This window comes from Corvus moneduloides, chromosome Z, assembly GCF_009650955.1.
Source record: "Corvus moneduloides isolate bCorMon1 chromosome Z, bCorMon1.pri, whole genome shotgun sequence".
Classification (NCBI taxonomy): domain Eukaryota; kingdom Metazoa; phylum Chordata; class Aves; order Passeriformes; family Corvidae; genus Corvus; species Corvus moneduloides.
Window position 1 is genome coordinate 67,003,302 of NC_045511.1, and position 72,089 is coordinate 67,075,390.

At 40.9% G+C, this 72,089-nt stretch overlaps 1 long non-coding RNA gene across 1 annotated transcript; it reads right to left on the minus strand.

Moving 5' to 3' along the window:
- Window positions 1-20,481: 20,481 nt before the first annotated feature.
- Window positions 20,482-44,812, minus strand: LOC116438479. The gene is made up of 5 exons (XR_004237772.1): window positions 42,988-44,812; window positions 35,365-35,457; window positions 32,418-32,543; window positions 29,243-29,292; window positions 20,482-25,943 (listed from the first exon to the last, which is right to left on the minus strand). It is a non-coding gene; the product is annotated as an uncharacterized LOC116438479 (long non-coding RNA).
- Window positions 44,813-72,089: the final 27,277 nt, after the last annotated feature.

The window sequence follows — 72,089 nt, forward strand, 5'->3', positions numbered from 1 at the left end:
TTTGTTTCCATACTGTTGTGTTACCCTGCAGTTACTGATTTCAGTTGAATAGATCTTACTAACTTAAACCTGGCAGATCAACATGGGCTATATTTTGTCTGTCCGACAGAGTTCACTTTAAGCTGATGTTAATAGCGGTTGTAAAACTGATGAGTCTGTGTGTACGTGCATGAATGCAAATGAGATCAGGAATAATAAATATACAACTAGGTAAAAAAGATGCAGGCTTTTTTTAAAACATCTCAGAGAATTTGTACAGTTGATTTACAGTTTGAGGAGATAGTGCACCATGTGTCAAACAGAGGAAACGTGGAAAGGGAATAAAATGACAGTGTCAGTCTCTGTAAAAAGCTGGTACATATTGGAAAGGGAATTCAAACCAGCCTTATGAGCATGGTCTGCCCCGAAGGGCATGAGGAAATGCTGATTTCCTGCGGGGCAAGTCCCAGCTACTCTATTTAGGATTGGCATCCTGCCCAAGGGCAAACGGCTTCTGCAAGGTTGCAGGCGGAGTAGTGAGTCTTCAGGCTGGGCATGGACATACCCACCATACACACGCAGAAAAACACGTGTTTTGGTGCTCTATTCATCCTCACCCTCCTCCTCCTGCTCCTGCTCTTTCATTCATTTGACACAGTCACTTCCAGCCTCAGGCTCATCTCACACACATCAAAACAAAGTCCTGCCCTGACTGAGTTCAGTTTCAGCAGCTTGTTGGCTTATGTGCTTGAAGATATTTGAATTTCCTGTCAGTGTGGGTGCTGCCAGAAATTTTCTTAGGCTTTTTTCTAGACTTGTAATTACAAGACAGCACAGTGGTTCTTTGTAAAAAGGCTGCTTTCAAGATTCTCATCAGGCAAACAATAGAAATGGTACAGATGGTGCCCTGAAGATTTCTCTTCTTGCAGTATCTAGGAATTCAAGACTATGTGCTGTCTATATTTGGATAATTTCTATTTCTTTTTAAAAGTTACATACAAGCAACAAGTTATAATCCTTAAAAGTCCAGATATAGCCTTTTTTTTTTTAAATTTTCTAACAGTGTAAAATGCTTTTTCAATTCTGTTGTTTCCTTTTTTTCCCCATATACGTTGGAGGTCAGAACTGAGTCCTTTCTGACAAGAAAACCTCAACTGAGATATCATACCTTGTGCTACTTCTTTTTCTACCATCAGGTAAGGAGGTTATTAAGAAGGCCAGCATGACACAAAAATGTCATTAAAAAATCAGTGACTTTTCATCATCAATAAGAAAAAAGAAACAAAATACATGGTGCTATTATTACAATGAGAAAAGAAAACCTGTCTGAGGTTTCACAGCAAAACAGGTTCAGACAGTATTCTGAAATGGCTGAAATAGATGGTTAAAGAGAAAAATAAGAGCACTGATGAGTATCACAGTAGTATCCAATCTATGAGATTGGATGGAGTAATGTGCTAAAATAGGACTGAAAAGATCAGACTGTGTAGAGCTGATGTAGTTTAGAGTTCACATCTGAACTGAGACTAGGGCCTAATCCTGTAAAAATTTCAGAATCTGTATGGTTAGATTTCATCCCAAAATAAAAACATCATGGAAATTGTCAGGTTTGTGAGACTCCTGCCATCTTGAGAAGCAGAAAATCCCTTACACCTCTTTCTGTTTTGGTCTATATCTGAAAGAAAGGCATACAAAAAGATTAAACTGAAGCCGTAAGTTCAGGAATTTCTGACCCTGACCCAGGCATATTGTTGTGTATGTAAAGAGCATTAAAAACCTGCTATTTTGGGTTTGCTTGCTGAAGGAAACAGTGACAGCTGTGAAGTCCAGAACTACATCTGGATTTTATCCAAATAAAACTTTTCTGGCTGGTGTAGATCAAAACATTCTTTGAGGTTAAAAGAGCTGTTTATTTCACAAAATACTATATGGGTACAAAAATGTGTATGTTTATTCCTAATTAGGCATATAAAGAAATAATAACAGACATGCAGACATCAACGACATTTTGTACAGAATATTAATTTCAGCTATAATTATTAGAAAAATCAAGCCTATTTTTTACACTTATAAAATATCACACTTCCTTATGGAGCAGTTTAAAAAAATGTTAACTCCTAGCTCAGGGATAGACTTGTAACAGTGAACCAGTCACGAGTCACTAGAGAAGAAGGTCTCAAAAAATTGAAACCAAGCTTCACATGGCCACACAAGTATAAGCATTGAGCTGTGATACACACAGCCTGTATTGCTGCTTATAAAGAAACTCTGTTGTTTTTACATTTTATTTCTCTCAGCTTTTGATGTAGGCAGAACAATAACCTCCACACAGCTAGATAATTGCTTTCTCCAAAATCTCTGAGCACGTCATCCCTTAATGACACTCCACCACAAGTTCATAGATGCTATCATAAAATTAATTATGTTTCCTGTGAGAGCCATTAATGGTGATTTTGATGTCTGTCTTATTGATTGGCTATTGAACTCCTCATTGTGCTGTTTTGACAAGGCCCTGGCCTGACTGCACACCAAGCTTTTGCCCTGGGCTAGCTGTCAATCTCCACAACAAGGCAGCTTGAAAAGGTCAGTGCTACCAAAGGCTGGGCGAAGGTGTACTGCATTTAACTCAACTGAAAGAGGATTTAATTAGGAGAGAAATAATACATTTGTTGAATTTCTTTTCATGAGGCAGCTATCTAGCTGATGATGAGTAAATTCAGGAGATAGGCTGTCTGTTCTTATCCCTCGTAGGGATTAACACTGAAATGTCATGGCTTGACAAGAAAAACCCCACAACTCACACTGGCAAGCAAGGGAAGGAGAGGAGTGCTGGCAGAGGTGGTGAAGGCCGAAAGTGTGTTTCCAGTCACTGGGCCCTGTAATAAGACCTCCCCAAGGAGCAACTCCCTTTTTCTTCAATAGCAAGTGGCTCTGAAATAGAAAGGAAAGCACAGGAACATGATTTTCAGCATCAGGCACAGAGTTCAACTGCACTGTGAAATGGAGAATGGTAGGACTGGTGCTGGGAAAACAGAGGCATCAGGGAAAGCATAGAGTGAGCACAGGGTAGCATGGCATGCTGCACGCTTGGCTGTGCTGAGCTGGTGCTCACTTGCTCTATTAGTCCAGAGTTCAGAAGATAAGCCCTAATTTTTGCAAGGCTTTATCCGTTTGGGACACTGCTGGCCTAACAGCCTCCTCACCTGAGCTGCTGTTGAAGCAAGAGCTCCACCTTTTCTGATGCAGGCATCCACCCATGCTCCCAGGTATGAAAGGACGGCTTCGGTGGATTGATGCCGTGTTTATTCCACAGGGTCCCTTGTGGAGACGCTTAGGCAGCTCTCTGCCAGCACCCACGGGTGCACAGGATCTCACCTTCACAGGCAGTTGTGAGCAGCCACTCACACACACAGTCTAAGCACGAACTGGAGACAAACAGGTGAGAGACGTTCTCTGCCTGCGATTCCAAGGCGTTTAACGAAACCAACACACTCGAAGGAAGGAGGGACAAAGAACCAAGAACAAGATGCGTGTGTGGTTTTATCCTGAAGGGTCCTGGGACGGGCAAAGCATCAGAAGCCAATGGTCTGAGGGCTAGGGGGCAGAGGCAAGGGTGAGTGACATAACAGGAGCCAGTGGGAGAAGGGATGGGAGGGGGAGAGGGTCAGTAACCAGTGGAATCTTGGTAAAGGGAGAACTTTCCAGCACAGAGGTTTATGGAGAGACCACTTGCAAAGCAGCGTGGAGGATGTAAAGTGGACTTTGCCACTGCAACACCCAGGCACAGCCTGGCCTCAGTCTCCCAGTGCCTGGCCTCTGCCTCCATGCTAGAAAGCACTGGCTTTCAGTGCCTCAGCAGGCAGTGCCATGGTGTCACCTCTGCATGGGAATACTTTTACCTCGACCACACTGAATATCGATAGTCGAGGACAAATAGCAGAGCATAATGACCAAATGTTTTTGGCTTCAGGACATCACACTACACAAGACTAAGTTGTCAAAAGCTATTCTATGCTTTATATCTCAGCATTGTATAGTACCTGGGATGTTTTCCACATTCTAATTTCAACTGTTGGCACAAAATTCACATTCTAGACATATCCTATCATGAGTTTGTTTCACAGAAAACTCCTTACGACCTTTTTACTGTTAAAGCAGGGAAAATGTCTGTTACTTTGTACCTAGGCCCTCAACACTCTTATTTTCCATTAGCCCTGTGGGTTGGCTTTCACAGCCTACTGGAAGTTCTTCAACAAGCAGAAGACCACAATCAACCTGAAAGCTAAGCAGAAGCAGAAACCTACTTGATTATACATGCTAATGACTGTCAGTAGCCACTTTTCCATGGATTTAGCTATTTAGCTAAGGTGAATTGCTGGGCTGTTTGGGCCAGAAGAGTAGATGCAGAAGGCGCCTGAGTAGAGGCTGCAGGAGAGGTGATGGGGCCTGCCCTAGCAGGGGAGGGTGAATCACTCCAGGCAGAGGGGATGTGGCAGAAGAAGATTTGCTCTGTGCCAGGAAGGAAACAAGGACTGTTGTGTGTGTGTGTGTGTGTGGGTGGGTGCAGGGGTGGAAGGGAGCATGTCACACATATCCCGTGCCAGGAAGTAATTTCATCCCTTTCCTGGAGCAGCAAAATTCAATTTTTGTGCATGGTACAGAGACACTTGAGCCCTCTCTGCTAGAGTAATATAATTGAGTGACAGCAGGCTGAGAGTGAGGTCTAGCTATGAGAGTAGGACAGCCAGCCAAGTGTCAACTTTGTTGGTGCTACCAGCATGTTGAAGAAATCCATGATAGCCTTTCGTCTCATTTGTAGGAAGGTGAGATGAGAGACAGTTAGAAAGTTATTTTTGTAGCAATCTAAGCAAAAGGGAAGGAAAAGGATATCTCCTGCTTGGTTGCTCTTCCCTCATATGCAGTGGTCATAATGAGCAGCATGGGGTTTTTATTCATCCCTGCATTTCTGAACATTGACCTTCATCTCATTCTGTATGGAGAGATTTGTAGCTCATTTCTCTCTTCGCTGTTGTGCCCTTTTTCCCTCCACTGAAATTATAATATTAATTGAAATCTGAAATTAATATCTGATTGCAATCTAAATTGAATAGAGAGCCACAATTTTCCAGTTTTCTGCAATCATAAAATGACATGGCTGAGAGAGCTAAATCTAATTGTGTGGGGATTTTTTAAAAAAAATCTCTTCCTGCTTCTGCACTTGCTTTTGTATTCTAATAAGCCCAAACATAGAAGGCATTTCTAATCAAATAGCTAGAATTTCATGTCTGATTATGGATGCATATTTGTAAGAAGAAATAACCTGGGAAACAAGTGGGATTGGAGAAGCATTTCTAAATGATATATATCTGGTTTCTTCCAGCTAATAACATTTTCAGCATTTCTTGGGTCTATTAGTTTTTAATTCAGTGCAAAGCTTAAAACTAGTGGCACAAGAGAATGTGTTGCTAATCTTGCAGCAGAGCAGTGAAAATGTCAGCAGCAGATTTGATATTCAGTACTACAAACAGTGCTCCATGTAGAAGCTCCAGTGAACTGGGACTGGGTTTGTTCCAGACAGCGATTCGGTAAATCCTGCCTGTTTTTAAACACACATGTATTCCTATTAATTTTATGGAAAAAGTGTGCTGGAGAAAATCCATAGGAAGGCTCTCGGTAGTGCAGGCAGGAGGACTCCTTTTTGAGCAGCTGCTGCATTTTTAAGGTGTGAAAGAAAGTCATTTTACAATGACTCCCTTATGTGTGTTCTCAGTTTTGTAGCCTGAACTGGACAGTATGGTGTTGGTGACAAAGCTCCTCTTGATTTCATTGGTAGTAGATGAGTGTAGGTTCCTTGTCTTGTAGGTCTGTGTCGTGCTTGAGTGTAGGTCTCGGAAGAAGCATTTGTTGGCTTCAGTGGGTAGAATAAGACTGATGCCTCTTTGCTTCAGTCATTTAACTGAGGGGCCTATTTTGGGAGTCTGGTGACTTGATCCTTTCTTTGAGCAACATCAGTTGTGATATGGGCACCTCTGGAGGCTGCCTGAACATGCAGCTGAGATAAATCATCTTCCAGCAATGCCTGCTTCTTTTGTTTGGGATGGCTGGGCCATATGTGTGCCTCATTCAGGAGTCTTGGTTTATGGGTAGGGCTTGAGGCTGACTGTGGGTCTTGTGACAAGTACTTCCTTTAGTTGGTATGGGGTCAGTGAGAGCCCAGAGACTCTGGCACTTCCTAAGGGATGTACAGAGTCCTCCTGGAAGAAGCGATGCTTGATTTCTGAAGGGGGTATAATGAGGATTACTAAAACAGGTTCTTCCTTAATTTTTCAGCTGTAAGGTTGGGAAAAAAAAATCATTGATTAGTGGCACACACACACACTTTGATATCCTAGTATCAAAGAAAATTGTTAGTTTCTTGTCATCTGTATGCAGAACTGCTGTACTCTTATTTTGCAACATTATAAGCTAATTATTAAATTTGATCTGAATAAATATTCTTGGGATGCTGTCTGTATCAGATCAGAGCCTCATTTCATGCAGATTAGAAAGACACAGAACTACATGCCACTGGAGGTGTAAAGTACTGTCAGAGTAATTTCTTTGCTGAGCAAATGCGCTGGTGGTCACAGACTCTGTCCTGCCCTAGTTGTGGGTTCCATAGAACTCTAAATTGGCTTTTTTAGGCGAAGGTCACATTGTGGTATCAATTACTGGCTACTACCTGGAAAATTTAATTTCATGCCCTGCAGTTGGTCTGCTTTCTTCTCTTCTATGATTGGCAACTGTTTCCCTGCTGGTAACCAGAATAGTCATTTACTTTAAGTGATTAAAATCCAGAAGCTAACTGATTTGGAAGGGCAGCTTTGGGATGCTAGCATAACCCAGAGAGCTCTTGCACAAATGCATTTGGATGAATAGAACAAAAGCTACTTCTTGCCCTTTACAAGGCCTCTGAAGAAATTGTACTGTTTGTGATTTGTGTCATGTCAATCTGTTCCTTCTCCAGTTGATATTTAGTAGATGCACTTACAAAAATCAGAGGAAATTAGTGAGCTAAGAAGTGCCTGATTCTAGGTAGTAAGATATCGTTAATATTACTTATTGTCTTGTTTATCTTACTTATTTTTTAACCTAAAAACTTTTGCTTGGAAATCAATTGTCAAATCTTTTCTGTCTTTTAGAAGCTTCTGAGGAGCTTCTAAAATGCCTAGTTTGCATTTTAATAGCTCTTAGTGCTATTTCTATGATCCAGAAAGCTGGGTCTTCATTTACATTATATCATTTACTTTGAGGTGGAACTAGTAATCAAAATAAAGGGAGATTTCTGCTTTGAAATTTCTTATGTAGTATAGGAAGTGACAGGTTGAGTGGGGCCCTGGGCAACCTGGTCTAGTAGAATGTGTCCCCACCCATGGCAGAGGGTTTGAAATGAGGTGGTCTTTATGGTCCCTTCCAACACAAACTGTTCCATGATTTTATGAATCTGATCCTTCTCATGTGTCTTGAAGAATGCAGTTCATCTTTTTTACTTACGTGTTTACTCAGGATAAGAGGACCGCTTCAGCTTCATGAAGAACAAGGATTTGAAAGAAAATATCTGTGAGGAATACAAGGAATTCTTAACTGTTATTTAGGTGAAGAAAGGCTTATTGTTTTTGTTACTGTGACAATAGAGTTTGGACAGACCAAGTACTCCAGGGCTTTCAGATTTAAAACAGTTCAAACAATTATTGCTTGGTGACTGGAATGACATCTGTCAGCCTGCAAATACATTGCAGAGGCCTTTCTCAATGGACATTTTGGCATAATATGAAACAACTCAACATTATTTGAAAATTATTTATACCAGGTTCAAACATACATGTGGTGGAGCAGGATCAGAAGATTTGAGAAGGCAGCAAGTTGGAATTTGGCTAGCTAAAGGACACAGGGCACCGAGTTCTAGGACCCAGTGTTTCTTTACTAGCAGCCAAGAGATTCTTCTTTTCTTTGAATTCAGATCGAATTGTCTAATCACTTCCCATGTATTTTTTAGCCCTTTTTTTGCCTACGGTACAGTTGGAATTGTCAATTTTTCACTACAGGTAAAGTTTACTAAGTAAGGGATATATCCCTAGCCCAGGAACTGGACAATACAGAGGTCTGCTCATCACTAAAACTCTTTGAGAAGGCTTACAAGACACACATTAAAATTTATTTTATAATAATTTTCAATACAAAGTACTACAAACATAGCAATATCTCTATACATTATTTCTTTTCTTAGGAGTGTGTTGCTCCCAAGGGTAATCCAGTTGCTAGCCCCAGATCCTAAAGTTATCCACTGGCATGTTGGAGGCCAGTGATGATCACCTTCCTTTTCATAAGACTTCACCACAGTCAGTCTCCAGAGGAAGCAGTGACACCTAGGTCTGCACAGTCCTTTGGATATTTGTTTTGATGCCTATCCATACAGGGCTTAGCTTGGGACTTCAAGTTTTGTAAGCCTGGCCCAGAATCACCACACTCAGGAGGAGCCATGAAGCAGGTCCAAGGCAAGGAATGAACCGAACTGATCAAGTTTTCTATTTCCTTCTCTGCCCAGGTGCACTGACCAGGTAGACTCCACACTGGTCATTTCCCAGCAAAGCTAGGCTCTGGCTGTGTCCCTTTCCAGCCTTGTTCCCAGAGGCAGGGGATCCAGGCATTCATGCAGTCAGTCTTCACACAGCAGAAGTTATGGAGTTTACTGTTCAGGATCTCTGCAAGGCAGAAGATTCTAGGGCAGATGGTCAAGCATTTTTACAACAGTTGAGACAAAACCCAACAACTGTAAGTCAAGTGGTACTCTAAATGCTAATACAAAGAAAATATGTTTTTCCTTTGAAAATTTTTTCCTTTGAAAGTGATGAGATTTTCTCGTTTGAAAGGATGTATGCATGTATGTACTTTGTCAGAAGACAGACAAAATCCACTTTTTGCCTTATTTTGCTTTTTAACTTCTTAATGAAATTCCAAATATGTCAGGCACATGCCTGTTATAAATAATTTTACTTGGGAGAATAAGTTAATATTGGCTACTAAAGCACCGAATTGCCAGACCCAGGCTCTGCTGGTAGAAATGTAATGAGTTGCTAGTGGTTTGGCATTGCAGTATCATAGACAGACTGGAAGAAATTTGCAGGTCAGAGAGAAATACCATAGCTCCGGCCTCTAGAAGGTGAGGCAATTAACTCTCCTCATTCCTTTTAGAGAGGCCCTCCATTCTTTGACTTCCAGGAGTTATTCAGTAATGCTTGCCATTTATTGTTACTTTCCAGTCAGCATACAGATAGAAAGTATCTGCTCTGGCAAAACCAGAGCACTACCACTCACCAATAATTTGACAATTTCACTACTGATGATGGCTCTCTTCCAAACTGCACAGCACACCTAGAACTACCTAAACTTCACACTGCCAGTGTGCAGTGACCGAGATACACTCACTGCCTCAAAAAATAACAGAGTGAATATTGGTATCATTTAAGTACAATGCATTAAACTGCAATTATTTGGTGTAGATGGTAAAAAAGCAGAAATATAAAGCTGATCTCAAAGTGCATTCAGCTTTTAAATCCTTGGTGCAGCATGTGCCACATCTCATTACAGATGTAAAGAAACAGACACTTTTTGTTTCGTCTGTAGGATGAAATGACGTTGACTTCTTGCAATGTGTGAACAGATACTTTAGGAATACTCAGTTTCTCCAGCATTTTATATATATCACCAAATCAAATGCCAGCACTTGGCATGGGCAAACACATGGGCACCTGCCAATGAATCCTTGATTTTTATCCTGTTTTAACTTTTGTGCTGATTGATAAAGAAACCTCCAACCAAGTCCTAGCAAGTGAGGTTTTTTGAAAGAATCCGAATTTAAACTATAAATTCAATACTTTGCCTTTGTTGAGAATTTCTAGTATCATAAATTCAACTTCACATTCTTCAGAGTTCTTTGGTTATTTATCTAAGAAGGGATCTCCATTGGCACAGAGGGGATTTAAGCACTGGGTAGGAAGTAAGTACCTAATTCCCTTTTGTGTTTTTGTAAAGGTTTCACACTGATGCCTATGATGAAAAGAACTGAAATAGCAGGCCTTACTGCATGCAGTCTGTAAGGATATTCTAGGCACTCCCCATATTTTTTAACATCCATAAAAGCATTTAAGTTTTTCATGTGGAAAAGGAATTCCTGAATCATGAATCCTAAATATTAAGAGGAGATCAAGGATTGTATTAATTTCCAGGGGAAGGCAATACAATATTTAAAAATTTTCTTTCAATTCTAGTATCTTATTTTTCCCAGTTCTACTTTCACCCTGTCTTTCTGCCCCTTCTTTCCAGCTGAAAGTCAAGGCCCACAGCTGGAGGAAATAAAATGGCTATATTGCAGTGCTTTAAAATTAGCATGGTTCAATTTCAGCTCAGAACTAATAGACCTCTCTGCAGAAGGCATTGAACCTCTTGCTTTTTGCATCTGTGTCTTGTATAATGAAAAGAACATAAGCAGCTGCCCTATTGAAAAAAAAAATCAGAAAAATCCACCACTTGCCTTTTCCCTGCACTCTGGAGCTAGTGGTCATTCTAACATGGTAACGAAAGGCAATTCCATCCCCTCAGCATACATTATCAAGTAGCTTCAGTTTGTCTTTAATCACCTTACTACTTTTCTCTTTCAAAGTTTAGGCTAAATGATTTAACAATGCCCATGTGATTTCCCCATAAAGACTGTGGAATTGGTAGCCATGTGCTGTAGGTTAGGACACACCAGAACAGGAAAGGTGAACATACTCGTTCCACTGCAGCAATAACAGCAACCTTCCTTCCCTCCCTGCTTTCCCCTGCCCTTCGCCAAACCCTCTTCTCCCAGACCACATAACCATATGGTCAAGGTTATAAAACATCAAGGCCTCTGTCACTATAGCAATCCCAATAAAAAAGCCAAGGTAGAAGCCTTCACAAGGCTAAACCTTCATTTACGTCTGATCCCTGGAGAGTTTAGCTCTGCAGTTTTTAAACACTGCTAATATCCCCCATAAAAAATGTTTCCTATTTAAATAGTAAAAGATTTACTACATGAACATCCTTCTTTCACTCTGCTGGATTACACCTCTCCAGGGACAAAACACCAACCGGGCAGGGTAAAACACCTGCCTTATTAATACTGTTAATCAAGACACAATGATGAGGAGCCTGACATGCAAAAACCTGGCCCCTCTTTGAAGTCGCAAGAGTCTCTGCTGGGCCAAACAGACTTCAGCTAGGAGTAACAGGTGCCTCTCCCCATAAATGGTGCTGTTCTGCCTTAGGATAGCACAAGAATCCAGAGACCTGCACTGCTCAGAGAGCCGGTGTCCCTTCTCTGCTATCACCAGCTCTGAGGAGGTCCCAAGAGCTCTTTCTGATGGAGCAATATGGGCTCATCCTCCCAGCCCAGGCAGCCTGAATTAAGGAGACTCCTTAGCATCCCCCAATCCCCCGTCCTCTACTCAGGCAAGGCAGCAGCCTTCCTTGGGCAGGCCAGAGTGGCACTGCTGGCTTCCTCTGTTAAGGCCAGACCATATGTCTGGTCTGCACTAAACCCGTCTAATCATGTGCTGTGTCTGCAGTCGGGAGTATTTGGGGCCAGCTAGCATTTTCCTCTGCCGCAGGCTCTCCCTGTTTCCGGTACATGACGGCGTTAAATATTACAGTGCCTGGGATGCCCAGATGGCTTATATGGCACAAAACTTTGCCCCAGGATGTCTGCAGAGAAAAGCAGATAATTGTATTTCCAAGGTGGGCTGACTTGGGCGAGAATATCCTTAGCACTACTGGAAGTGAAAATTAGACCCTTGTGTATCTGAAGGAGCTAAGGTGCTGTGGAGAGCATTTGCAGCACCTTTACTTTAATCCAGGTCTAAGCACAAAGAGGAACTTCAAAAACTATCAGGGGGACTGGAGAAAATCTATGGTTTCAGAGGGTGGCATGAAATTTTGTCCCTACTGAGGCTTACTTACTACTGCTTTAAAAGACTAGTTTTCCACTAAAAATAGATTTTAATGATCCAGTACATTTTTACTTTGTATCAATAATCATATTGTTGAGTCTTTAAAATCCTCTGGGTGTCTGACATGATTCAGTAAAACTCTAGCTGTATTTGCAGACCTGTTTTGGAAACTCAGCATTGAAGCTCACCAGTACATCTATAATCTTCCCCCTCATTCTCATTCCCCCTCTTCCTGTAGTCAGCTTCTGCTATTTCTGTACTGCAGTAGCATTTGCTGACATTTCCATGGGGATGTCATATATTAGGTAGCACTCCAGGCTTTGGTTAGCAATACATGGTACATCTTGAAGCAGTTAAATTCCTCATGCCATTTTGAAGTTAAAACCCTGTTTCATTTAAAAGCTGGACTCCTGGCTGGTAACTCGTCTGGAATAGTGGGTGGCAGGTCAGTGCAATTTGAAATGGCTAGGACAGAGAAGGAAACCATGAAAAATGGAGCAATTACACTGCAGGTCAAGGTTTGTTATTGGGTGGCATGGTTTCAATTTGGCACTGAAGCATGGCAACAAGTCTACTAGGCATGTTCATGCGTTTTTGTTATCTGCCATTTGTAAGCAATATTTGAGGAGGGGGAAGGGGGAGCATTTAGGAGTCCAATGCAGCTATCTTGAAGGCTTTGCCTCTTTGCCTACAACAGAGGCCTTTTTTTGTCTTTTTTTTTTTTTTTTTGGAAACTACTGTTAACCTAAAGTTTGGAATAAAAGCATCCACATGAAACTTTGAAAACTGTGAGCTGTTTGCCAAGTTCTAGATCAAAGGTGCTTGAAAAGATTGATACAATTTTTTTTAATAAAACATGCACATCTGGCCTGAGAATTGGTCTGCCAAGTTTCAGCCTAACGAGCTTTGAAATCGGTCTCCTACTAGCAATTCTCTAGACCCAGGTTTCTAGTGGAGTAGCTGGACAGTTTTTATAGCCAGAAGGTACTCATATAATGACTATGTTCTCTGCTGGCAACTAATTGACAGACTCCTGATACAGTGTTGTTTCGAGCAAACAGAATTGGTTTCAATTTGTCCCCCATCATTTATCAGCTAGCACATGAAGCCTGGATGTTAAACTTTTGTTGCGTCAGAACAAGTTAAAATAGCCTTAAGTCCAGCAGTGGAATGCACATCAACAATAAACTGTTTACACAGCACAGCTCTTCACATCTTGTACCATTTCTTTTGCTTTATTATGCAGACTGAAAGTTGGTTGGAAACTTAAAAGCTTTTGCTGAAGCTGGTGTTTGTTGGAAACACCCTTTTGTTCTCCACTATCCTGATTGCCAGATGGGAGGAACTCTTGACAGTTTAAAAGTAACAAAAGATCCTTGCTTATGCTCAGCCCAGAGTCATAGCCCACAGAGCCAGAAGCTCATGCAGAAAGAAGTGTTTCCTGCCATAACTACAGTGAAAAGCATATATTTCCCAAATAAACCCATTTTAAAAATTCTTAACCATTTGAATCTCCTCTTGAAACTAGATTTCATTATAATGACAAAAGGTTTAAAAACTGAAAGCGCTAGCTTTGCAAGCTGACCCTTGCAAAAGCCAAATCAGAAAGGGAGCATTTAAGTGCACAAAACTTCTTTGCCCCCAGGCAGGTGAATATGTATATCTAAAATAATCCTTACAGCAAATGCCCCTTATGTGGACCAGCAAAGCTCTTTCGTAAATGCTTTTATCTCAAATCCACTTATCTGAACTCCGGCAAATTTCAAGTGAGAAGGTAATTAAGCCTCAGCACAATTTATTTGGGCTCAGAAGAGTGATAGCATACAGAGAAACTCTATTATTATTATTTTTCTTATTGCTTCTCCACCATTATTAAGGCTAGAAATGTCTTCCTCGTGGCTCATTTGATACTAAAATTCCATATACTCCTAGCAAGTCATATTTCTGAATTTAGAGAAGTTGAAATTATCCTGATTCAGTTTAGAGACACTGCTCAAGACAAGATGACAAGCACTTATGACTCCACTGATTGTACTTTCCAGATTTCTACTGATTCTAAAGACAAGCACCCCTCAGTCAGACCCCCCCAGTGGATCCCAGCTGCAGATCTCTGTTCCTGGAGACATCAGTACAAAGTGGACCAAGAGATTCCCACCTAATGTCACTGGTGCCTTCCCACAGTACATGGTCCTTGTGTTGATGGGTAGGATCCACCTTGGACTGATTCCTTGAGTATATCCACCCTTCTCAGAGTTACAACACTGTAGTAGCTCTCTGAGCTCTCTGAGTAGCCCTCTGAGATTTCCACCTTATGCACTGTTGGTAGACCTTATGTCTTAGACGGAACAATTGGGGAATGAGATAATCCTGTGTTCTCTTAGAAGCATGGTGCACTGAGTTCACACACTTTGTTTCTGCAAACTATTAAGAGCTTTTTGATGCTGAGTATATGCAAGAAAGAAGCTGGGAAGAAGTACTGTACAGGAAAATAAAGTATTGCATCTTGGTATGTGAAAGGCAAGCACATCATCCACATTTTACAGCCACAGGCTTTGCAGAAAGCTGAGTATCGAAATGGGTAATAGACTCTTACCCTGGCACTGCAGAACATTCTGGCTAGAGGCATCCCTCTTTTGCAGTGTAGACACTGAAAAAAATGACTCAGTGATACTATTCCTGCCCTTTTCTTTTTTTATTTTTTTAACGCCAAAGGAGAAAGGAAGATAAAAGGAGGGCTTGGAAAGGTTTCCAAAACATATTATGGCTATACTGTCCTGACTACAGTAAAGAATTTATGATAGTGATTTCCACACTTCAAAAGGTTTCAACAGAACTGATTCAATTAAACAGATACTGTAACTTAACATTCTTGTACAAATCACTTTTGTTAATAGATTTTTTCTTCTCTGAAATTCTGTTGTTGCCCTGATTGAGGATTTGAACACCCCAGTGCTAACATCCACATTTTAAAATTTTGTTCTTGCACAACAATGCAACAGCAGGCTATGGTCAGAGTAATTCAAGTCCTTTACTTCCCTCTCCAGACAGTTATTAAAAATAAAAACCTTTTCTCAAAGTTATAAAGTTGTGTGGGCACCAGATGAGCAGACACACGTGATAAGGAAAAAAAAATTAAAAGTTCGTTGAAAGAGAGAAAAAATATAGTATTGCTGCAGGCCTGTCCAACTGAAAAGAGCTAACCTATTAGTGTCAGACAGTAGCATCTCCTCCTTTATATATTGGTGCTCGCTGTGCTTAATGGTGAACTGTACTTTGCTGTCACTTTGAGTATTGCTAACTGCAAGACATTCCTGGGCTCACATCAGGTATAAAATCTTCCTTGTTCTAACAGACATACGAGAATGTCCTTTCAGCATCACTCACTCAATAGATTTTACATTTAGATTACAGAGATATACCTATAGATATTGCAGTAAAAATCACAGGAATCTGAAGGACCATATCTTTCTATGTATTGAAGAGTATAACCTTTAGTGTCAGTTGAGTCTGCATGTCTGCATCCCATTGTGCTCCCAGGTGTACCAAGTATCTGTGGAATTTCCTCAAAGAACTTACTGTTGACAACAGTTAAGAGAGGTACATCCTCTGTGGGTGCAGACTACAGAGAAATAGAGCAATGATAATCTGAAAATCTGCCTACATGATTTTTCTCAGCATTATGGAAGAGAATGATAGCAAAATGAGGGCTGGCAAGAGTGGTTATCATTTTGGAAACACTTATGAACAGCTGTAGCAAGCAGCAATAACATATTCATCAAGGGAAAACTGATCCTATCTTTCAATGAATGTTATATCTGAATGCACTGAAATCCAGCATCTGCAACAACTGTGACAATCATTTTCCAGCTAGAGCTGGACTAGTTCATGTCCACAGAGCACTGTCCTGCTTAAAATCTCTTCATTTAAACAGCTAGTCAAAATGACTCCTGAGAATGGAAACAACCAGTGTATGCAAAAAAGGCCTCGAGTGATCTCTCACTCTTCTAGTGCTCACCTTCCCAGCCCTCACTTACAACTGGGTTATTACCGTCTCTTGCTGTGTTATGTCCAATCCAGACTGGAAGGCACAGGCCTGACCTTTTAAAAAAATTATTTGTAAAGCAACACGCACGCTTCTGGCTTTTATTAAGAACAATTAGATAATTACATAAACTGACCATTTAGCCTTTTAAAGAATAGCAAAAGATTTACAGTTCCAAGTAGACCATTTGCATGTAGGCAGTCTCTTACCTGCACTGGCTGCCAATATAAACCTTAGTATTTACACTGACACTGTCTGACAGCAGAAGACAACTATCAATGCTTTCCAGGTCTTTATAAGGAATTGTACCAGCCGACCTTGGAGACACAAACCTGCCTTATCCAAAGCATTGAGGCTCTGGACTTCCCAGCCTCAGGGTTGACTCTACACAGGTATTGTCCACCCCCTGCTAGCAAGAAACACTGTTTCCTGGTGTGGAGAGGAAGGAAATAGACTTTCACTACCTTCCTGGGACAAATAGCACATCTCAGCTTTCTCTTCTCTAACCCACAGAGTTGAATGTCACTCTTCCATGTTTCAGATGTCTTTGAAAAAGCTGGTGGGACAGAAGTGTTTTGCTACTCTGCAAGGATACACATAGCACTGACCATACCTGCTTCAGAAAATTCCACCTTTGTCTATAAAATGAGCATCTCCCAAGATGAACTCCCAATAAATATCTGGAAAATGTCACCATCAACATATAGTTAAGTCAAGACATAAACTTTGGCTGACCTAGTTGTGTAGTTCTCTCTAATTCCTCACTTCCTCACAAAACTGGGTGAATGGTCTGAGAAACCCACGGACCTCTTGATAAATCATAAATCTACAGGGTTTTTACTTCGGAGGATTTGAGGAACGGATTTCAGGAAGTAGTGAGGAATAATGATGCTCCGGGGTGTTTTATCATTTTCCATTCCAAGAGTTTATACATGTTGTCTGTGACTTCCCCAGTGGATTTGAAGGAAGGAACTGAACTATCTCAGTATTTAATTTTTGAGTGATATTAATCAAATATGTATTTTAAATGATAGTGCTCCATAATGTGAGAATTGCCATATATCCAGTGAAGAAATAAGCTATTCATACAAATAAAGTCAGACCTGATTTAGGTATAGTCCAGTAGAAATGTATTCTTGACTGCAGCATTATTATACTATTTCATTTTGTCTTCTGGTGTAAAATTTTCTATACTTTCAAGATGCAAATGACTGGCCTGATTCAGAGTGTGTGGGAAATTCAGAAGGATGTACAAGGGTGGACATGCTGTGACATTGTCAGAAATGTTCATACATTTAGCTCATGGTTTTCTGCTCTTTGCTACTGTCCCAGGGCTCCAGGGACTCTGGCTGTTAAAGTACTCAACTAAAGAGCTTTGAAGGTTTGTTAATGTGCTGTGGCACTTTTGGGCATGTATTTGATGAGAACAGATCAAACAAAGAGAGTGTGAGACCATGTCTTTTGAAAAGTTATTTAGACAAGAAGAGAGGGACAGTGCAGTGAGTCCGAGGTACCTTCAGATTAGCTGGTTTGAAGCTGATAATAACCTTGTCAAGGCAGCTCAGAGCTCGGTGCACATTCATGTACTCCGCTAAACAGAGATGCAAATTAGTAATCTGAAATTGCATTCACTTTCCAAAAGTATCTCTGAATTATTTGCATCTGATTCAGTATGATTTTTTCATCTGACACCTTCCAGATAGCAGGGTCCTTCAGTGCAATGGCAAAACCGTGGAAGGACTTCTTCCTTCAGAATTCACAGCTAATCAGAAAGGATCTGCTGCAGTGTTTCATCCCAGTGTCAGGGCAGGATTATTTCTGAGGAACAGCAACTGAGATGTCCTGCCAAAATCGCACATCTGTGGATCTAAAATTGTCTGGGATTTCCTCGAGAGCTCAAGAGAGGGTTACACATACGACAAATGATGTGGAGAATAACAGATAGATGACAACTGACTAGAGAAACACAAAGGGATGTGCTAAAGGACTATCTGTCATGCTTGTCATTTTATAAGGTTATAACAAGAAGTGATAGATTTAAGATTCAGTTGGGAAAATCTGTCATTATTTTTGGCCAGCATCTACAAATCTCAATGGCTAGTGCTAAGCTCCTAAATCTACTTTCAGGTATTTAAAGAAAAATTGTTAAGGTTTTCAGAGGTGGTGAAAAGTTGCCTTCCCAGTCCTCCTTTCCTACTGCAAAAAGCATGAATCCCCCTAATGAGAAAACTTTCAAACCCATGAAAATATTAATCTCCTACAGACATTTCTCCCCTTTACACTGGTAATGTGCTTCTTGTTCTGTCAACGCTGTCTCATTAAAGGAATTGGAGTCCTTTTTAAACACACTGGCCAAATCATTTCTTGGATGCCTCTCACTTTTTGTTTCTGCAGTGCTCTCTGAAGCAGGAGCATCGGCACACAGTGACATGACCATCTCTGCTCTGCTGTTAAATTGCAGTGTGAGACACACTAAAACTGAGGGCTGTTAAACTCCCTGCTTTATAAAGTCATATCGTACAACCATGTGTATACGATTAGTGTGTACTGCCAGATTGTTAGGAACACTAAGTAAATGCAGAAGAAAGTTGGATTCTGGACCCAGCTAGGAGGTAAGATCTACGGGTGTATGAATTAAAAGGAAATTATGAGGTTAAAAAAAACCCACAAAAGTATATCTGGTGTTTTTGTCTGATGTAAACACTACTGGATAGCCTTGGCCCAGATTATATTGAGCTGAGAGGCCTGTGAATCAAGAGATGCTCTTTTTTTGCAAAAAGTGAATAAATCTTCTCCTCAGGCTGCATCCTGCCGACGCAGATGACACAGCAACCTGTTGGGTATTTCCTTGGACATGAGGTAAAACCACTTCTTTATTGAAAGACCCCTCTTGTTCCATCAATACACAGCCTGAATCTAGATGATGTGTGAAGAAGTTTGTACCACCATCTGGTAAAAGTGATGAGGTTTATTTGTAGCAGAGGCTACAAGGGAGAGTTACTCACAGAGCTGGTAAGCGAGAGGGCACAGCTGTCTTCTGCTGGGGTGGACAGTCCCACTCCAACAAGTAACAGTTCTACCCTTTCAGCCTCTGCTACCCGTCAGAAAGGCACCACTTCTGTCTGACGGCCTTTGGGTGCAGTGCCAAGGATTCTTGTGCTGCTCCCTTTCCTTTGCTTGCATTTGTCTGCCTGTACCTGAGAGGTCACAACCCTCGTTCAAGTCCCTGGTGATACTTAGGAAATGGCAAAGACAATTTGCTGTTGCCACCCTGAGACTGAACTCCACACCCTGTGGCTCACCTCTGCCTGGGATGCAGGCTGCCCTGGGGTGTGGGGGAACAGCTCTTGGGAAGGCTTTGTGGCATGGGGGATGGCCACTGTTGGGGTCTCAGGCAAAAACTCAAGACGGGACCTAGCTTGCACAGTCACGGTGCTCACTGGAAAACCAGCCTAAAGAAAACCCTGACAAACACCTCTCTTCTCCAGTGTAAATCCAGCTGCTTTCAACTTTTCCAGATGCCTGCACTTGGTTCCTGTCCTTCCTTCATGCTATTTTAAATATTGTTCTCCACAGCCACTGGGCTGCTGAGATCAGAGGTGAAGCACCGCTGCCCAAATGCAGTAGGAGCTGGGGATCCTGGGGAGGTGACATTTACTCTCCTCCATGGATCTCTCATTTGCACTTCTTCTCAACAGTGTGTGCATCACCTTGCTGCCTCTGCTCTTCCTTTTGGAGAGGACCTGCAAGAGAGTGCACCCTGTGCCCTGAGCCATACCTTGCTGGCAGTGTTTGTATGTGCAGAAAATGCTGGATATTGGGAACTCATGAAATTGGGGTTAAAATCCTTGTTCTGCTTCCCACAGGATTCTGGATAGTAACAGTCTGAAGGCTTTTATGAGCTTGAAGATACTCATCCATGGTGAGAAAAATGCCTGGCTAAAGACTTCTGGATCACCAGGAAACTATCAGCCACTGCAGGGACTGCAATGCCTTTTTAAATGCCAGTCTTCAAGTCTGTGCTTCACCTCCTCTTACCAGCACAATTGCAGCAATGGCTGTAAAATGCTCAGATGCTCTGTAATGACAGCTACATAAATGGAGAAGCCCAGCCTTTTTCAGGAAGCTTTCTTAAAAAAATTTCAACAAGCTGAGTTTCCTTGCTTTTAAAGGGCCAGTTTGCATGAAGAGTTATACCAAACAGAGCTTGAGGGAGGCCCCAGATCCCAAACTTGCCATGCTTCTGCAGATCCCTTGCCCAAAACAAGTGAACCAAACAATGGACAAGATGTGTTGTCCCCAGCCATCCGACCATCCGTTACCTCTCCCAGAACCAGACACAGAAGTGAGGCACTACTGTGCCAAGGGATTTCCTACCTCACCTGTTGGGATTTACTCCATAATCTGCTGGCAAAACCCCCTCTGTCCGTGAAGAGTGCAATAGTCTGTGTCTGTTGGCAGCTGCTGCCAGGAGCCAAGGATGATGATCAAAGCAATCAGTGTGACCTCAAACACTACATACCTGTCCATGAAAAAGCTGCATGTACTGGCTGGGTACCTTGAGTGATTCCTGACTTTTAGGGAATTTTCTCTGTGGACCTGATGTTTACCACTTAGTAGATGGGTACAAGGAAAATCTTTTTGATAAATGTGGAGTGTTGCAATGACTTTATGTAACAAAACAACTGTAGAAGCAATTTTGCTCATAGAATCAAACCATACTTTTTAATTTATAATCACATTTTTATTATAGGAACAATTAGCTAGTTTAAGAATTCTGTTCAGTTTAGCTGTTCTCTTTACTAGTAACTGATTTTAATAAGGCTGGTATAAGAAGAAAATTCTGATTAGAGAGATGAATATAGACACAGGAAAAAAAGTTAGGAAAACTACTTTGGTCTCCAAGTATGAAATGTACTATCTTAAGCAACATATTTACTACAAGCAGAAGGACAAGAAAATGTTTATTGCTTCTATCAGCCCTAATGCAGAGTCCCTTTGGTTATTTCTTTAATCCAAACAGCTTCCTGGTAGATCCAAGATGTGAGGCCTTTCTGTAATGACTTGGCAAGAGAAAGGGTCCAGAACTTCTCTGCAAACACAATTAAGTTGTCAAAGGCAAGTCCTGTATTTGAATTAAAACCATAAATCTTTCATCTGCACCTACTCCACATCAAATAGCAGGAAAAGAGGCCCTCCCATCTAACAGTCTTAATTACCAGAGCACTGCAGCCTTTGAGCATGACAGAGCCAATGATAGCTGACCTTGTGCTCCAGCCCCAGAGCGGGATCAGTGTGATGAATGGGAAATCCTGCCTGAAATATCACAGCAAAGGGAATAGCCTCAGATGGCAAATTAAGTGCCTAGCACACTGTTGGGGCTACACAAATATATAATAATACCCTTTACTTTGATCTGTTTATACTGGAATGAGCAGTATGTTGAAGGCTTCAATGTAAACACATCAAACTTTGTCTAGTAGTGACCAGCCCTTGACACCTCTTTTCCCACACGAATCGTGGTGGGATGGTGGCTTTCCCTCTCTCAAATGCTGCTTTAGAACTGTTGTGCTTGGAGTAGGAGAAATAGGCACTGTGGGTTTGTTACGGTTGTCTCTAACACTCCCGCATAACTCCCCACGGCCCATAGTAGGCAAAAATAACTGTGGGTCTCCAGGGAAAACAGGACTTCTGAGGCTTCATTTTCCTTTTCAAAGTATTCAGGTTGCAGGTGAATCAAATACTGTGGCAGCTGGGTGTTTGGTTGCCTTAGAGCAGCAGTTCTCACACTGTGTAGTGTGGGCGTTGAGCAGCTCTCAAGATCCTCAGTAGTGTTTTCTCTTCAATTCCGCGTGTTTTTTAGCTCAAGTGTTGTAACGAAGAGGCACGGTGGTCCATGAACAATACTTACAGTATGTTATTGGCCCAAAACTTGGCAAATAAATGCCTGAAGTCAGGGCCACATTTTCTGGTGTCATCTCTGAAACAACTACTTCTTAGGACACCACAACTTCTGGTGTTCTGGTGTTTCTGTGACATTTCTCAAGCTCGCTCTTTCTAATTGCTATATTGACTGCTAAACATTTCTTTTCTGATCTTAATTTTATTTCATATCTTAAGGTTCCACAGCATATGCCTTCCACTAAGGGGTCTTGACAGCTCAGATATCAATTCTGTCATGAAAAAGATACCTTGCTGTTTGACTAACAAAATCAGTTAGATAGAAGGAGAAGAACCCATATCAGATATAGTATTTAGAATAGAGAGTATAAAATGTTTTAATTGAAAAGATGTAGCATACCCCTTCCATTTTCCTTTTGTTTTCTGGGAAAAAAACCCTTAAAAAGAAGGTCTCATTAATTTTCATGCTTAGCATCATAAAGCTACAAAAATCTGCTTGTGAAAAAGCTTTGAAGCAGATGTTTTACCCTGGTAGGGAATTCTTCAAACAATATTTTCCAGAGGAAAGGCCAGGGTGTGAAAGCAAAAGTTTCTTAGCACACAGTATGTTTATGTGTGTAAATAATCTACACTTACAATCTTATTGTATTAAGTTTCAATGATAAATAGAATATGCTATCTTGTACCATATAAATATGTGTCTGTGTATATATGCATACATGTGCTTTTCTTTCTACATTTGTATTTGTTACATTTCACAAAGAAATCAGTCTGCATTTAGTCTTGTGCATGGTATTTACTGTGCTTGCTACAAAAGCACTTGAAATTCGCAACAAAAGCACATTAAAACAATCAGGAAAACAAAGAGTATGAACCTCCTAGAAAACTTATTGGAGGCATATTTTGAATCTGCAAGCCTGTCGGATTATACCCACAGGCATTACCCCCATGTCAAAAGGGAACTATCCAGCATAAGAGCAGACAGGAACAACATAAAGAAAGGTGACAGTGAAGTTTGTGCTGTCAGACCTGCATCCTTCACATATTCCACAGGAGGTATTCTCTTCACCTGCTATGAGTTTAGGCAGTGGTTGGTAGGGGGTTGCTGGCTGCTCCAGGGATGTCCTGGAGGATGCATCTCCTGATGGATGCTGCAGGATTACAGCCAGAGGTTAAAAGTGCAGGAGAAACTGTGAGATTCAAAGGATGTAGCCAGGCCTATTTGCTTTGAGGAAAAACGATGTGACTGTTTTAGGATTTCTCTTCCAGTGCAATTAGTGGAGCTGCTTCATTAGTAGAAGGGTGTGGTGGGAATTCAACAACCCTGGTGGGAACACAGCCTTCCTGAATGCCTGGGAGGCATGCCACTAGCTTTATCACAGGCTGAATTTCACCTCATGAGCTTGTAGTCTCTTGATACAGAACATGAATAATAAGGATGGGAACGGAGTATACATAACCACATATTGCCAAAAAGGGACAGAATCCTATTAAAAGCAATCCACTTTTGGCAGGAGAAGAGTTTCCATGGAATTTAAAACAGGAAGTTGTGTAATTAACTGCACATTTCAGGGCAATATTATGCTTAATACAACAAAATACAGCATGAAATAAGTGGCCCAGATTTTCAGGATATAAATGAGTAGAAACCCAATTTGCTCTATAGTTCCAATGGAAAAAAGGTACCTTTATATTGTCTCAAATGACTGCTGTATGTGTCCATGCAGCATTTGCAGAACATAAAACTTGTCCAGCTAGGCACAGCTTCATTTTCATCTGTATTGTGAAGGACATATTTTATTTTGTCTTTTTATAGGCTTTACCAAGTATTTTAGATTTAAGGACTGAAACAGAAGAGTAACTCTAAAAACAGTTGGCAAAGACATCCTTAGAGAGAATGACCATGACTCTGACTCTGTATAAAAATGATCTAGAATCCCTTGAACTCTGTGGATGGACATGTTTTTGCTTGCATTTCCTGTCACCACTGCTTCTCTACAGAGTTAGCAGGGTCTACATGAACACAATCAACATTCAGTTTGTATAAAATAACATCTCTTGTGTACACAAAGAATTACTATGTTGAAATTGAGCTATCTGGGGAGAACATCCCCAAAACTGTGTGCACTCAGTTATGAAGAGAGTTGAGATACCACAGTCAGCCCCCGCGGAACTTTTGTGCATTATATTTACCCAGGACTGCTTTGATGGCAGGTGCACTAGGAATATTTCTAGGGATATGAATATGCATGTGTCTGTCTGTGCAAATATTTGGATCTACCACAGATATAAATCATCTTGCATTATGTACATTTTGTGAGGATGAAAGTGTTCTCCAACATAAAGGAAATTTCTCTCCCAGCTGTAACACTGCACTTACTAATGTGTTTTGCACAGTATACAGAATTCTTTCACACAGATTGCTGGTGAACTGCCATCCTTGCTTTCTGTTTGCCTTAGGGAAAAATTACTCCCATAGCTGCAATTATTACAGGTTATAATTGCTCTGTAGGGTATGAAAAATTGCAGTGGTGAGGCTGGGCACTGAAAAGTTACAGAGAGGATGTAGACAAGGAAATCTGAGAGGACTGCTCAGGGAGGGATTTTCACTCATAAAAGGGCAGGCTTTGCTGCTCTTTGACTACAGTCTGCAGACCTCTTTAGTTTCCATGTGAAAGGATATTAGTAGAAATGAAACTGGAGAAGGCATTATTTGTTCGTTATTTAGCCCTCCCCTACACAAGTCCACATATGCTAGGTGTTTGAACAGAGGCTAATATTTGAAGCCAGGCACCCCTCCCCAGACAGCATGGGAAGAGCCGGAGGCTGTGCTCAAGGGGGGCAGCAGACCCTCGATCCCCCCTTCTCCTCCCATTCTCAGAGCAGCTGGCCAGGCTGCAGGATCAGCTCTGCCCACAGTAACACCAGTGTGCATGGCACTTGGCATAAGGCTTGTGCTAATCCAGCTTGCATGGCCTGAAATGTTGAGGTTATTTAATGGTATCAGCTTGTTGGATCGGAACGAAAAGAGGGGCCGGTAACTTCCAGTTGCTGCAGGAAGTGGCAACCAGCAGGCAGAAGCGGGAACAGGGGTCAGGATGTAAAAAGAAGATGTGTGACTACAGATGGGATGTACAGCCCCGAGGAATTTAAAGCCCTTGAAAAACATTTGCTAAAATAACATATCATAAGGCTCAGATGTCACAAGGCTAATGTTCATGGTGCCTGAAAAGCCTTCAAAAGGCAGGAAGAGAGTACTCTGACTTCTGTGAAGAGCCAATGTACAGCATGTAGACCCAGTCATTGGCAGTTACGGCAGACAGAGCATGAACTCTAGCAAAATTGGGGTCTGGCCTATGATGAAGTATTCTATTCCCTAGGCATGAATGACTAGAACAAACGTAAAAGCATAATGATTTTCACAAAGCTCCAAGCAAATTCTTTTAGGGGAAGGTAGTGGGAGAGAGAGGAGTTAAAAAATAAATCGATTGTACTTATCTTTTTCTTAAAAGTAGCTATGACTGAAATTGGAAACCCAGACACACAAGGATATTACTGTGATGATTCCATTTGCAACAGAAAGTAGAAGCCTTATAGAGGTAGGATTGTATGCATGCAATTTCCAGCCTATTCTCTATGCTCAAGAGATACTTACAATTTGGCCGCACAATAGAAAAGCGGTCAGGCTGCACAAGAAAACCTTTGAAGTTTCACTCAGCATTGGATACTGTTGCTTTCAGTGTCCTGGTAGAGTTTTTATTTGAGCTACATACTTAGTGAAGCAAAGCTTTTTTCATCTCTTGTCTTTCACTCTGGTTGTAGTGGAAAATGTAGTGGACGGTCAGCAGCTTTGCCCTCCTGCTGTCACGCTCTTCTCCGGCTCCTGAAATCACAGCTGGTAAGGACCGAGACTGAGTACGAAACTGTGAATTTGTGAAAGCTCTTCCACTGAAAACATTTCTTGGGCTTCTCTTTGACTCCTGCTGGAGTTCATGTGTTCAAAAGGATATTGTCTGTAAATTAGAATACGGATAAGGCTCACTCAGTTACTCCCAGTCACTCCACTGTCTACAGACACACCAAGCAACTGCAGAAACCATGCTGGCTGACAGAAAACTTGGTGAGTGAAGGGAAAATGAAAAGTCACCTGGATTGGTATTAAAAAAAGATGACTTACACCAGCAGCCTGCTTTGGCTCTGTTCTTAGTGAGACCCATCTGTTCTGAGGAAGCTGAGAACATTTCAAATAAAAGCATTTGTAATTTCAAAAACTCCTTTACACTTCTAGGGCAAAATGTCAGATCTTACTTCAACAGATCCCTTTCCCAGAGTCAGAACTTGAGTCTACCTAAAGGGCATTAGTCATCTCATACCAAATGCCCATAACTCAGCAATTTCCACCCAAAACAACTGATTAGATACAATTGGATCCAGGTGGAATGGGCAGATCACTTGTGATTTCCCTTTTCCATTACTTTTTGCTTATTGAATCTCTTCTAAAGGATAAAATATTGTTTGGTACCTAAGCAAACTTTCAGCAACAGCTGGTAGTTAGATTTGGAAATAGATGGTATGTGATATGGTCCATATTTCAGGTGACAGTGCCTGAAAACTAATCAAGGAGACACGGGTTTGTGTTCTGATGCTGTGTTAACATCATTTCCAGTGTTATATTTCTAACAGCAACTGTATCTTGGATGCCATTTAAGCAGTTAATGCTGTCTAATCATAGTATGGTAGTTTCAACACTCATGTCAGTATGCCAGGAAATAGTTCAGTTCAGTTTGCAAGAGTAAAGTTCATTAGAAGGTTGCTCCAAGGTTTTCCATCAGGACATAAAGTGCAAGGATTGTTCATTTTCTTCCTTAAGAAAAGAAGGAAGGAATCAGTAGGAGAAAGTTGTAAAAAAGGTAAAGAGAGTATTTTATAAAAAGGGAAAGGTGAGAGAATTAAAAATTACTAAATACACTTACAGGCCATTCCCCCAGGGTCTCAGAATGGCATCACTGGAGCCGACTCCACTCTGACACTGCTGAGGGCTACAACAGTGAAACTCTACAGCAGCTGAACCTTTAATATGGGAAACAGCCTTTAACACTAGCAGAACTGGAACAGATGAGCTAAAGCAAGCTGAAGGGCTTTTGCTAAAAACACTAGGTGTAGGCACATGAATGAGTCATTCAGTGTGAATTAGAAGGTGAACTTTCAACACATCTACCGACCATCTGTAATTGCTTGTGTTACTAGCTCTTACTCTTCATACACTAGGGAGGCATGCTGCTCTTCTACTGAAAGATAAGCAACCTGCAATTATCTGTCTTTCACTGTGGATGAAAACCCACACACTGGCAGTTAGTGGGGGTTGTTCTGATGCTCTCTTCATGCAGTTTGTCTTTACTGCGCAACTCAGTCAAATGTCTGTACCCACAAACTAGCCATATCCCATGTGCTGATATTCTAGATATTTTAGTCTTGTATACTGCAAAGTTACAGTTCACAGCCTCTTCTGCCTGCTTAAGTTGCTCTGAATAGACTAATCCATTAACTGTTTATTAACAGAAGAGCAGATTCCTGGGTCTGCTCATTAAAGCAGACACTTCATAAATAGTGTCCCACTAGGCACCACAAGGCACTGACCATTGCCCACAAATCTATTTCAGCTTCCCCAGAGGACAGAAGCTAGAGTCCCTTGAACAGGAAAACATTCTTTCTCAACAGATCAAGAGCTTCCATGGCCTGTGAGAGAGGATGAGGTGGGAGCCTCTCAGGCTTCATCCTTTAGCTTTCTGCTAAGTGATGCTGGCTGGCAGGGAAGCAGCATGACAGCAAGCTCCTACCACAGGACAGTATGCAGCTTCCATATGTCCCCATGTTCTCTCACTGATATAGGTTTTGTTTAACTTCCCCCTCCCCACCCCCCCAGTTTTCTCTCAGAAACATGTTTGTAGTATGCTATCAAATGCAGGACACAAGGTGTTACATCAGCATAGAAAACTTGAAATGGACTGATGTGAAACCCAAAACTGGTAGTGAGGAACTTTGATCCAGAAATATGTCATGTACTAGTCTCCCTGTTCAATGTGCACTAAAAAAGCTCAGCAGGTCCTAGAAACAACATCAGTCATGAGACAGCAAATTTATTTTTCTTTAAATAGAGAACAATGATTAAAGTGACCAAGCAGCTGGCTAAAAGATGAAACATTGTTCTTGACAAACAACTTTTTCCTCTATGCACTGTGAGCCTAATCATGAGATCTTTACCTGGAGCCCTGCCCAAGTCACTCCTGAAAACCCATCCATCTCAGGACTGTACAATTATTTGCACATTAATACCATGAAATACCAAAGAAAATTACTATGAACTTTCCAAAATGGAGCCACTCTGCTTTTCAGAGAATGACAGGATCGCTGTTCTATTCAAAAGACTCTCTTTTCCAAGAAGTCAGGATCTGGCAGTTTTGGAGAGTACAGGGTGTGAACTGCTCACTGTGGTCCTGAACTTAAACACTGTTGTAGGTCGATAAATCTGTCTGAAGCATCAAATTTGTCTGAGTTTCTTTGTGGCCTGACCCCTTCGTAACCCAGCTTCTTCAATCGAGATAGATAGTGTATCTACACGGACTCCTTGTCAGCTTAGAAAACGTTTCCTTTTCCTTCTGAACAAAAGTCAATTCTCATTTTACAATGTTGCATTGCTGAAAAAATGAACTTTCTGGGAAGCGTTTTCTATTTTGAGTGAAGATTTCAGGCTTATTTTCAAGAAATTTCCTCCCCTGCCCCCCACCCTCTCTCTCGTTTCGACTCTTCCAATTCTTTGAATCTGTCTGGTTTAGTCATATCTCTTTGCAGGAAGACCTCTGAGGAGCTGAGCCTCTGGCTCAAGAGATCCAACCTCCCCAGCTTGTTCTTGCACCAAATCTCTGTGAAGATTGTGCTGCACCCTGTTTTTCACTACAGGAGGACAGAGCTTTTTGCTTAACTAGTGCTTTCAGGGAAGTCTTTCAACACTGCCTAATTACCTGAGTGCATCTGTGACAAAGTTCCTGCAATCATAGAATATGCAGTATGGACAAAAGGATATTAAAAAACTAGTACTAAATTCCCACCTGAAATGTAAAGTGACTTCAGTATCATACTGAGATTTATGGCTGCTACAAAAAGCTGGAAAATGGAAACCGTAGTTCCTGTCTTTCCTGCTGTGATGTTTTTGTGTCAGGGCTGCTTGGCAAAATAAGATACAGAACTTAAAACTCACATTTCATACAAAACCATTCCATTACTTATCATTCTGAATTTCCACATATTGTCGTACCTGAGTGTGAAGGAACAGGTGTGTAGTTCAGGAAAGTGTATCCTCTAGGCCTGTGAAAAGATAGGATTATCCAGATACACGGACATGGATAAACTATTTGCCAAGAAGCAAAATCTTTTAAAATGATGGACATAGTGGGATTCAAAAAAGGCACACATATGGATTAAAACTGCTAGATTTTTTTCCACATGAACTGTAAGGAAACATTGTTTGTTCTTCATATTTTGAAAGAAATGGACTTTCTACTGGAGTGTGAACCGGAGGTTTAGGAACTTGTGATCATTATGGGTCTCACAGTGATCTATCACATGCAGAGACTGACTGAGACAAAACCCTGCTATCAACTTGAGTAATTAACTGTAGACTAACTAAAATTCCCACTGCAAATTCAAATGGAGGTCCTGGATAACCTCCTTTCATATCAGTATGAATGTATATCATATTCAGCAAGACTGAAGAGAATTTAAAAAAAATCTATGTATTACTCACTACATGAGGAGAAGAGACCTGATTTTCGTTGGTTTTTTTTTTTTTTGTTTGGTTAGGGTGGGTTTTTTTTGCTTTTTTGGTTTTTTTGTTTGGTTGGTTTTTGTTGATTTTTTTGTTTGATTGGTTTTGTTTTGGGTTTTTTTGTTGTTTGGGGTTTTTTTTTGTAAAATCAGACCTCAAAGCAGGAACATGTGAGAGCTGGATTTCACTATGGACAGTGAATAAAATTTCAAAGTGGCTCAGATCCCAGTTTTCAGCTTTATAACACAGCACCCAAACCAGTGTGGTAGTTTTCAAAAAATGTAATACCTTAATAGTCTTGGAATTTGAAATAATTTGGATCTTTTTAACCAAAATCATCAAAGCTTGATTCAACAAATGGGAGATGTTAAAGAACAGCAAAGGCTTTGAACACAGTAAACCTGTAAATGATGTGATTAAAGACAGGTCAGATTACAACACAGGGAAGAAAAAGTTACCTGAATTCAGGAAATGTTTCTTTGGATTCAGAAGCAGTGCCATAAACCTTAAAATATATAGCCCATTTCATACCACAACTACTTCTGTTTATGACCAGCAAATGCCAAGACATAAAACAATGAAATGAAGTGGTAAAATTTTCAAAGATCTGTTTAATCTCTTCAGGAAGTTTCAGTCTCATTTTGAGGTAGTGACCAAAAAGTGGAAAACTCTTGCTTGAATTTCATCTCAACTTTCTGGCGTCACTGACAGAACATTCTACTGTGAAATGGTCACCCATTACAATTAAATGTTTGAACTCAAACAGAAAATCTGAAACATTGAAATACTGAGTAGGACCTGAGATGGCTGACTCTCTAATGAGTGTAAAACAGGCAGGAATCATAGTGTGATAGTCTCTTTGGTCAAACCCAAAAGCTTGCAATATTTCCACAGATATTTCTAGATGCCCAGCTCCTTCATGTCAAGGTCATGTGCTGTTGACCACAGTCTATTTCAAAGCAAGTTGTAACCAACATCTTTGAGGGATATCTTGTATCTGAAGAAATGGAGAACAGTTTGCCATGCATAAGTATGAAATTCAAAATAATCAGAAATCTGACGCTAACTGTCAAGTATTTATGTTACTGTGGTCATCTGAGCATTTTTTTTCCCAATTTAAGAGAATGTAACATTAAAACTATGAAATAATGGGGAACTAAGAATCTTTGTCGATGACGTAGAAACTCAGATTTTGGAAGGTCAGTGTTGTTTTTTGTTTAAAGAAGGCCAGGAGGGGGTTTTTTTCACCTAAAGCATTTCATGTCAAAGGCACTACACTTTCCAAGCCCTTACAGAGTAAATTCTATCTTGTCTTATAGGATTTGATTACTTAAAACTGTATGTTTTGGAACTGAATACAGCAGTAACACAATACTGTGACATTATGTTGATCTTTATATCCATACGGTTATTTTATCTAATCTGTGATTTTTAATATGAAAGTCAAGAAGTCTGAATATATGTACCAGGATTTAATTAGATTTAACCTAAATTGTGCTGTATGTTATACATTGAAGTAAAATTAATGAGAATATTGTGAGAGTAGAAAAGCCATTTTGTTTAACTGTTCTTTGAATGTCTGTTCTGAAAGAAGCTCCCACTATCAGTGATGCAGCAGTTAGGGCACTCAACCAAAGTAAGTCGACTTATACATGAGCAAATAGCTCTTGATACAGAGCAGAACAATTGCAACAGAAAAGGTGAGGTCCCCAGTGGCCCAAGGCATGGACTCCTGACTGACAGGAGACTTGGACCCTGGTCCTGAGCAGATTCTTTGACTCAGAGATCTCTTACACTCCAGCTGGAAAGCAGAATCTGAAGCTTGAAGCTGGTGTGTGAAAAAAAGGGGTCAAATTTAATCATAGAGGTACTTTGTCTGTCTTAGGGTTTTCTCTGTTTTCTCAGTAATACAGTGGCTAATTCATGTGTATACCAATTATACTGATTTTCTACTTCCTTCCATTTTTTTTAACCAATTTGTTTGATAAACTAATCCAACACAGATTTTATATACAGGAAATTCTTTTAATTTACATTAGATTAGTTAGCACGAAAGGCAACATAAAACATGACACAATGTTTTTTGTAGTACTTCTTACAGGTCTCCTTGAGTTTTCATGAAATTCTAGTAGGCCATGCATTTTCATATGTAGATGGCATGGAGGTATCAAGGGAGTCTATTAGTCACACTGACTGACCCAAAGAGGAGTGAAAACAGGATAAAACCAGAAAAGCAGGAATTGGCACACAGAATTGATGGCTAACTTGGCCAAGGTCCTTGCCTTTCCAAGTTCACTTTCCTTTTTTTTTAAACCTCTGAAATCTCATTGTTGTGGTGGCAAAGTCCACTTTACACCCTCCACGCTGCTTTGAAAGTGGTCTCTCCATAAACCTCTGTGCTGGAAAGTTCTCCCTTTACCAAGATTCCACTGGTTACTGACCCTCTCCCCCTCCCATCCCTTCTCCCACTGGCTCCTGTTATGTCACTCACCCTTGCCTCTGCCCCCTAGCCCTCAGACCATTGGCTTCTGATGCTTTGCCCGTCCCAGGACCCTTCAGGATAAAACCACACACGCATCTTGTTCTTGGTTCTTTGTCCCTCCTTCCTTCGAGTGTGTTGGTTTCGTTAAACGCCTTGGAATCGCAGGCAGAGAACGTCTCTCACCTGTTTGTCTCCAGTTCGTGCTTAGACTGTGTGTGTGAGTGGCTGCTCACAACTGCCTGTGAAGGTGAGATCCTGTGCACCCGTGGGTGCTGGCAGAGAGCTGCCTAAGCGTCTCCACAAGGGACCCTGTGGAATAAACGCGGCATCAATCCACTGAAGCCGTCCTTTCATATCTTACCAGTTACAAGCACTACTTCTAATTTTGTACACTGAAAAACTTGCAAGAAATTGAATATAAATTAAGATATGTACAGGTGTAAGAGCTTTGTTTGTTGCTTCCATTTGAATACTTCAGTTCACAGAAACTCCAAAATGCATGTGCCTGGTTTATCTGCATACTATTTATAACACAGTAATGTCAGGATCTGGAGTCAGAAGTTTTTGTCAAGCTATCATTTCTTCAACAAGTGTTAAGTGTAAACAAGTAGCACAGTGCATTTTTCACATTTTGATATCTTTTATTTCTTTTGCAGTAAACTGTTCATACAAAGTTTGTAGAAAACCAGAGCAATTTCCCAGAAGTAGTGTAAGCAATTTTGAATAAATGGCTCAATTTGATATGGCTTACAAATAGTTTGCGAACAGAGAGTAAGGTGAAGTACACTTTCACGGAGTCCTTCTTACTTTCAGCTTCTCTTTATGCAGACTTGCATGGCTGCTGTCAGACATTCAGCACCAAGTGTTAATTTCTCACTACCATAAATTACTTCGAAGGTGTTGTTTTCAAAGATTGTATGCTATCACACTTACTGTATTTGCTATTTCTCAGTAGACGGACTAAATTTTACTTGCAGTGAGCTTCAAGCTGTGATTTATGTTACCGTCAGACTTAGGAAACCAATTGCCTCAAAGTGAATTATCTAAACCCAAAGTGTTGTAAATTCCAAGTGAACATTTGCAATTGTTTTCTTTTTCTCAGCTGCACAAACCTATTATTCCCCTGGCACACAAATAATTTGTAATGGGCTGCTAGACATATTTGTTAATGCATTCACTCTCAACTTAAGCAATGTTCTTCAGCAAATCCAATAGATGAAGGACTGAAAATAAACAGAAAAGGTCTTCCACAGTATTGACTTGGGTCTCATATAAAAACAATTTGGATACTTCAGGCTGGAAACAAGTGTTTTGTTACAGAAGCTGATTGTTCCCTGCTGTACTGCATGCTAGCAATTTCTTTCAGACGTGTTCTCACTTGAACATTCTCCTCAATCACATTGCAGCTCCATGGAGCCCATATTTCTTCCTGAAAGGCATGTCTCTTTGACTCCCTGTCATGCATTAGTGTAGTGGAAAGTAGCTAAAATCATGTGGTTTACTCGTGCTCGTAATGATGTGCCCAAAGTGTGTCAACTGGTACCATCTGCAGTGCCTGGAGCAGTGTCTGGGAGACTGTGACAACTCAATTGCAGGCTGGAGGTTTTGAAAAACAGGCAATAATTACTATTCCTGTTAGGCAAGAGGTCTTCTTTGTGCAGCACTGGGGAGGCCACATCTGTTACAATGATTACTAAGTCTCTGCTGATCATCAATACTACAATCAAAATAGTCATCAATCTGGATAAAAATCACCATTTCTTTTCAGTTCCAGCTCACTGATCTGATCCAGTTGTAACTAATAAATTGATGCTCTGTCACCCTTTCCCTTTGTGTGCTTTTCTTCTCACTCTGATTGTTTTTGTGAGCCATGCAGGATCCTGCCACAAACAAGTGCTTGGCAGTAAAATAAGAAGGCGAGAAAGAGAGCTGTAGTTACTCTCGAAGAGAGGAATTGGATATTTTAGAAGAACATTGAACTCTGAAGTCCTAGTTCAAGAATTTTCTATAAAGCCACTGCCTTCAACTAAGCCTGGTTTATAGTTATCTTGGGTACGATCTTGACTGTCAATTATCTGACAATTGCTAGTTTGCATTTTTAGAAAAAGTATAGTTTATTATCCAACATAAAATTGAGAAAAGTATTGTAGGATATTTTCTCAGATAAATTGTGTGTCATTTGACTGTGAAAATTCATGGCTCATTTTAGTCAGCTTCCTTCTAGCCTAACCTAACTGACCATTCATAACTCTTCTGGAGTCCTTCTTAGCACTTAGAATGTGGTTTGACAAACCATGACATTCTTCATGCTTTTTGTCCAGCACTGATATGTGGAAACTCGATACTGTATTACTATAAGGCAACCCCCAAATACTCTTCCTGTGAAAATTTGAATATTGGATATGATATGGATTTCTACTCAGCTGGTTCAGCTAGTCCTTCATTTAATGTTAAACCTGCCAGAAATAACATGACAAAGCTGGGTTTCCAATCAGCAGAAATGAAATTTGAGCTCTTGAGATCATGAAAGAAGATGCATTTTGAAATGGCCAGTGATGGAAAACATGCAAAAGAGCTTCTTACATTGTATAATTCTGCATTGCCGTGAAACTGGTAATCCCTGAAGGGAAGTCTTCAGTGCCATATCAGATATCTTGAAACAATGGTTGCTGCAATGTTCCAAGTTTTGTTTTCTTCGTACAGACTAACAACAGACATAACAACAGATAAATATCAAGACAAATTTGTTAATATTGCATTATTGGCAGACAAAAAAAAGATCACTTTACATTGGAATGCTGAGCTCCTGCCAATCACCAACAAGTAGATAGCTAGCTCTGTTTTAGAATTTGCTGCTAATGGGGGCAAAAAAAGTGTGTTGCACAAAAATAGAAATAATCTGAAGGTATTTGAAAAGGTTTAGGTTCTGTTCTGATAGTCCCTCAAAAATTAGCTCTGATGACAGAGTTTGAACAATACAGCTTGTATAAAGGCAGTGGCATTTAATTTTTACATAGCCCTTTGCATGTCTTCCATGCTTTGAGAAAAAGTAACACAGTGAATCTGGTAAATAATATTTGTCTAACGTAGAGTTGCAGAAGCAAATTGATACAAAGAAAGAGCAGCTTACCTAAGACCACCCAGAAGATGATCAGGTACCAAAAAAGGTGGCTTGGGAAGAGACAACATAGAGTAGCAGGGCTGGTTTGAAAAGCCTGAGGGTCTGAAATGGAAAATTAGTTTCAGTATATGTAATTAAAGGATGAGAAGTATTTAAGTATGTATTCACATATGAAAAGTGCTATAGCAATATGTTTTTTATGTTGCTGCAAATATTTTGGGGAATATTTTTATTTCACGCCTTAAATGTGAGAACTCGTAATAATGTGTGGGTCAGGTAAGGGCTCAGATTCATGGTCATGATGCTTCCAAGGAACCTGGCCCTGTGACAGTGGTCAGGGAAAGAGTGCTGACAGTGGTCCTGCAGGAAACAGACTAGGAGTTTGTGGATGTCTATTTAGATAAAGATCTAGGAGGTTTCCTGAATTAATATGACTGATGTTGGAAAGGGAAGAAGTGTTCTGGAAAGGCTGTGTTATTGCCACCTCCTCATGGGGGTCTGTTCTCCTGTTTAGGGAGAGAGACTGTCCATGTTCCAGCACACAACACCCTTTTTACAGCATGTCCACTGAGCTTCAGTCCTTGTGTGATGATGGCCTTCTTGGAATGCGTGCTGTGACTGTAACACAGGATTCCATGCCCTTCTTGCTCTGGAGTTCTCCTAATCTCCTTAGGTTCTTTGCCGGTATCGAGTTTTAGACAGGCCTGTGGATTAGGCACGCTAACCTTAAAGAAGGTGAGATAGATCACACACTTACTACAGGTACAAACACACACAAAGAGAACATTGCTGAAATGGATGCATTTTACAGTGATGAATGAATGAACTGAATTATAAAGTGCCTGAGCCCACCTGTCCCTCAGGATCTTCAGCCAGGAGACTGGAACAGGTCTCTCAGAGTGATCTCATCATGTGGACTGAATAAAAATTCATCTTATAAATTGTTAGATTTTGGCTGCTTTTTTGTTTTGTTTTCTTCACGCCACTGAAGGGGAAAAAAGGAAACAAAAGGGAGATTTTGATTGATCTGGTAAATATGGATGTGGCTGGACCCAGGAAGAATACATTAGAGAAGTGACTGATGGCCTTGATTATGGTCAGCATATTGAGAACATGGGCTTCCACTGTGGCTGCAAAGTGCAGCTCACTATTCCCTCACTTTCTGTCTGGCACAGCTTGTGTTTTTTTTCCAAAAAGGGCTGCAGTCAAATACTGATAGAATTGTGAACATACTGGTTTCACAATGGTCAGTTGGCATTTTCACTGTCAAATTCTTCTGTCAAAGACCCATCTTTACTGGAGTTCCACATAATTACGTAGTGGATCCACATGGCAATACTTATTTGCCCATATTTGCTTTTTAAAATTGCTCCAGAAAAAAAAGTCTAGATTTATTTTTATGGATAGAAAGGAAGATATTTTCTGATCCACCACTATAACAGTGGATTTTCTTTGTATTTGCCTTTTTTACAATTCTCTTTGGCTTTTCAGCCAACATGATTTTAATATAATAGTTTAAAAGAACCTCCTGCATGTATCTTTTTGTGTCCCACCATAAACAAAATGCTTGCCAAATGCTGTAGCTCATAGGAGAATATTGTAGGAATTCTCCTGTAGGAGTCTTTGGTCAGTGAATGCAGCAGACTGGAGAATATTTTCTGTGTTCTCAGGTAAATGAATATGTCTAGCATATATACAGCAAGTGAAGGCCACAGACATGCAGACTAGATGGGAAAGAGAAATCACGAAGGTGACAATAACAAGAATAGCAATGGCAAGGCATTTGGATGGTTCTTTTGTTTTATTCACAGCCTTGACTGCCAAAAGTGCCAGAAGGAGGTGCTTGTAGGAGCAGCTTTGGTGAGGACAGAGAAAGTGGGGATGGATGCTTTTGTGAAACAAGGGAGGTAGCCAGCATGACTGAGTGGAACTAAAGGGGTAGAGAAAAAAGTTAGATTCAGCAAGAAGAGCTGCACAGCACCTCTTCAAGAGTAGGATATCAGACCTCTTTAGAGATCACTAGTAAAAAACGCCAACATCCAGAGAAGCAGTTCCCACAGCCAGAATAAGAAAGATGGCTTTGGCAGAAACATCCCACTGGCCCAGCAAAGGGAGAAAGAGGTCCTGTGAGGAAGACTGCAGTTGCTGAAAAGGAAAGTGATAAGGTGTGTATAAGTGGTTTGGCTGCAAGGCTGGAAAGGAAAGGCTTGATAGATAAAATGCTGTAGCGGGTGTGGCTCACTCACTCCATCTTGTCACAGGAGTGTGCTGGGAATCCACAGAAAAAGACTGAAGATCATGAGGTGGAGACAGTCAAACACACTGCAGGAGGTTTACATTGGGTACTCTGTTATGCTGTTTCTTTTGCTGCTTGTGAAAGTCAGCCAGGGGAAGGAGTCATTTGGGATGTTTATCAGAATGGGAGCACTCTGACAAAGACTTTGTAGAGTGTCAGCTCATTTTCTAGGCTTGTCCACCTCCTTCATCCCATTGATGCAATGCCACATCTATTACATTGTTGTGCAGAATGAGCTGTTCATTATTTGTGCAGAACACACACATTACGACTGCAGTGGCATAGGAGGTATCTGACATTTTCATGTAATTGCTGTGACCTGATACTTGTGTAACTGAAGGATGAAAATGCTTTGCTTTATCTGAAGTGGATTTTCCATGTAATGACCATATAACTAAATTAGAGATGGATAAACTTGCTGAGATTTAATATGAGCTCATAGCAAAAAAATTTGTTTAAATAAACTTTATGTTCAGATGGGTTTTGACAACCGGCAAAAATGCTATTTCTCATTCTTTACTAAGATATGATCTCATTACACATGAACAATCCCTGCAACACATGCAGAAAATGGCATAAGAAAACCCCCTTTCTGATATCATCTCTGGTTGTCAAGCATTAGATGCAAGGCTAATGAACTTTGATCCAAGTGCCAACCAGTTTAATTCTCTCCATTATTTTGGCTGAATGGGGATATTTATTAAGTTTCCCCACACGTGCTCGCTGTGGTACAAAGGCAATGAATCATTCTTATGCCACAATAATATGTGCCTTGACTCTCTCCACCAAGAACCAAAGGTGTGACTCCTGCTCTGCTGGAAAAACTCAGAGCACAGCACCCAAAATCAGGTGTTTACATAGGGCCACACACAAAGGGATCTTATTCTAGTCATGATCTGGTTCCTGGAGAGAAAGAAGCTTGACTTTCTGAGGCTGCTAGTGCTGCTGCCACAAATCTGATTCTGTTCCGGTAGGGAGGAATTTGTAGCAAAACCCAACCTTATCTTTGGATCACAATTTTATTCTTTGGTGTGGAACTATCACCTTATGCAAGGCTGCCCTGTGATCAACGCTGCAGACTCACTAGCTGCAGCAGCAGTTTCTACTGCACTGTGTTGATGAAGTACACAGACCTATCACCTATGGGAAATCAAAGCAGGTAGTGTAATCCAAGTACAAAGGGAAGGTGAAAGGAGAGAGCACTGTTACCCATGGCCACCCAGAAAGAAGAGCAAGAAATGGCTTATGTGGCCCAAGACCTTCCTCTGAGAGACTAGAGAGAACCTCAGCTCAGGAGGTTATGAGCTGTCCTAATAGAGATCATCAAGCTCAGCTGATCTGTCACAGGCCTCACAAAGTACTTGGGCCTGCTGAAAGTTAGTATATGTCACCCATCAGCTCATGGGGACACATGAGCAGGTTCACCGCTGAAATAAGAATTTCAAAATACAGTCCTCAGTAACTGGCACAGTTAGTAACTTTTACTTGGCTGGCTTGTACTTTAGGTTTTATAAAAGTGAGCACGCTGAGAGTGGAAGTCTAGGACACAAAAAGTAAGCAGAGATTCCCTTACTCAAGCCTCTCATATTTGTTATATTTTACAGAGCAATGTGATGTCTTGCGGATGGGACACCTATGCCAACCTTGAATCTGTCTTCTTTTCTCAGCTTCTGTCAGCTGTGTTCCCTTAACATTATTTCAAGATCCTTCTATTCTAGCAGGGCATTTCCCAAGTTGTTAGACATGCCAGTGTTTAAGTTCACACCCATTTGATGTGCCAGCTACAGTTCACGACAATAAAAGTTTATTGGAGGCTTTTCAAATATATTCCATTAATCAGATTCAAGGCAAAACCTTTCTCAGCCTTGAAAGCTCTTGAACAGACTTCACAAAGAGCCTGTACTATGCAGCATTGCTTACCCCCAGGTAGGAAACATCTGATATAAAAAATGCTCATCAGCAAACCGAGCTGGCAGAAATGTTTCTTGACTGCACTGAAGAGATAAAAAGAAAACTGTGGGACTTTCAGGACCAGCCCATCCCAGGTTATAATCTCTAACCTTCATATTTTCACAGTATTTCATGAAGATTTATCAATACATAATGACTTAATCAATCTGACCTTTAGTAAGAGTCATTAAGCTAAAAGCCTGTGTAATTCAACAATTAATCAGAGAGAATCAAAGGAAAAGACTTTTCAAAAAGAAAGACAGAGAATAACAAATTGTAACAGGCCAAATGTAAAAAATCAGAGAATTTTTCACCTGGGAAATTTGCCTGGAGGGGTCAGGTTAAAGAATTACCCAGCCATTGAGGGAAGGGTACCATATCTATCCACATACCTAAGACCTTTCTAAGACCACAGAGCAGGCCCCCTTTTAATAACCTAAGCTTGATAACGTCTAATGTCTTCAATATTGACATGTTGTTTTAAAAAAAACTAAACACAAAAAACAGCAACAAGAAACAAAAGCATATCATTCTACATCTTACTCATTTTGTGAGACTTGTTACTTTCCAGTTGCTTAGGGTTTTGCATAGAGATGGAGAGGAGTCTCAATCATCTCTAATCCACCATTATCAGACTGCAGGCAAACCAGCCAAGTTCTGGTCACTGAAAGAAGTCAGATTGGAAAAATGCAATCTCTGAGTGATGGTTCAAATTTTGTCATTTAAATGTATCGTGAATCTTCAGAATTTTGTATGAGACTGCTTCAAACTGAAGGAAACTCAAGCCAAAAATGGGGAGACACACTGAAACAGAGTGAGATTTGGCAGTGCATTGACTCTGCTGGGGCAGGAACAAAGGCTTGGCTAACAGCATATGCTATCTATTAAACTTTGTTCTTTGTGTGTGTAGACAGAGAAAGGGAGAGAGCAAGAGAGGTAAGAACTCCAGCTCTCTTCTTGATTTCAAACAAAGCTTTTGCCCAGATTATCTGATAGCTAATGGAGCCTGGAGAGAGCTAGACATTTTTGAGGATTATTTCACACAGTAAAGTTTTAATTTGGTGCTCTCTCTGCTTTGTCAGAGAGTTACTCTATCCACTACAATCTAATCAAATTCATTAAAGAATCTGGTAAGGTGGGCACTATTGCAGCAATTGTCTGCTTTGTTTTGGATGAAGAAAACTTTTTTCAAGCCAGGAAAACTTCCATTGTTAGGAGACAGGAGGTGTTTTCAACTAAGTGGTTCGCCTGCATACTAGAAATGTGTGGGAAACCCAAATGGGAATGACAATAATTCTTCAGATCCTCCATGAAAATGATAAAGGTTAAGCAAAGTCCTGGGAGAAAGCCATTGAGCTCAACAGTACTAAAGCCAAGGGTGTCTAATAATGAAAAGGATTTACCCAGTGTCTTTTTCTTGTAGATTGAAGTCCTCTCTCCAACTGCAAACAAAAGCAGTTTAAGATACAGGAGGCAAAAGCAAAAATCGAGCATCTGTTTGAAAAGAAAACCTAAAATTCTGGCCTAGTAGGAGGAAAAGGTAAAACCACCTCAGTTTTCATTATCACCAGGATTTCTCCTGCAATTTCAAATGTTAACTCTTAGACAGTGGGGTACTGAGGCCTTTCTTGGCCTTCCAGATCAGTCCCTCAAAACCCTTCTTTCCTCACCTTTGTCCCCTGGACTTGTGAAAAGCACTAGACATCAGTACAGCTGTAATAATACTGGAAGGAGTGGCTGATATACCAGAGGGCTGTGCTACCATCCAGAGGAACCTTGATGGACAAACAGGAACCTCATGAAGTTCATCGGGGGAAGTCTCAAGTCCTGCACCTAAAGAAGAATAGTTGCAAGTACTGGTACACACTGGGGGCTGGCCAGCTGGAAGGCAGCTGTGCAGAAAAGACCCTGGGAATTCTTGGGGACCAGATGTTGCCCACGGGCCACCAATGCATCCTTCTAGCATAAAAAGACCAGCAGCATTCTGGCCTACATTAGGAGAATAATTGTTAGCAGGTTGAGGGATGCGATCCTTCCCTGCTACTCAACACTGCTGAGATGTACCTAGAGAACTGTGTTGGGTTCTGGGCTCCCTAGGATCAGAGATACACGGAGCTGCTGAAGCAAGTTCAGCAAAGGGTCACTCAGGTGGTTAAGGGATTGGAGTACCTGATATACAAAGAAAGCCTGGGAGAACTAGGATTGTTCAACCTGGAGAATAAAAAGCTTAGGAGAAGCTTTATCACCGTCAGTCTGATGAGGGGAGTAAAGGATATGGAACCAGACTCTTATCAGTGGTGCCCAGTGAGAAGTCAAGAGGCAGAAGATTCTAATACAAGAGAAGAAAAAACTATTGCTCTAAGGTTATCAAACACTGGAACAGTTTTCTGTCCTTGAAGGTGTTCAAAACTTCTCTTAGAATCATAGAATGGGTTGAGTTGAAATGCACATTTAAAGCTCAACTAGTCCAAGCCCCTGCTATGAGCTGCGACATTCTCAACTACATCAGGCTGCTCATCCATCCTGACCTTGAATGTTTCCAAGGATAATCAACAATGGGAAGCCTTTCCTGTGTTTAACCATCCTCATTACAAGAGTTTTCCTCCTTCTGTCTTATCTAATCCTGCCCTCTTAAAGAATTACCCCTTGTCCTATCACAACAGGCTCTGTTAAAAATTCTTGTCATGGTCCTGGGCAACCTATTCTCAAAGGCCCTGTTTTAGTACTGGGGCTGTACTGCATGATCTCCAAGGGTCCTTTCTAATCTCAACTGTTTTATGAATGCTCACAAATTCAGCAGCTGCATCACCACTACAGATGCAGGCATCTCTGGGCTTGCTTGTCTGTCGTGGTCTGGCTTGGTGGTGCTGGATGGTGAGGTGCCGCGACCTTCCTAAAAGCGTCTCTAAGGTGATGCCACTCTGGCAGGTCCACCACACCCTCACACACGTGTGTACACGCAGAGACACAGACAGCTCCCTAGAATGGGTTGACAGCAAAGAGGCAGGAAGGATCTTCGTATAGAGTTCCATGGGAGGGGTTTATTGCAGCCACGCTCGTGAAGGGGTCCAGGGACGAAGAGAAAGAACGATGGAGGGTCCAGGTTTATACACAGGAGCGGAGCAAGCATCAGGGACCAATGATCTGAGGGCACAGGGGCGGTACATAGGCAGGGCTAGGGTAAGGGAGCCAATAGGGAAACTCTGAGGGAGTGGCGATGGGGCAAGGGCCAATGGGGGAACAAGGAGTGGAGAAGCTTCTAGGGCAGGGACACAAAAAGTAACGAGGGGCGGGGAGGCCAACGGGCCAACCGAGAAAGCAGAACTGGGGTGCTTTAACATACCAAAGCACAGCATTCTGGGGGAAATTTCTTTCATCACCCTAACCTGGGAGGATCTCTGTTCTTAGGGACTGTCCCACCAGTGGGCTCTCCTTGTTCCGTAGGCCTCCACACTTGTCCACAAGGCTGAGCAACTGACTCATAAGTTTCTGTTATGAAAGGCTGACATTTGAGAAAACATTTCTGCAAGATGGCAATTTGAACAGATCAGACAAGACAAAGTGCAATATTGTTATTAAGCCATGCAATAAATTGTGACAGATAGCAGTCCATAGTGCCCATAAGAAATACTGTTTCATTTCTTCGGCAAAATTTATTATTTTTGAAATATGATTTCCATGCTGAAGTGACAATGAAATGGCCTACTCTGAGAACAGGCATTATGTGGCACAGGTGGTTATTGGGAACATGGGAAATACTCACTGATTTGAGTTGGAATTAGAATGAAATGCTACATCTCAGTCACACCAAGGAGTTGGATTTATTCTCCTTTAGACAACAGCAATACCCTGGAGAACCAAGGTAGAAAGCATATAGTTTGGCATGTTTCACACAGAAATTTTATGGAAACATTTTCCAAAATATCATTTTGCTGAGGAAAAAAATTCCAAGTAGTTCCAGCTAACATACAGCTGTACTTAGAAAAGGAGATGATGAGAGTGACAAGCAACTGTTTAACTTCCTGTCTGGAGCAAGAAAAAAGATAGCCATCATCTCTAATTATTGAATAAAATTATTCCACCAGCACATCATCAAGAAATACTTCTATGTTTTTAATATAAACAAATGTGTGTAGTTTATATTAGGATGTCAGACATGGTAAAGTGATCCTGAACAATTACTTGCTGCCCTACATCTGCTAGAAATTTTTGTCCTTACTCACTTAGAAAACTCTGTGGATGCATCTCCACAGATGTCTGCTCTCAGTAGAGTACTTCACCCGCACAACTCTCCATGCAGCCAAGTCTAGATAAGGCTACCATGCATCCAGCTTTTCCATATGTGGCTCCTCTTCTCCAAGTTTTTGGATGCCTTGTTGAATCATGGGCCACCGCAGAGCTAAAAATCTTGGAGACTAAAGCTATTGCTTATGCTGTGTGGATCTCCTATCAAGAAATATGCTGAACAGGACAGGCCCACTGAGACCAAAGACTCTACACAGCACTGGTCTCATTATCACATCCACAAGTGTTTTTGCCACGGGAACCTCAGATATGGCACCTTGGCACCTCAGCTCCTTCCACTGCCTTACTTATGTTGCTTATATATGGTGCAGGTCTTGCTAGTCCCCACCACAGCACAAAGCCAGAACACAGATGCTTTCGGTGTGAGATCAGATGTGAGTTATTGATCACAGTACCCTGCTTCAAAGTTTGCCCAAATTCTTCCCAGAAAAATGGTTCATAAAGGATAGTAATAGTATTTACCTGCCCATAGGGGTACATTGCTCCTTAACACTATAATTTTGTATTGACTCAGATCACACAGATGTAGGTCCTTTCCTATTTCTTTTCTTTTCCAACTAAGTCTTTCTGTTCCCATTGCTCATGTAGATTTCTAACTCATCAATTAAACATTATATAAACGGGATTGTTTTATTGCTTGTAAATGTCTTGTTACTCAGTTTCATGTCCCGATGCTTTTGTTTTGTGGTGAAGGCAATCTTCCTTACAGAAATAATTATTTTGTACACTTACATCATGCTGTCACTTCTTTTTCCTCTCTAATCTAACCATCTCTACACTTCCCACACTTTCCTTACATAAAAAGCTCGCACCACACTTCCATTCCTCTAATCATTTTTTTCATGTATTTCCCTGGACTCTTAGTATTTCTGCAGTATTCAAGGTGGTTGACCTGGAAGGAACAGAGAGAAGATGTTACTGGCTTATATAATTATATTATTTTTAATATTGTTTTCTATCTTTTTCCTCCTACATTCTATCAGTTTGCCAACAATTTTGCTGCTTTCAGAGCATATGGTTTGGCTAAGATGTCTGTTGTGACACTTTTTTTGTTGCATGGCTGTGATTAATTTAGAGCCAAGCAATATGTCATTCTGATTTTTCCTTCCAACTTGCATTAGTTTGCCTTTGTCTCCAAGGAATTTAATCTACCACAAAGCCACCTATTTTGCTTTACTCCCGCAGAAGTTCCTCACAGACTTGTCTCACTGGGACTATCTTATTTATGTCCGAGTCATTTACAAACCTCATCTCCTTGTTGTGTCACTTGTTTTCTAAAATAATTCCTAGTGAGGCTTTTTTTTTTTCCTTGAAAAAGAGAATTTTTATCCCTATTTCACAGTTCCTTTGAAATTGCCTGAATTAGAAGAAGCACCCCATAGAGTGCTGCAGACAAAGTAACATAGTGTGACAGCCTTTTTCCTGAAGGAATACTGTAAGAGAAAAAACAGTCAACACAAATTAAGCAATTCTGATACATTGACAAACCCTATCTTGCTTCCCCCCATGGAGTTTTAGACTCTGGTGCTAGTTTTCTCATGAGAATGAGAAATTTCCTGCTCAGTTCCTCAAAACAGGAGGGAAGGTCTTAGTCCCCCAGCAAGAGAAAGACTGTGGGGCCTATAAACAACCTCACACAGGATTGATGGGAAGGATGTCATTTTCACACCTACAAAGTCACAGGATTGTTGTGCATGTGGCAGTATTTAGTACAAAGAGACTGAGGTTTTATATTGCAAAGAGGAACTGTGTGTGCGCAGAAACTGAGAGACCGAGGTCAGAGATGCAGAAACAAGAGACAAGGCCACATGTGGAGATACGCAAGGATATGAGTGGTGAGAGAGGAATGGAAGCAACCAATAACTTGCATGTTATGGGTCCAGCTGGGCTTCCTCCCCTCTGACACATACAACTGGAGTTTCTGTGAATTTCTTTGATTTTGATTCACCTAAATGTGAAGTGATAAAATGGCTTTGTCCCTCCCAGTGTAATCCGTCCATTCCGCATCTCACTCACCTAACCTAAAAAGTTAAGTGGGGAGGCAATCCCAAAGCAAGCTCCATTTCCCAGCACTGCTCCACAATCCTGAGCTCCTCTCCAGGCTTTCTGGCTGCTTTCACTCACCTTTGCCTCTGTCTCTAAAGAGTTCAGGCACTATTCCAAGTGAGTATTCCTCAGGCCATATGGCAACAGGGGTATGTAAGGAGAAAGTCTCTGCATGGGCGTGGTTAAAAGCAACATAGACCTGATCTTTTCATTCCGTGTGACAAATAAAATATGCATTGCCATTCAGGTCCATAGGATAATCACTGATTTCAGTGAAGTCTTGGTGAGGATTTTTCAAATTACCTGTCATAAGCTATTTCTGCCATTGGAGGAAATACTAAAAAGATTTTGACTTCAGCAGAGCTAAGTTGCTTATCACTGAGTATTATGATAATCTAGCCATTGAAAACATTACTGCTAGAAGTTCAGTTACATTATTTATTCTTTAATTCCTTTAAATCTCTGGATGTCTTCAGTCCCACTCTGGAAACTTCATCTCTATTTCACATTTCTTCTGTTTCACGTTTTGACCATTCACTCTGGCATACACTCTTAACTTTTTAACCTGGAAAACAGTAGATATTTCCCTGGTATATCAGTGATTGACATTAGCACCTGTTTTATCAGAGTTAGCGTGAGAACAGAAAAATTGCAGTATCCAAATACTGTGATCAGTTGCCTCTGCTCAAACCTCTTTAGCATCTGAGAGTAAAATATGTCTCTGGGTAATCTGTTTCCTGTTGCAGTTTTAAAGGTCTGCAACATTTTTATAGGCACAAGGACCAAAGTGACTTAAGACTAAATTGTGTTGGCTCACCCTGGGGTAAACCCTATAAATGACAAACAAATCAGCATTTCACAGTTAAAAAACAACACCAAGTGTTCTACAAAATCCCCCAGAAGTTTACTGCAGTGATGCTAACAATGCTAGATATTAAGGAAAGGAATGTCCTTTTTGCATTTCAAGAGAAAAAACACCACAGCTGTTTCTCAGTGGATTCCCAGCCAAGTTGAAAAGGTCACTGACCCAACCATAATGTAACACCAAATACTGCGAAAGGTGACTCCCTCAAACAATTTTTCTCCAGAGCACTATCTAAAAATTTTCACCCTACAAAGAAGGTATTTCTTATGTGCCTCTTGCACTAAAGCCTTGCTTAAAAAGGGTGTCAAGACTCTTTGCTCTTCTACTGGTTGAACAATCTGCACCAAATATTTGTTAACAACTGGTAGGAATAGAGAAAATCTGTTCCTGAAAGTGACATGCATTACCTTTAAATACCGCAGAGTTTCAATGTTAGCCTCAACACTCATTGTGTAATCGATGGTGGGCCTGTTAGAAACTGCAAGGGTAGTAATTCCATTTTCTCAGCAAAACACCTAAGTTTACTGCATAGCCTAAACAGGAAAGGCAGAAGCCATGGGCTGGAGGAGCTCTGATGATGACTCTCATGATGGAACAGTAGTGGAGGCCCTGTGACTGAAAACATGTGGAAACTCCTGTGTACAGTTCACCCTCACCCCTCTAGAGGGGCAAGAGATGGTGGGGAAAACTTGTGGGGAGAGATGGTAGGGGAGGCCTGGGAGGGTTGGAGCAACATTTAGGTTACTGGTACAGCTGATAGCATTTGCACAGGCATCTGCCATCTGCACTGGACTGGCACCACCAGAAAACCACAGAGAAGTGGCTTATTAGGGGGGGACGCATATGGGAAGAAGCCCCAGGAGCTGATGGCAGAGAATAACCAGGCTAATGCCTCCTTTAACAGAATGGTGAAGAAAAGCTGTAATTTGCAATTAATTCTCCTTGTTTACTAGGAAGTGAGAAAACATGACTCTTTGTTCACGGGCTGAATGTTTCTGAGTATATTTTCTAATTTTAGCACGTATTTTCTTCATACAGTCTATATTTTGAAGGGTTAAAGGATTGCGTCCTTGAGTGGCTTCTACAGCCGTGCATAAGATTACCGTAGACCTGCTTTTAGCTGTAAGGGTTGATTCAAGACATGTGAACCACTTGACCTTACCTCATGCCTTATCCTTGACTGATGCTTCTAACAATTACTAATTCTGTAGAACTGGTCCTTTGTATACTTAGGGACAGGGATTTTTGGGGTGCAGTGGCAGGTGGGCAAGCCAGTATGTTTCAGAACTCACTCCAGTGTGCATAGAAGAGGGAGAAAACATCCATTTTCAAAAAAGAATAGGTGGTTCTGGAAAGGATAGTGCCCAACTGACCATGTTCTCATTGTGAAGGAAAATACCCATTATAATGTCCACATTTGCACATGAACAGGGAGGCAAAATGCAAACCAAAATGTATTTGCCATCTTGAAGGGTTATTTCCAAATGTTCCCTCTCTGCTGCAAGCTAAACAAACCGTGTGTACACTTGCACTTACTTTAGGTGTCCAGTGAGAAGCTTTTATTTCAAGTACACTCACATTTACTCTCCTTCCTTTCTCAAATTAGAAAAGATTTTGAGGAGGAAGTGTGTGTTGGTAAACAGAATATCAAAAGTAGAAAGAAGTATTTTTGTCTTATTACATCTGCACTTCCTCTGTGTCAAAAGCACATAGCTTGCCCAGAACACAGCTTTATGGGGCAGATGGCAATTTTTTGTCATCTTGCTCATTTACAAGTGAAGAAAGGCAGAAAGGAGTTTATCTGAAAAATTTTTGCATTACAAACTTGTTTTATTTTCCTTTATAAAGTTTTTAGAGGTGGAAATTCTACAGAGACAGGATTGGGGAAAAAAAGCCTGGAGAGATGTTTAAAGGGAAAGATGTCTTTAAGATTTAACTGGCTATGAGTTTAAATCTCAGTTTTGACAGGTCTTGGGAATTCATACCCGATTTACACTGTCCACTGCAGTTCTGAGTAGAGATGCCAAAATAGGTATCAGCAGCCTGTCTGGGAGCCAGCTGTGATAAAGTTCCGCTGACACAACAAAAACACAGCCCTGTGGATCTTCTCAGACCAATGCAGAGTGGAGGCAGGGACTTCCTGTCTGTGTGTGCCTGCCTGTGCAAACACAACTCAAATCACTCAAGTGCTTCAGATATGATATCCTTCAATTCAGGAAAGCACCACACATAGATGTATCCCATATACACAGGAATTGTCCAGTAACTCATAAAGCTCTGAAGGGAAAGCATCATTGTTAATATCTAGGTCACCCACTTGATAAGTCAGATTGAAAACTACAGAGTAAACACAATCAGCATGGGTAAAAAAAAAAAACAAACCAAAAAAAAACCAAACTGAAATACTCTTTCATGCCTTTATTATGTATGCCAGAAAAAACTGCACAATTCCAGGGGAAAAAAAATCAATTTAGTGTGATTTAAGTGACTAACTTGTTCCTTCATTAGGAAATTTGATTTTTTTTCTATTTGCTAGCTGCCCTTCTTTCTCAGGTACTTACCTTTTCTAAAGTTTACTTTTCCCACAGTTTGTCTATTAATAAACCTTGCTTAGTGACTGATTAGGAGCCACTTCATCATCATTCATGTTTCTGGATGTAAAGCCAGGAATCGAAAAGGAATTTACATAAGTAATCCCAATTACAGTTTACTCCATTCTAATAACCAGTTAAAGAAGGAAAGACCACCAGCTTACCTTTTTTGTTTTGTTTTGTTTTCATTTTGTTTTTCCTTTTTAAATTTAGACCTCTCCTCTAAAGATGCTGGTGAGTCTGTGTGCAGCAGGCAAAGGATATTGCAGGGCATCCAGGGTCTGCAGTTCTGAAATAACCTTGCTACAGGAGCTATTCAAAGCTGGGATCAATAAGGATTCCCAAAGCTTCCTTGTTTCCTGTTTGGATCAGAAATCTTCACACCTCGGGGAATCACGGCTGAGCTGGGGCAATTGAACCTAGGGAATTCCAAGTTAAGACTCTTTTTGAAAAGAGATCTTTCGGTGACTTTGAAAATATTTCTTTGTGGAAAATGTTCCTTTCCACAACTACTTTTTAAGTTAACAATGATATTTTCCCCCACGAATTTCCATAAAATGGAAACTTTCTGTCAAAATTAGTGAAATATTACCAAATCCACTTTTTATTCTATTTACTGTACACAAATTAAAGCCACAGTCAAAAGTTAAGGCAAATGAATATCCACTCTTTCTTGCAGGTTTTTCTTTGTTTCCAGCATTTTGTATTCTAAAACTACTATTTGCAAAGAGCATTAGTACTGTTTTGGACACAAAATGCCTGTGCACTCTGCAGTGTATTGAGTGACAAAAGGGTCCAGGTCCAGCCCACCAGGAGAAGGGAACCTGAACATTAGAGAGGTATGAGGAAGATTTGAGACCTTTTATGCTTTTATTTGCTCGTTTGCTTTTCAAGTCTCAATCTTTTCAACAACAAAAAGGGCAACAAAGCCCTCTGATGCCCACATGTCAACTTTTGCCCTGCATGAACCCGGAAAAACCCTTCTCACCATCATCTCAGTTTCACCCCACTCCTGCTGGAAGTTATCTGATGGAAAACCCTGCAGCAGACAACCCTGCAGTAGACAACCCTGCCCACAGCCCAGTGCAGGTCCACGGGTGCTTCTGCCCACCTGCAAAGCCAGATAAGCCCATTCAGTCCTGTTCTAGGGGCAAGGTAGATGCACATGCCTGGCACTTGCTTGTGTCAATACTTCTTACTGCCTGCCTGAATGGATATTTTTTCTAAATATGTCTGAAAATTAAATTTCCAGCTCAGATGAATAAATGACTGACCATATGATCATTCCTTCTAAATTTTTCAGCCTCAGAGTCCAAAAGCAAAGGTTTGAAAATGACATCCTTTATACCTGCAGGCATTACAGAAGGCTGAATCCTCCCCTGAGCTGTCAAAGCTTTATGTCCTGCTTCGGAGCAGACAGGAAGCTGTCTCTGGATTGAAACACGGCAGCCATTTAAGGGTACACAGCAGTGGCACAGAATAATTTGGCAAAGGAGTGTGGAAGAAACACTGCATCCAACTGAAATGACAGGAACATTCACAGGTAGGAAGAATGCAATAATCCAGGCTGGAAGCAGACCAGGATGCCATACATACTGCAAACCTGGCATTTCTGAAAATGAAATGGCAGATGTTTTTCTGAACTTCTGTGAAGCAAAAGTTTAATTAATTAAATCTGTAAGAACTACTCTGCTTTTCTGCCTTTGGCTCTCTTTTTCTTTTTTTTTTCCAAATAAATGCAAGAAAAATGAAATGCAATTATATATAAATATATAGATAAATGCAAATATACACACACACCACACACACAGACACAGACACAGACACAGACACAGACACGTATTTATACATTTCCTTCTTTTTGTTCAGAACAGATTAATATTCTGAAGTAGATGAAAGGGGGAAAAACTGGTCTCTGGGACCTCATGATCATTTCTAGCCTCCAGCTGCAAGAGAGACCGAGGAGAGACAAAACATGAGAAGATATTCTGGAGGCAGCAATTTAGACTGACAGTGTGATAGACTAGGAGATGGTATAGATCTTGCTACTTTTAACCTCTCAGAGGTAGTAAAATAGCTACAAAGGAGGGGGGGGAGCATGTTTTAGGGAGGACAGGAGGAGAGATATAACTAATGCACTGAAGAGAAGCAGGTGTACAGCCCTGCAAAGAAACAAAACTCGTTTCCCCACTCTGCAGCTGACCTCTGCAAGATGTGCCTGATGAATGGAGGTACCGAACACTGCTCCTGGCTGGAGATTTTGTAATAGGTAGCATGCGTACCCACACACACAGAGGCACACAAAAAAACCCCCGCGACCCCTTTCTCACTATTCAGGATTCCTTTACTACACATTTATTTAAATGCTCTAACTGTGTAGGTAGGGTGAAACAGACTTGCTACGCTGCCAGGGGAAAAAAACAAACCAACCAACCAAACAAAAAAAAGCCAACCCCACAAAAAACCCACCCCCAAACCAAACAACCAAACAACACAAGAAGGTTTTTTATATTAATTGTTTTTATCAACAAGTAATAGAAACCGCTAAGCAACAGAGGTAACCTGTTCCCAGCAGAGGGATGTCTCTGCAAGATTTGAGTGCCATGAGATACTACAGCAGCAGAAAACTGAAGGTTAATGTCTCAGTGTAGGCCTCCCTCCGGGTCTCAGTGACTCAAATAACTACATTAATTGGTCTTCCTCTATTGACATGGGAAATTCAGGTGACTCTCTGATGCCCAACAGTTTAGTCCCTTCCGCCAGTCACAACAGATCATTCACTTTCTCCTTCACCATGCTATGGTGTTAGGGATAAAAGCAAGCTCTGAGGGCAGTAATTCCTTCCACTTGAAAAGAGAATTCTTCAAGCAGCACTAAAAGGGAAAGTCGCCATGGAAGATCCTGTGTCTCTGACCTCGCCTCTCCAATTAAGATTTCCGGATTTGCAGAGCAAACTAAAACACACATTTACATTTTTTTTCTCAATGAAGAATGAGGTTTTCTGAACCGGAACAAATGAAGCCAGAACGTTTATCTTTTTCTCAAGTCTTATTTATACAGGTGTCTAGAAGTTGTACAAGATCTTTGGTAAATAAAAATAAGTGAATGCAATAGCAGTAACAGTCTTACTCTTTCAGCTGGGGTCATTATTTTGATTAGGCTGAACATGAACATAGGGAAAAAGCAGATATTTTATCTCTAAGCCACTCAAGCTAGCCCGGTTATTGTTGTAACTTGACATGAACAAATGCAGTAGTATGTCCAAATCCAGTGTTCCCACTTAAAGCTGATGTTGAAAAATGGGGAATAGTTCAAAAGAGCTACACGACTCAGTGAATGAATGATCCATAAAACATGCCTGGTGGTGGGAAACTTGATACACCCAATCTATCTGCTTTATCTGAAAAAAAAAAAATCAAAAGGGAAAAGTCTGCTCATAGCAGATGATTCTTTAGGGAAGTAGAAGATGACAGAACATGGTTTCAGAGTGGGAAATTCATCATAGTTGCAAATGATGAAAAATAAACATTTTTGACAGCAAGGGTGATTAGCACTGAAACACCCCTCTTAGGGCAGGCTCACCTGGTTCAGTGCAGAGCCTGTCAGACACTTCCATGCACGCCATCTCATTTATCTGCCTCAGTGCCAGGCCAGGATGCTCCCTCAAGTGCTGCCGTGCATTTACATGACACTGGGCTGAGCCTGGTTTCTTCTCTCTGTCCTCGATGCTGAGCCTGGCTTGTCCTCACCCTCTTTGCTCAACTCTGCTCTGCACTCTGCAGACACAGCCTGAAGTTTCCAAGCCAAGATGCTTACTCTTTGAAATGGTACCTGTACACAAGTCAGGCTGGGGTTTGTGCTGAAGGAATTTTTAGTTCAGGTTCAGTTTGAAAGACAATGGTTCAAACTAATACTTGGTTCAAACTCAGTTAAATTATCTCATGAACTCAGAGTCTTTGACTGGCCATTTTTTCTGGATTTAACTGAGGATTTACCTGGAAATTATCTAATCTGTCTGCCAGTGTCTGTAGCAGGAGCAGCATGGCAGGAGAGATGCCCATGGTCACAGTTAGACACAGACCCTGGGCTACACAGTAAAGGCAACTTTCTCCTCTTTCTCCCTCTCCCTCAGACTTGTAACACAGGAAAATCAAGTACAGCCCCCAGCACTGTGTTTTCTAACTACTTCTATTTGGTTCCATCATGAGATGGTGAGAACTATTTAGGTCTACCATGAAAAATTAATGCAACCTCCAGCTGCTTGTTGGATTTAAGTCTTGTATCTAAACAGGAAGAAACTTTGTTTGGAAATGATTGAGAAAGGTAGTTATTTGTGCCACTAAGCCAGGAGGTAGCCCAGCTAAGAGGACAGTGCACTTTCCAAGAGATGTGTGAGGTTTGCAAGATTAACCACAAACTGAATTCTGTATATATCTCAGACTATGTAACTAGACTCAAATCATCCATTCATTTTTTTTTTTCAACTAAGCAAAGTCAACAGATTTAGATATCCTACTTGCTCAAGAGTCAGTGCTGGATTCTAGTTATCCCTAGATCAGATGTGGACCTAGTAGTTGTAAGAAACAGCCTTCTTCTAGGTGTGCAGTTTCCTCAGAATCCAAACTAAAACCAAACTGCTTCAGGTGCACAACCATTAATGAGGAGACTTTGTTCAGTTAGGTAAAGGGACAGATTATGAACTGAAGAATCATTTAGGTTGGAAGGACCTCTGTAGATGGACTCATCCAATCCTCCTGCTCAAAACTCAATCACAACGGGTTACTCATGGCCATGTCCAGTTGGGTTTTGACTGTTTCTGAGGACTGAGACTCCACAGCTTCTCTGGACAACCTGTTACAGTGTTTGACCAGTCTGACCATTAAAAAAAGTAGAATTCTTTTCTTACACTGAAATGGAATTTTCTGTGTTTCAGTTAGTGCCTGGGTTTTTTGCCCTTTCACTGGATTCCACTGAGAAAGGTCTGCTTCTGATCAAAGTCAGTAAGGAGACTATTACCAAGAGTGTCCTCTGGTTTAGAGCAGACTTGGGACAGCCATAGCACTGAAGGACCCCAGACTCAGGAGGCCTGTCTTTGCCCCTGACTGACTTGGTGGCCGTCCACTCCTCCTTCACTTGCAAAGCACCATGAGACAGACCTGTCCAGCGACTGTTATATATTATCAGCAGGCAAAGCCTATGGGAAGTAGTGATGATTTATATGAAGCCAGCAGATACATCTGAGAAATCAAAAATCACAGGTTTTGAGTCACCAGCCCTTTTATAGTATTGTTCATTCTCACTGGAATTGGAAGTGAGTGGAAGATTTTGACCTTAATATGCATTGCAAACAATTAACTCATACCTGAGGCATTCATTGTAAAAAGTCTACAGCTTACTTTCCAGTATGAAATGAGAAAAACTGTTTAGTGTAAGAAAGCATGAAAGGTATATTCAAAACAGAGTAAAGTCATGGAAAAGTAATATGTTTGATCAGACTTGCAAGGACTAATTCTGGTACTAATTGCCATGGGCAACCTGAATTTCCAGAGCAATGCTTGTGAATGCTGCTATATGGCAGGTACATCTCTGGTGGCTGAGTGAGACTTAAAGTGCTAGGGGGATGGTAGAACTAGTTCACTTGGATTGTTATGAAATCTAAGATGAAAATAACACAGAACACTGATATAACTTTTTTTCTTATTTGGCATTGATTAAAATCCTCTGTTCCAGTTACACAAAATTCTGTCTTAGACCTATATGTTATGTTGGCTCAATCCTATGTAGTTCTTTTTCAGGTAAATGGTATCGATTTCAATAGAAATTTATCTTGAAGCAGAAAGGCTTTAATTCTGAGTATATGCAACCTGATGCAAAATCACTCACATTTGAGCAAATGTCAGTTTAAATTTCAGTCTCGATATATTCCCTGCCATGATAAAAGAATTTTCTCTTGATATCAGCACAAATAGTCTTCTGATCTGAAGAGCTGGTATTAAGCAGAATTCAAGCTTAAGAAGAAACACGTCTCTGAATAAAGGTGATTCCAGAATCCTACAATGGCTAAGTTAATTTTCTTCTTCTTTCTTTTTCTTTCTTTCTTTCTTTCTTTCTTTCTTTCTTTCTTGCTTTCTTGCTTTCTTTTTCTTTCTTGCTTGCTTTCTTTCTTGCTATCTTGCTTTCTTCATACACCTCTTCTGGTCAGAGTTAAGCCTAGGAATACCAAGGGAGTCATGCCTGTCACGTTAGCCGTGCATGACCCTCACTAATTCAGGTCTTCAGTAGAAAAGTGTTCATTTATGTTTGTCATTGCTAACAAACACATCTCAAGACATACCCTAAATGCAATATTAGTTCAGTTCAGTGAGATGAACTGAGTATAGTATTGACCCTAACTTATAGCCTGGAGACACATTATGTGAGTATCAGTGAGTATTTTGTCTAGCTTGGACTAGCAGGCATAGTACTAATTTCTTTGGACTTTGTTGGAATGGTCAGACTGCCAGATTGGAGTAGAAATCTCAGGAGATCAAGTTTGTACAAATATGTTTTGGCAGCAGTCTGGAAGAAATAGAGTAAAAGAATTGTCTACTTATGAGGCAGTTCAGTATTTCCACTGTCCATCTCCAAAACAGCAAAGATGCCCAGAGATGCTAAAATGAAGAAGCTTGTCTCAAGTCTCCAAGTTACAAGAAGTCTGCAATCAGAATTGCCCATCTTATTTTACACAGTCAAGACAACCCGTTGAACTCAAAACTTTATTTAGTAAAAGCTGTTTACAAGACTGAAGCATAAATGCCCAATCTTATCAGTCGTTCCTTCAGGCCTGAACATCTTCAGTCAGTCAGGAGCAGAGATAGGACTTCTCTGGTACAGGCTTCTGACTTTAAACAGGATGTAACCTAGCTCATAATCATGACTGGAGGTTTCAGGCAGAGGAGGGCAAGCTAACAAAATAGAAATTATTACAACTATTAGGCAAAATAGAGTACTATACATACTAAAGGAGCCTGGCTTTTGCATATTGGTGCTTATTTCCAAGCCACTTACCATTTGTAGACTTTCAGCTCCATAGCTTAGGGAACTCCTGAGGTAAACAGGAAATAGCAAGATGCAGAACTGGGGCATTGGCCTCAAAAGCAATCAGTACCATCCTCTTCCATTTGGATTCAGAGATAGGAGCTGGAGTCTGATCCAGACTGTTGCTTTCCAGCAAACACACACAAGAAAAGCCTTGGCTGGAGTCCCACTCCTGCTGCCAGCTTTCCTGGTTGCTCTGGGGAACTCAGCTGAAACCCTACTCTGCCTATGAAAGGTAGGAATAGGGACTCTGGTTTCTCCATCCCACTCAGCTGCACTTTCTGTTCTGAGTGAGCAGTGTGGCCTGGTTATTTTGTACAAAAGACAGTCTAGTAGGCAGGTTCCAGAGATACTGACCAAGGCAGGGAGGATGCCTGGCAGTCAGCACAAGAGTAGGATATGTTATGGGCTCCTGGGCAGGACTGGCTGATTGCACATATACTCAGTGTGTGGCAAACATGTAATTGCCAGGAGGTTTCACTGGAGGGAATTAAAATGCAAAGGAAATCTGGCTTCTTTTCAAGGTAGGCAGCAGCTGAACAGGACGCTGAAGGATCAGACAATTAAACTGGACACAGACAATTAAAGTGTCAGTCTTTGTGAATGTAGCTACTGGTGCTTAGAAGGAGATGAATTTAAATCTGCATATCAGACCTACATTAGAAGAAAGATGCTTTCAGTTCAGAGTAGGATTTAGAAACTATGCATAGTCAAAGAAATGTTAATGGACGGCAAATATTTTTTGAATTATATTTTAATTATACTGGTGATGCTACTGTAGGTATTAGCAAAAATGCAAAGCATACGTTTTAGAGCAGCAATAAAAAAAAGGATGTCTTGTAAAGTAAGAAGTACGGTAGAAGTACAAATATGGGTATTTTTGAACAGTCAGAAAAAACCTGGAGACTTGACACCAAAAAAGAAATTAGCTTGCATTAAAATGTAGTTTGGGCAAAAGAGATAAATTTTTTTACATATTTTATACTCTTTCTGTGAGCAGATTACAATGTAGTGAACCTCTTAATAGTTTTAAGATAAACTAATTGGCAAGTTATTTTTGCATTTTGCGCATGATGCTAATCATGCTTGTGGCTTTATGGGTATGAGTACAATGACTGTTTTATTTCTAGGATTCAAGTAATGATTTCATAAACTTGTCTTATGCTTATTTTTTTATAAAGCTGCACAGAAAGGTCAAAGAAAAGGTTGTCTTTTATATTATGACAGCTCCCAGTGGGTTGAAGAATAGAAGTGGTTTATAAATAACAGCCTCTTTTATCTGTCCTTTGATCCCCCCATAACAAAACCTCCTTGCAAGTACTTTGCTTGACATAGTCATAATTTCTTATTAGTTTCAAAATATCTGCAAGACAATGTCTTGATCATCAGTTTATGGGTACATATGGGTACAGTCTACTGGGAACAGAGAAAAGGCTTTATTGTGCAGGGAGGGAAGAGGCCATACACTACACTATTTCTTTCCATGATTTTTGACTCTCTGGCCCCTGATAAACTGGGCTGGTGACTAGATCCTGTACCTTTCAGGACAGGTTCATAGCTGGACGAAGCTGGAATTACTTCCAAAAATTAAGTATCTTAGCCACATCCTTCATCCCCAACTGAGCTTCCAATATGCCTCTCTGTCAAGGGCCATAAAAACTAAAGTTCTTCAGGGCAGCCCTTGGCATTTCTGCTGGGTAACTTACAAAGTTTGTGCCACCAATTCACCTCCTGCCTCTCAGACAGAAGAAACAGGAGGTACATCACATTGATGCCTCTACCTCCAAACTCCCCTGCTCTATTTTCAGCCTGGCCTGACACCTGTGCTGGGATGTTACACCCTGTGAAGAAAGGTAGCAGGTTGAGAGGGTGACCTACAGATCATTTCCAGACTCCAGCAGGTATATGTGATGAATGGCCGAAGAGGGGAACATCACACACTGGGCTTTGTGGGTCCCTGACACATAGGCAGAATGGGGCTCCAAGGCAAGAACCAAGAGTTTCAGTCTCTCATTTCTGTGGGCTGGACCTTCGAAATCAGTAGAAATCCCTTCCTTTTAGAACTTTAACTGGGTCATGTGAAAGAGAAATCATTAATCTCACACACTGAAATAGCTGAAAACAGATATTTTAAAAGGACCATCTTTAACTTTGCCAATAAATTGTCATATTTAGCATTTGAATTTTTTATCTGCTTGTACTTTGTTGCATATTCTTAAACTTTGCAGAGTTTTTTTAGTCCCTTTTCTCTTAAATAATTAAAGTTTACAAAAGTATTTCTAATTTTCATTTATTAATAACAGTTTTCCTGCATAAAAGTAATTCCAACTGATCATTAAAAAGAGATTTTAAGAGATAAAGAAAATATATTGATTGCATAAAATTTGAATGGCAAGAAATATGTTTTTAATTATTGTTATTTTATTAATGGAGGAGTGCTATCTTATTAAATCTAAACTGGATGTGCACTGAGGAACACTAATGTGAACCATTCCAAAGACAAAAATTAAATACACGTTGGTACATAATAAAGCCCTCATATATAATAGAGGTAGTTTACAAAAAGATCTTTCAGCTTTTGAACAGATCAACATGCAAGTATTTCACCATCTGAGTTCATGGTAAGGTCCCTAGCATAAAGTATATTTATTGAAAGAGCCTGATTCTTTTTTCTGTTGGTATATGTTTATGTAGCTTCATTAACTTCCAGGCTACTGCTTCCAATTTCTAACCGTTCAAAATAAGATTTGGGCTGGAAAAACTGAAAACATCCAGCTAAAATTTAGTAGGGTAGACATCAACAATCAAACATTGACCCCAAAGAAATGCATTTCAATGCAATTAAATTCCTGTGTACAGCAGAACAACACTTGTCTTGACTCCCCTTTCCTTCCCTCACCAGGCAGTTTATGGTCACTGTCAGGAATCAGAGCAGCTGGGGATGATTGTGACCAGTGTCATGGATCAACTTCACCCTCTCAACCCTTCTGGTGTCTGACAGCAACCTGGGTTTCCAGTACATGGAAAAGTCTTCTTAAATTTTATTTTGGTCCAACAATGTAATAGACCAACCAGCAGCAGTTCAGGCCCACTCCAGCTGTTTCTTCTGATACACTCACAATGATAAGCTGACTGTCTAATCCTGTCTTTCACCAAAATACCTAGCAAAGCCACAATGCCCACACATGTGTTGCAGGTTACCTTGTTTTGAGCAGAGACAGTTATTTGGGCTTTCAGTACAATCTTCTGTTGCTTCACCCATCTGGTTTCAGAAAAAAACCAAGTGTATTTGGTTATTCTTTAATGAAGGGAGGTTATTAGATCACTGATCTGAGCACACATGTCTCAACCCACAGCAGCAGTGGGTTTTTCCAGACATATTGGAATACCAAAAAGGAATTTCCTGTATTTACTTGGAATAAACTATTTTGTGCAATGAGTCTTACAAATATGAACACTGTTTAGAGTGAGAAGTTGAAGGCACATAGACACAACAAAGCTTGTGTTTATTTGTTCAAAGGGAAGTTAATGACTTCCAGTTGTTCAGCGTTTCACAATCAATTCCCTCAAACTCCAAGCTGGAGCTTCGGCCTTTCTGATACTGGGGATTAGATACCAACATCAGGGCACTTGTTCGGTCTAGTGGAAAGATCAGTTAAAATTCTCCTGGCATCCTGTAGGCCATGGGAATATGGATACTTCACTGGAAAGTAAAGTAATCGTTTTTGGCTCATAGGTGAGAGGACTGAGGGGCATGTGGACAGATCTTGTTGGCTTGTCGTGGAGATGACACAGGCAGTGGCGAGGACTGCTATGGCATAGAAAGGAAGGGGAGAGGGTGGCAGCTTTTCACATTTCAGCAAACCCACTCAATTCCTCCTTTGGCAACATTATTTTTTGCCATCCAGGAAGATGAGACAGGTGGGCAGAAGGGAGTTAGTGCTGTAGACCTTTGCTACAGCAGGCTTTGGCTGTAGCACATTTTGACATCCTTGAGAAGGCAAGACAGGCTACTGTTGCTTCCTCTTCTTTGCCCCAGTCCCAAAACTGAGTCATGGGCCAGGAGCTAGATGACACTGCATAATGCACAGGAAAATTTCCTAACTCTGATCCATAAACTACATTTTCCAGTATATTTAAAGATTTGGGTTGTTTGGCTTTTTATATCTTCTCTCTTTAGAGGTGTTTGAGAGAGAACAACTATCACACAAAATAAACCAAATCATGATGATTTCATGCTGGAAAGCATGCTGCAAAATCAGTGAGAAATTTTCCTGACTTAAGACCCAGAAAAAGAGTCTGAATCCTGAAAGACTATACCTTGAGGTGTCTTGGACTGCCTGCCTGTATTCAGGGCACTGAACCGAAGCTTTTTGTAAATGGTATTTTACCAGTAATTACAGTGTGTAGTTTATCTACTGAGGTTAAGACTTTGATCAAAGTTTCTAGAACTTCACATAAAAGGGTTACTATTTATACAGAGTGAGGCTGCTTTGCCATTAGCTAAAAAAAATTCCAAAAAACCTTCCAGACCTAGAATGTGCTCGTCTCATAGAACAAGCATTTTCCACTACAAAAAACAGTTTTTCAGGTAAAAGTAAGCAGCTTTTCAAATTTTATTTGTATTCCACTATATTGGGAGTGTAGTTCAGTCCAGACTTTAACGTGCTCAGAAAACAGAGATACAAAACATAAGGTTTGCATGTAAGTTAATGTACATGCATTTGAATTTCATGAAGCTCCTACTCTCAACAAATGAATCACTACTATGAACACTGTTAAAGTCCTAGGATGGGTTTATGTTAGGATGAGGTAGCTACACAGTGAAGCTATGTGGCTAAATTTCTCTAGCGCATGTATCCTTGAAACCTTCATAGGAGAGCTGGTTACACAGATTTCTGTTATGCAGAGGTCAGCGTCAGGGTACTGAAATCTCGTTTTGTGAAGCATCCCTCTGTCAGGCTCCACATGAGCAAGGAATTAAGCACAGTCCCAGAAGCTGAGCACAACAGAAGACCATGATCGCAGGCACTGGGCAGCTTTGGAAAGATCTGGTGCTGTGAGGGCAAAGCTAAAGGAGTGCAGATTGTAAGAGCGTGTCATGCTAAGAAGGATGGGAGGGAACATCACAAGGCTATGGACATCACTGAGTAATTGCTTGGACAAGGAAAGAAGGGGCCTGATGATTTCTTGGAACTGTGCTTTACGTAGGGAAGTTTATGACTAACATGGTTGTCAGTCATGTCACAGAGCATGACTGCTTGAAAATACTCAAACAACAACAGATGCAACCCTTAAGAGAGCACTTGAAAAACTGAAGAATTTAATTAAAGAGGCCCTAGTCCTGAAATACTATGACAATAAGTGTAGTGGTGCAAGTGGCTCCAGCGGCTCTGTCTCCTGAGCAGAACTCAGACAACCAGCTGTGGTGGTCAGCAATCCGAGTTTAGTATGTATCTCACAGTCAGGATGAGAACCCATGATTCCTTTGTTCGGCTGTTTGCATGTTTTCCCCTCATTGGTTAATGTTTTCCCCCTCCCTGTTTTATGCATGAAGTTATCTATATTCATTTTCCTTGTTTAATATGTATCAGTTCTAGAAAGTTCTTGCTCCTCAATGCCCCCATTGGATCCTTCCCTAAATCCCTCCTATGTGTTGTTCCCACTGGTTCCCTTGCTGTCAATCCCACCTGCTTCTCTCTATCCCATTGGCTGTGATCCCTCTCCCTGCCTGTCTTGTACCCAGTATAAGATCCCTGGACCCTCCCACCAATTGGCTTCTTCATCCCTGTCTTTCACCAGAATAAGTCTGTGTGGCACATGTATGGAGAGTGCCCTCTGTTTGCTTCTTTGCCTTCACGTGCGTGCTTCCCTAACAGCGACAGGAAGGTACAGCCCCTTTTGGGTGAGGAGCTCTACCCTGTTTTCATTCTGTGGTGGGCACTGAGTGCCGCCTTCCAGAGGGGTTTCAGCGTTGACCTCCGGGCTTCTTTGTGTCGGCACGCGAGGGGTAAACTCCTTTCTGCCAGCTCACTGCTGCTGCAAAACCCCTCAAATAAGCACAAAAGTAACTTGTTCATGGGTGCATCTCAGGAGAATATTGGCACACTACTTTTTCAATAATACACTTGAAGCTGGAGACAAGTGGCTAGTAATTCACGGCCACTAACAAAAGCTGAATGTATCTATGCTGAAAGAATGAAGGCGACTTTGGCCTTAAGCCATGGCTGTAAAAAAAATTCCTTTATTTATGGGACACCAGTGTTAGCTGAAACTGACCATAAACCACATGCTGCTATTGCCAAGATGTGCCTGATAAGCATCTCCTGGAAAGAACAGAGATTGTTTTTTCATTACAAATGTATGTTTTACAAATTCAGTAAGCCCGGGTGAGATTTGGTGGTTGCAGGCAAATTCACAACCATTTTACAGAACTTGCAGACATGGATCATGGATGTGCCAAGCCTCCTAAAAAAAACCCAAACAACCCTTTCCACTTGCAGGCAAAATGTAGACGATGACTTCCTGTATCACTAGTAAGTTTGAGATAATGGGAAAGGTAATGCAGGCTTTGGCACAAAGCTGTTAGTGCTGTATTGTAGCCCCTTATTGTACCTTGGCAGTGAGGCCTGAATGGTACATGTGGACTTTGAAAAGAGCCTGAATGGAGAATACTGAATATATTAAAAAGAAGTATTTGAGAGCCATTTTAAAAGAGAGACCAGACACTGTCGAGAAATCAACAGTTATATTAAAACAAGTCAATATTATCTAAAAACTTTGTTTATGCTAGCATTGCAGGACAACTCCCTCCAAAAGAACCTAGGAAGATGGCAAAAGAAAAAGAAGTATGTGTAGGTATTTTTGTGATTTTTGTTACATTAATAATAAATAAAACACACTGTTACTGTTTTTGTAGCTGCTTCTATTTTTACAATTACTTTCCCAGCTTCCTACAAGGTCCTGCAATCAAACAGCTAGCCATATACTGCATAATCTGTTTAACTAAATGTGACATACCAAGTGCAGTAATATCTGAGGACAGTCCACAGTGCAGTAGGTATAATTGAAAGCAATTTGCACTGAAATACAAGTTTAGGTTTATCACCACTAATCCCTTGTACTTTCAGACTTTCAAGGCTAATGGAAAAGTGTCAGAAGAACACAGTCATGTCTGTAAAATAAAAAACTGGAGCAGTGAGACTGATCCCCACTTAGTGCCAGTGCAGAATCTGGGGGGAACTGGTCTCTTGCAAAGGCAAGCTGGACCATGCTGTGTTGCAGAAAGGCTCTTGATGCACTGGGCTGGTGGTTCACGCTCAGGGCAGTGATGGACAGAGATCCAAACTCTGTTTATCAGTGATCCCTAAATGCTTGCCGTGTAGGAAATTACTGTACTGTTGCAGATACATGCACGGTACTGGTGACACTGCTGAACAACAAATACAGGCATCCTACAGAAAACTAGAAGAATATTTTACAACAGCCTTAGCTGCATCTACACAGGAGTACTTGCTGAGATGGAAAATAATTTGAAAACTTGCTGACAATTTCTACATCAGGAACCATGCCCAGTGAAGAGAGTGCTTAAGGGATACTTTCTGAAGATGTCAGTTAATTCCAGGCTAGCAAATATAATGCTTTTTACCATTGTTGCTCCTAAAGTTCTGTCATTACTCAAATATTTAAATGTTTTCACATGTAAAATGGACTAGTAATCCTCACCAAAGAAAAAAATTAGAAAATACTAGGTCCAGTGGCAAATGTAAGGAACACGCACACCACCTTTTTAAAAAACTCTTGGACATAGCAATGGATCTTGGTTCTTTTTTTCTTCTTCTTTTTTTTTTTTTTCTTTTCCTTGAAGTACAAACCTGGCATTTCAGATTTCCAAATTTACAGAAATCAGATGGAAATTCTCTCTAAACATAAATGGGAACATTGCAGGGTTCATTTGAAGCCTGATCCCATACATCCTATTGTGAGTGGGAAGCATGGAGCAACCTCAGTGGTTGCATGGGGAGACCTTGCAGACTCAGGGCTGGTTTGGCAAATGGCTGAGCACGCTCTTCTCTCACCCAGTGGTGTCCTGGCTTCTAACAGAGGCTATCAGCAGGTCACTATTCCTGATAAGGATGCCATCATACACAGAGGGAGTTCTTGAAAAAAGCTGCCTCTTGAATAAACAATGAGTGAATATGTCTTCAGAGAGGGCTGGATTCTCTGCCTCTCTTGTTTTATTTTTGTGAGTGTAAAGGAAAGGAAGTATTTAAGATACAAAGTTACCTACTTGTTTTGTTATCATGAAGCTGCAAAATGCTTAGATAAGATTTATTTTGTACTGAAAGTTAAGCTGAAAGGATTTTTTATTTTTGTATGTGCCTGTTTGAGCCTAGAGAAGATAAAACAGACTCCATTTGTTGTATTTCCTTTCTCTGGAGTTTTATTATTTCCTGTGTATTTTTCAGGCTACCTCTTCTCTAATAAAGATCTCTTTTTTCCTAAAGTATTTTTTAGAGGTAATCAATTAAAAACCCCACAGTATGGATTCATTACATTAATTGATAAACATAGAATTGTGTTTTGTATAATGCAGCTGATGTGGTGAGAGTAGTTTCTGAATTTTCTAGAAAGGAATGTAGAGAATGGATGGACTGTCCTTACCCTTCCTGCTGTTCTATGCTTAGTTCACTCTATAGATAAAGATTTTTGATCTAAAATAAGATTGGGTGTTGCTGCCATTCATTAACGCATGAACTAACACACAAAACTGGTGGCAAAGTGGAGCAAACTTTGTTACAATCTTACAGGTCTCTGGGGTCTCATATTAATAGTTTAGGAAAATGGATTTCTGGCCATCCACAGGAAACGATGATAAAATGAAATTTAACAACTTTTGCACATGAGAGGTTAGCAGGAGGCTTGAGACTGCTTCAGCCCTGAGCCGAGGGAGAGGAATGCCACGCGGCACTGCAGCGCTGTGGTAAGCAGGCAGTGTGTACACTCTTGTGCCTCAAATCCTCCACATGACTTGTCACGAAGAAATGAGAAAATATTAAAAGGAGGTGCAACAATTTTTTGTATTCAGTGTGGGCTGAAGTTGTCTTTGGTGCAACTTGAGAACACTGCAGAGTTTTCCTTCATTTATACCGTAACTCATAAAATTAAAAAAAAATTTTTGCTAGTATTTTCTTGGGAAGAATTTATTTTCTGGCAACAGTTCCAAAGTTAAGACATATTTATACACTAGAGTCCCATTTTGTATTCCTTGGGTAGAATCCCAAATTCCCTCCACTTTCACCTCCAAGGAGTCATTAGCATTTATCAGGTAAATAATCTGTAAAAGGCAGATTATACTCCTATAAATCCATTATAATTGCACTGATTTCAAAAGTGTTGCTGAAGATTTATGCCCAGGTAATTCGCCTCACAGTTGGTAAGCTTTCTAAGGAAGACTCTAAATAATTTCTCAAGAGAAAACAGCCCTTACAATGTGCTATTTTTTTCTCTTCTGTATGTCCTCACCTGCCATCATAATGAAGTATTTTATAAAAACACAACATGAGGTAATGACAGTAACTGAGAAGGAAAGTAAATCCACACTAGAATATCAAGCTGAAGTCTTCCCATCTGAGTTTTATTAACACAGACCACCATCTTAACATTATTTAGCATCATATTCTTATTTAATTTAGGCTGCCTATTCCCTCTTTACCTTGACTACATGACGAAAACCTTTCTTCTTGGTGCACTTTAATACCAGGAATATAAGTTTCAATTGTCGTCTTCACAGACTCCCCAGACTAAATTCTATTAGAGACAGGCCATTCATCAGCTGTTTTCTCCTGCATATCCAGACACTAACGCACACTTCTGTGCCAATGAAACATTTTGAAGTGTCAGCTCAGCCTTCACTGAAGCTAGGCTGAAGCCTGTGACTTACTGTGGATACTGCTTTGGAGATGTTCACAGGAGTCCCCGTCACAGACCCTGGAGCCCTTTATGCTGCTACTCTATGGACAGCATCACATCCATTATTTCTTTGCAAAACATATACACTTAATGCACTGTAACAATATGAATAATCTAATTTCATGGAGATTGCAAAAGGCATTTACTCATTGATGCAGAAGTTCTAGTGATTGTAAGATTCGACATAGTCTCAGAAATGTCTTAAACTGTTACTCTTTCAATTATAAGCTTCTAAGGCTATGTTTGCAAAAAGACAAAGAATTATCATTTGTATGTTTATTTGTGAGAATGAACTTAACTGTGACTTTTGTGGGAAGAATTTGAAACGTGGAATACAATTGTTTATAATTCAGGGGGGTTTTTTGGCATAATAGAGGCATGCAGAGAAGCTGTACTCTGGACCAGGAGTCCAGAGGTGTGGTAAGACTGCAATACCACGGAAAGCATGAGTGGATGCTCTGTTGGAACTCAGTTACTGGGGATCATGCTATGAGCCTCAGATTAGCAGCTTCCTTTAAAGTGCCAAATTATTTAACTGTGTAAACAAAGAAAAAAAGGAAAACCACATTGTGTTAGGAAGAAGTAAATGGTTGGAGAAGGAAGAAAACAGAAACAAAAGCATATGATCAGGTTTACCAAACATTTGCACCATCAGATGATTGCAGATTGTGATCTGCTGTTTATTTTACAAATACACGTATTTCTTGCTTTAGCTAGTAACTTTCTCAGAAAAATTCAGAAAAAAAATCTCTTTTTTATTTCAACAGAGGAGGTGGGGAAAAAATGTTTCCACCTTTGACAAGACTCTCTGCTTGTAGAGACAGATACCAAGATAGAGAGTGGAGTATTGCTTGTCCTTATCATCGGGATCAGTCAGGAAGAGGACTCTGTCACTGATGTCTCCCAGGGGCAAATGCCACCTGGGGGAATTGGGGTAGAATGTACCCAGACGATTAGGAGAGGTGGCATCATCAATGGTCTTAAGCAAATGACTGTTGCCCAAAGCAAACTTGACATGATGCATTCCCCCATCCTCAGGGCTGCACTGTGATCTGAAAAATGCTGGTCAGGACCCAGCCTTGGGCTGAGCTCCTCTTGACTTGATGAGAAACACTGCCTGATTCCAGGAACTTGTGCTATCTGACGAGCTCCTGGGTTTTTTTTAAACAAATACCCTTGGACACTTTTTTGTGTAAATAACAATGTAAGTGGAATATTTTTGTTCTCAAACTTTTGAAGACGTTTCCGACCCAAAGTGCAGCTAGGAGGAAACATTGTTATGACAAAAATCCACTCTCTTACGGCCCTATAAACAGCATGATCCCACCCCCTGTCCCTCTACTTCCACATAGATAATTCTGCATTTAATTTTGAGTTTATTTTGGTTGACACTGTTTTGGGTTTTTTTGCTTTTCCTCAGTGTGCCTTAACCACCTACAAAGTAGTAGAGTGAATCTTGCCAACGAGTTTTGTCATGCTGTTGCTTTTATATGAAACCTGTTTTTACTGATAACTTTGCCAGTGCTTCTTTCAGTGATCTTAAAACACTCATTCACAACAAAACTCTAGCCCTTTTTCTCATGAGTCAGCAGGTTTATAAAAACATGAAATAGTTTAGGTGGAAGTCATCCTTAGGATCATTAAATCCAACCATTAACCCAGCACTGCCAAGCTCACCACTAAACCATGTCTTTAAGAGGCACATCTAGTAGTTCTCTAAATCCCTCCTTGGATGGTGACTCAACCTCTACCCTGGGCAGTCTTCTGTTCCAGTGCTTAACAACCTTTTTAGTGAACAAACTTTTTCTAATATCAAAACTAACCCTCCCCTGGTGCAATGTGAGGCTATTTCCTCTTGTGCTGTCACTTATTACTCTGGAGAAGAGACCGACCCCCACCTGGGTACAACCTCCTTTCAGGCAGTTGTAGAGACCAAGAAGGTCCCCCCTGAGCCTCCTTTTCTCCGGGTTAAACACCTTCAGCTGATGCTCATAGGACATGTGATCCAGACCCTTCACCAGCTCTGTTGACCTCCTTGGGACACACTCCAGCACCTCCATGTCCTTCTTGGAGTGAGGGGCCCAAAACTGAACATTGGATTTGAGGTGCGGCCTCACCAGTGCTGAGTACAGGGGGACAATCCCTGCCCTGGTCCTGCTGGCCACACTGTTGCTGGTACAGGCCAGGATGCCATTGGACTTCTTGGCCACCTGGGCACACCCTGGCTCATGTTCAGCTGCTGGCACCAGCACCCCCAGGTCCTTTTCCTGTGGGCAGCTTTGCAGCCACTCTGCCCCAGCCTGAGGAGCTGCCTGGGGTTGTTGTGATCCAAGAGCAGGACCCGGCACTGGGCCTTGTTGAACCTCACACCATCGGCCTCAGCCCATGATCCAGCCTGTCCAGATCCCTCTGCAGAGCCTTCCTGCCCTCCAGCAGATCAGCATTCCCACCCAACTTGGTGCCATCTGTGAACTGATGGTGCATTCAATCCCTTCATTCAGATTGCTGACAAAGACAATAAACAGGGCTGGCCTTTGTACTGAGTCATGGGGAACAGCACTTTTGACTGATGGCCACATGGAAGTAACTTCATTCACCACCACTCTCTGGACCCAGCTATCCAGTTTTTGTCCAGAGAAGAGCACACCCATCCAAGCTGTGAGCAGGCAGTTTCTCCCGGAGAATGCTGTGAGAAATGCTGTCAATAAAAATCTCCTTGAGGTTCTGCTCTACACCACAGGGGTGGGTTTTTGTAAATGTTCTTCTTAAATCATCCAACAGTCAACCCATAGTACACTCAGCCTCAGTACATGTTTCTTTCCTCACCCATCCCACATAATAATTTTCCATCTTGTCTTGCAAACCTAAACATAATCTCCTATTTACTAGGAAGAAAAACAAATGCTGGGCTCCCAGTGCCTGTTAATGCATCCAGATGTTCTCCCATTTGCACTGCAGGGCAATGTGGCAAGAAGCCTAAGTGTGACTGGTTGTGCTCCTCTTCTCACACAGACCTCATTTCTCAAATTCCAGCTTGGTTGCCACAGAAAACTCAAAGGAAAAAAAAACCTTTCTGAAAGGCTTTTCAGCTCCTTGCTAGCTCATCTTTGAAACTACTCAGTCTTTTTAAAAAAGATTGGGTTCATTTTCCAGTCGCTTCGCTTCTTGACCTTGCAGATGTTAAGAAGTGGACCCAGGATGTCTTTATTATCTTGGGGTTTGCTGCAAAAGCTCTTTCTTGTCAAGGTGTCCCAGAAGACCAGCTGAACTATGAGAAGCCAGGATGTTTGTGCTTTGGGTACCATTCCTGCCTAGAAGCTCACACGAGTGAAATTGTTATTCAAAGTTATTAATAAATATTCAGTTACAGGATCATGGTCTAGATGAAAAATAAGATCCATTTCAATGGTAAAACTTATGCTCATGAACCTGCACACACCTGCAATAACAAGATGCACTTGTTTTTGGCTGACTCCAGGTCTGGTTTGGGAATGCTAATCAATCTGGGCAATGCCATAATTTTTGGATTTGCTCACAGCATTTCATAATTATCTACAGCCTGTTTTTCTCCAGTTGCCTATAACACACCTCTCTCTGACAGAGTAAGGGACAACCAGGCTTTGCACTGTACTGGCTATAGCCTATGTCTGCAGTGCTGAGGCTACTGTGTGACAGTAACTACTAAAACACCCCAAGAGTTTATGAAGTCACTGCAAGTGAATAAAGCAGAAATTTAACCAACAGTAACACATCTGGGCATGTAACTCTTTGCTGCTGCTGCTGTTAGCAATAGCTGCTTCCATTTTTGTAGCCTGCCCTCCCCAGCTGTGGTTCTCAAAGCTTGGCAGAAAGTACAGATGGTTAAGTGCCATGAAAATACAGATGTCTCTGCCCCACTGGGTAGTAACCAACCAGAACAAAGTAGGAGAGTGGGAAAACTCACTGAAAATGCTTAGGACTATCAAAACGCAAACAGTAGGTTTTCACCAGGTCTGTCTGATGATGCCCTTACTTTGGTGGGTGTGATGCTGGCTTGGGACATCCCCTGACGAAGCAGCATTGTGATATCTAGAAGGGGCTCATAAGAGTGTGGGGCAGCCAAGACCATGCTGATGCAGCATCTCACAGCTCCAGCTTTCATCTCCAAGTCTGCAAGTCTGTAGTTAAAACCCACCCTTCGCCTCCTATTGAAACCACATTGTGTCATTCATGGGTTATTTTGCGTTCTTTTCTGAGTGCTTATTATTTTGTTTAAGTTATTCGCACTTGCTATGATAAAGCTGCACCAATGCGCTTAATAATCATGAGAATAATACAAGCCAACAGATTTGCTCTATTTGTCGATATAAGTTTGTTCTCGCTTTTATTCCTGGTACATGATAAAGCTTCCCGTAGGAGCTGAAGACACTGGTGGTACTTAATTTCAGTCTCTAATAATGAAATGAAGTAAATAACAACCTTTTTGAAGTTTCACCCTCTGGCAAGGCTCACAGTCTGGTTTTGCCTCGTTCAAAAGGTTTAATGAGACATGGGTCTTGTGTGCATGTGTTTATGGAAAGAAAAAGAAAGAAGGGCTGTCAACAGCTGGGAAGCATGAGACTGTGAGAAACAAAATAGGCTTTGTGGGCTGACCTTGGGTATGCCTCACCTACCCAGGTCTCCACATGGAAAATAGGTGGTGCCAGAAGAAGGCAAATATGCGGAAAGGTTAATGTTCCTCCAAGCTTATCTGTTTTCTGTGACCAAAAAGCACTACCTCTCATAACTAACTGCCTTGTTTATAAGTGTTTTATTATTTTGATCCAGCCCTGAAAGAGTTTGTTTAGAGCAAATTGTAATCAGTTTTCAGCAATGCCTGGGGCACTGGCTCTACTTGTCCTGAGAGGCCAGACCTGTAAGTGCTTAAGGGATACACAGCTTGAAGAAGCAGTCCCTGGGAGCAGCAGGACTTCAAAATAGAGGGGGTTCATTTTGGCAGAGAAATCCATGGAAAAAGAAGCTGGCAGTTGGTAGAGCAAGACGTAGCTGGGTTGCCCACAAAAAGACCTATATCCCAGAGAAATTAAATGAATCCAAGACATACAAGGGCTTCAGTCTTTTGATTTAGAAGTCCTCCATGTGTGGAATTAGTTTAAGGAGTTATTTAAAATCCTAATTAATAATGCCTTGCTTCAGACTTCACTCAGACATCTATTCAGTTCCCTCTCTATTCCATCTCCACTTTTAGACAGATTTTTCAAAATTCTATTACGCTGCATAGTGAAATAACAGCAAGTACATCTAAAAGCAAAGAACAGTGACTCATCGAGGCCCTTACTGAGTAAACACATGCCTCCTAATACTGATATACTTCTGATGTGTGATGTTCCAGACATAGCCAATGCACATAGCCAATGCCTAATGCTGCCTCTACCTCCTCTGGATTTGCAGAGATTTCTTCCTTTTGAATAGCTTAGAGAAACCTTTTTCTACCACTTCAAAGCAGACAATCATGTTAAAAATGGTTTTTCTTCCAAGACACTAATAGGTGGTTACCTTTGCTTTCAATTAGTAGTTCTGACAAAGTTTGTAGATCCTATAATGGATCTACAATACTAGGGACATATTTCCAGAGACCTGGCAAAGGGACTCA